General features: G+C 39.2%; 1 protein-coding gene and 2 long non-coding RNA genes across 3 annotated transcripts; all 3 read right to left on the bottom strand.

Moving 5' to 3' along the window:
• Window positions 1-38,055: 38,055 nt before the first annotated feature.
• On the bottom strand, window positions 38,056-39,481 carry LOC110871233. The gene is made up of 3 exons (XR_002553575.2): window positions 39,348-39,481; window positions 38,768-38,834; window positions 38,056-38,162 (listed from the first exon to the last, which is right to left on the bottom strand). It is a non-coding gene; the product is annotated as an uncharacterized LOC110871233 (long non-coding RNA).
• Window positions 39,482-43,294: 3,813 nt separating this feature from the next.
• Window positions 43,295-44,194, bottom strand: LOC110870216. Its single transcript, XM_022119416.1, has one exon. It carries the CDS (start codon window positions 44,192-44,194, stop codon window positions 43,295-43,297), a length of 900 nt encoding a protein of 299 aa, XP_021975108.1.
• A 450-nt stretch (window positions 44,195-44,644) lies between these two features.
• LOC110871232 lies at window positions 44,645-46,024 on the bottom strand. Its single transcript, XR_002553574.2, has 3 exons — window positions 45,937-46,024; window positions 45,357-45,423; window positions 44,645-44,751 (listed from the first exon to the last, which is right to left on the bottom strand). It is a non-coding gene; the product is annotated as an uncharacterized LOC110871232 (long non-coding RNA).
• Between the last annotated feature and the right edge of the window lie 26,065 nt (window positions 46,025-72,089).

The following is a 72,089-nucleotide window of genomic DNA, read 5'->3' on the forward strand; positions in this document are numbered from 1 at the left end:
AGCCATACATGTGTTACAAGCTGATTAGAAGCCTTGGTGAACACACAAACTTGCCCACCACACAAAGAAATTTGCACAAACAGCCCCTGAATTTGCAAACTGTTGCTGAAAATGAACATTCTGCCCAGATGAGGCACTCGCGTAGCACTAGGGCATAGGCCTTAGGGCTCGCGCTACGCTAGCATGTATCAGGTTCAGCAAAGTTTCAAAATTGACAGAAATGGTCCCTGCACGTGTTTAAAGCCTTTTTCGATGCGTTTAAACCCCGTTAACCTCATTTCAAGGCTCTAAAATGAAGTTAAAGTATAGGGACTCAAAACATTGCTCAAAAACATCTCGGATGTCGGTTCGTTTGGTCGTACGATCGCGTTGTTCGGTTATTTACGACGAAACTCAAACGGATGCGAAAACGAACCAAAATTAAGCGACGAATGGAATTTTTGCATGGCGATCACTAAAATAAAAATATTTTAGTGTGTACAAAAATTTTGGATGTCCAGATGTGTCCAGAACGTAAGATATGCGCGAAAATGCAAACTTACGTCGTTTTTGACACTTTTAGTCCCTGTAAGATTATATAAGCATGTTTTCGCCACACCGAACCTATCAAAGCTTATTTCTAAGCCATGTTTAGGTTATTTATGGTATGTTTAACTTATGATCAAGTTCCGGACTGTACGTTGCCTTACGAAACGGCAGATTTTCGCAAGTTGACGCAAATAGTCCCTGAGAGCGAATAAACTTGTTTTTGCCATACCAAAGCCTTTAAAACTTATTTCTAAGTTATGTAAAGGTTATTTAAGGTATGTTAAGTTTATGATGATGTTCCGGAGTGTTTGTCGCGTTAAACTGATCGTGTTTACGCATCAGTTTGCGTATAACTTTCCAGAAAACGATATAGAGTTCAAAATTGATCAAAAATCAACATGGGCACAAAACCAAACATAAATGACAAACATTGGGATCAAAACACACTGTTTTATTAATATTGTATTGTTCAGAGTTTGTAAAATGATATCACAAGCACAGATGTCACAGTCTCCCCTACTTCAGGAAATTTCGTCCCGAAATATATTTAGAGGAAACTTGTGAGAATAGATGCGGATATTTCGCTTTCATCTGATCTTCACGTTCCCAAGTAAACTCTGGGCCATGTTTTAGATTCCCAGCGAACTTTGACCAATTTAATCCGCTTGCCTTTCAACTGTTTAAACAAACGGTCCACTATCTCCACAGGTTTCTCAACGAAGTGCATTGTATTATCAACACGAATTTCATCAAGTGGTATGTGGAGGTTCTCATCAGCTAAACACTTTCTGAGATTGGACACGTGGAATGTTGGATGAACATTTCCAAGTTCAGGAGGTAGCTCAAGCCTGTAGGCTACTTTTCCGACTCTTTCAACGATCTTGAATGGTCCAACATAGCGAGGTGCAAGTTTTCCTTTCTTCCCAAATCTAATCACACTTTTCCAAGGGGATACCTTGAGTAGGACGTGATCACCAACTTGGAATTCCAAGGGCTTGCGTCGTCGATCCGCGTAACACTTCTGACGGCTTCTAGCTGTCTGAAGGTTTTCACGAATCTTCTTGACCTTATCTGTAGTCTCTAGAATGAGTTCAGGTCCAGTAAGCTGAGCTTCACCTATCTCATTCCAGCAGACCGGTGAACGACATTTTCGACCGTATAAAGCTTCAAAAGGAGCCATATTGATGCTAGAGTGATAACTGTTGTTGTAAGAGAATTCGATCAAAGGTAGATGCGAATCCCAACTACCACCAAAATCAATCACACACGCTCTAAGCATATCCTCCAGTGTCTGGATTGTTCTCTCAGATTGACCATCTGTCTGCGGATGGTACGCTGAGCTTAAATGAAGTTGAGTACCCATGGCAGATTGCATGGTTCTCCAAAAGCGAGACGAGAATCGAGCATCTCTGTCTGATATAATGTTCAAAGGAACACCATGTCGAGATACAATCTCATCAACATATATTTTGGCAAGATCGTCAGCAGATAGACTCTCACGGATTGGCAAGAAGTGTGCTGTCTTTGTAAGACGATCAACAACAACCCAAATGGCGTCATGACCCTTCTTAGTGCGCGGTAACTTGGTAATGAGATCCATAGAAATGTTTTCCCATTTCCAAACCGGAATCTCTGGTTGCTCTAATAATCCAGAGGGATGTTGATGTTCTGCCTTAACCTTAAGACAAGTAAGGCATTTTGAAACATATAAGGCAATGTCTTTCTTCATACCCGGCCACCAGTACTGGGTTCGAAGATCCTTATACATTTTGTCTGCACCGGGATGAATAGAATAACGAGACTTGTGAGCTTCATCCATAAGCAAGGTGCGAAGATCATCTATACTTGGGACCCACAAACGACCCATGTAATAGAAAATCCCAAAATCTCTCAGTTCAAGCTCAGGATTAGTATGACATGGTAACTCTTTACCCATCAAGTCTTGTGCCACACAAGTATGTTGAGCCTGAATTATGCGAGATTGAATGTCAGATCGAACCTGAACACAGTGAAGCTTGACACGTTCCTTACGACTTAATGCGTCAGCCACGACATTCGCCTTACCAGGATGGTAGCGAATTTCGCAATCGTAGTCGTTTAGGAGTTCAACCCAACGTCTTTGCCTCATGTTAAGTTCTTTCTGATTGAAGATATGTTGGAGACTCTTGTGGTCAGTAAACACTACACACCTTGTACCGTAAAGGTAGTGTCTCCAGATTTTGAGAGCAAAGACTACTGCACCTAACTCAAGATCATGAGTTGTGTAGTTTTTCTCGTGCACTTTCAGCTGTCTTGATGCATAGGCTATAACTTTGTTTCTTTGCATAAGAACACAGCCTAGGCCTAAGTTGGATGCATCACAGTACACGACAAAATCGTCGTTACCCTCGGGCAAAGATAGAATAGGTGCATCACAAAGCTTCTGTTTCAAGGTCTGGAAAGCTTCTTCCTGTTTGGATCCCCACTCAAAAGGTTTGCCTTTCTGAGTTAAAGCAGTGAGAGGAACCGCAATCTTGGAGAAGTTTTCTATGAAACGGCGGTAGTAACCCGCTAGACCAAGAAATGAACGAACCTCGGTAGGAGTAGTAGGAGTATCCCAGTCCTTAATCGCACTGATTTTGGCGGGATCTACATGAATACCTTGTTCGTTGACGATGTGCCCCAAAAATTGAACTTCCTTAAGCCAGAATTCGCACTTGGAGAATTTGGCGAAAAGCTGTTCTTTCTTTAGGAGCTCCATTGTAAGACGAAGATGTTGCTCGTGATCCGCATGAGTCTTAGAATAGATCAAAATATCATCAATAAAGACGATGATGAACTTATCCAAATAAGGTTTACAAACCCTATTCATCAAGTCCATGAAAACAGCAGGAGCATTTGTTAAACCGAAAGGCATAACAGTAAACTCATAATGACCATATCTGGTACGAAAAGCTGTCTTGGGAATATCTTCTTCGAGAACTCGAAGTTGATGATACCCAGAACGTAGATCAATCTTTGAAAAGCAAGTAGCACCCTGAAGCTGATCAAAGAGATCATCAATGCGAGGTAGGGGATATCGATTCTTGATGGTAAGCTTGTTAAGCTCACGGTAATCGATACACATCCTAAAAGATCCATCTTTCTTTTTCACGAATAGGACAGGAGCGCCCCAAGGGGAAAAGCTTGGACGGATGAATCCTTTGTCAGAAAGCTCCTGAAGCTGCTTAGACAACTCTTGCATCTCAGACGGTGCAAGACGATAAGGTGACTTAGCAATGGGATTTGCACCAGGTACAAGATCAATGCGGAACTCAACTTGGCGCACAGGGGGTAAACCAGGTAATTCTTCAGGAAATACCTCTGGATAATCCCGAACAACAGGGATATCTTGGATTGTCTTACCCTTGCCTTTATCCTCTACGACATGTGCTAAGAAAGCAACATATTTCTTGCGTAGATATTTGCGGGCTTGGGTACATGACATGAGTTTAACGGGTTTCTCCCCATGAACTTCTAAGATCTCACCAGTCGAAAGCGGTATACGAACCAACTTCTCAAAACATACTACCTCAGCATGGTACTTGGATAACCAATCCATTCCAACTATAATGTCGAAGCTCCCGAGTTGCATCGGTGTGAGGTCGATAGGGAAAAGATGGTCATTGAGATTCAACTGGCAATTTCGAAGAACAGAGTCGAGGACAACAGGTTCACCACTAGCTACTTCTACTGTCAAGGGCTTTCCTAGTTTCGTTCTAGTCATCGCAAGCAAAGGCTCAAATGCTAAGGACACAAAACTCTTATCGGCACCCGAATCAAATAGAACAGAAGCAGGATGGTTGTTAACAAGGAACGTACCGTTCACCACTTCGTTATCCGCACGCGCCTCATTTGCATTCAGATTAAAAGCTCTACCACGAGCTGGTGCCTGATTTGCATTTACCAACCTCGGGCAATTGTTCCTATAGTGGGTCAGATCCCCACAGTTGAAACATGAACCAGGCGGAAAGTGAGGTCGTGCAGGATTCTGGGCTGGGTTTTGTACTGCTGGATTTTGAGCTGCCTGATTCTGATTAGGAGCAAAGCGGCAGGTGTTTGCAAGATGACCAGACTTGCCACAATTCGTGCAGATACGGCATTGCATCTGTGGCTGGTGGTGGCTGTTACATATGTTGCACAGAGGTGCATTTCCCGCATACTGCCTCTTGGCAGCAGGTTGTGCAGCCTGATTCTGTGCTGCCTGATTGGTAGCAACCTGGTTAGTCTGAGCAGTGACCGCGAAATTCTTGGAAGCCTTACGCTTCCTAGATTTCTTTGAAGACTCAGCAGCCTTCTTGCCCTTACTCTCCTTGGCGCTATCAGACTGTTTCTGCTTCTTGTCACCTTTCCTGTGGAGTTTACCCTTCTTGATTTGGGATTCAGTAAGGGTAGCAGCTAGCTCAATGGCCTGTCGGACGGTAGTAGGGTGACTGCCAGTTACAATATCCTGAACAGGATCTGGCAAACCGTCTATGTACCTCTCAATAGCCTTATCCAAAGGCGTGACCATAGTCGGACAGAGCAAGCTTAACTCCTCATATCTGTCAGTGTAAGCCCGGTGTTCACCACTGACTTGCTTCAGATCATTGAACTCATCTTCGAGTGCCCTCTGCTCATGTCGAGGACAAAATTCTCTCATCATGAGAGTCCTGAGTTCCTCCCAAGTCTGACCCAAAGCAACATCAGCACCTCTATCTCTCATTACCCCATTCCACCAGGTAAGGGCCCTCTTTTGAAATACACTCGAGGCAAACTCGACTTTACGATTGTTCGGACACTGAACATGGCGAAACGTGCTCTCAAGACTCTCAAACCACTGGAGAAGCCCAGTTGCTCCTTCAGTACCACTAAACTTGAGCGGTTTAGCCGAGTTAAACTGTTTAAAGTTGCACGGAGCAGGTGCATTAACATTGTTATTGGTGGCTTGGTTTATTTGAGTTATGAGACCGGGTAGCATAGCAGCCATCTGCTGTGCTATAATAGCTGCCAGTTCGGCATCAGGTTGCTGAACGTTACGTCGAGGAGGCATTCTAAAAGAGGAAACATGAGAGAAAACGAGTGAGATGATGTGATGAAAATGATATAACAATAAAATCGACAAAAAGCAAGGAATGTGGTCATTTGTTTGTTACCACAAAGCAAACAAACAACACACAGTGACAAATCAAAGTAAATGAGTCATAATAATGTATTACTGAAGACATGCTCGCCTATAAGTGAACACTCACCCCAAGAGTTCCCAGGTAAGAGTGACTGGTCCGATAATGCGGATTTGTACGAACACTCTAGCCTTAGACAGAAAACTCAGGGTACAGGCATTCACTCTTCCAGTTTGCACGCGTTCACATTATTTAGACCCAAAACTTTGACGAGATTTTGAAAAATTGGAAGGCACGAGGCCAAAAAGAAACCATCTAAGGATAGATGATTGATTTCAAAATCGTTTTGGAATATTATGTTCAAGTTTTGGTAATCACCTAAGGATAGGTGACGGGTATTGTTTTAAAATCTAAACACAAGTAAACTTGTGTTAGGGTCCTAGAAAGTTATAGTCTAGGTCAAAGCATTGCTAATAACCTAATTCCCTATAACCATTGGCTCTGATACCAACTCTTCTGTCACACCCCGGCCGCGTAAAACAACAAACCGCGGTGGAAACGCCGGGGAGGTGAGTGGCGACAGAATTATTGTTTCAACAACCATGGTAAATAAAGTTATGTATTATTAAAATTTAAAGTTACATTGTCTTTGAGTTCAAACTAAACTAACATAATAACTGTCTTTTAAGTCACTAAGGCCCGAGTCCGCCTAAGTGACGCACAAGCATCATCATGCATTAGCACCTGAAACACATGTAAAAATAGGTACGTCAGCATAAAAATGCCTGTGAGATACATAGGTTTTGTTTATGTAGATTCATGACTTGTATTTGAAAGGAGAGTTTAATAAAATGTAGTCATGAACCTTGTAAAATGTTTTCCTTTGTAAAACCATGTGAAAATCAATGAAAATCAAATGATGATGAAATGATAATGCATGGTTAAATGAATAACCAAGTAAAAGTGAATTTGTATAAAAATGTGTAATTTGTAAAACAATGTCGTGTTTATGTATGAAATGTTTCATGTGTTGCCCAAGTGGTTTATATAACGCAACGATGTATAATACGATAAAAGCACTTATATATAGGAAGTACCAGCGGCGTATCCACCATGCTTTTATCATATAACACATAGCCCCGTTACATAAGTCACTTATCAATAACCAACCAAAATGTCTTGTTCCATGTCAATATGTGTATGTGTAAACCATGTACAATGTCATGTGTATCATGTAAAACCAATGAAATGCATAGCAAGTAGGAAATCCTCTACTTAACTATGTAATGATGTCTAATGTGAAAACAAATGTCATGTATGGTGAATAACTAGAAGTTACTCAACCCCATAGAAAATGTACAAAACATGTTTTTGAATAAACCTAAGTTTAAATCAAATGTTATGCTTTGCAGAAAAACAATGCTTTATGATTACAAACATTTATGCAGTAATGTTAATCGCATACATTCAAGCCTTGAGACTGTGGCGACAAACCCTTAAACGAATTAAAGGTTCATCTAAAGTTATGTAGACGGATTCTGTCATCCCCAACTTCCAAACAAACCCAGGAAGTCGGAAACGGGAGTTGTCAATTCCTATGGTACCATTACATAAGTCCGAGCGGCGTAGCTAATGTTAATGAATGTATTATTGTCCCGATTGAACATACCAAATGTCATAACCAATGTAGCATGTGAAAACCATGTACTAGGAATGCTAAGTAAACATGCCTAGTAGAAATGTTCATGTAAAAGCAATGTGCTAGCATGCTCAGTAAACATACATAGCAGAAACGTTATGTAAAACAATGTGTTACATATGCTAAGTAAACATATGCAACAAATGTGTAACAAATCAATGTGCTAGCATGCTTGACATACATAGCAAAACACAATGGAAAGCATGTACTATATATGTACTAGGTGAAAGTAGCATGTTTATGTCATAAAAGCATGAAATACACAAAAGTAACATGTATGTACATGTGTATCACCCCAAAGTATTTGAAAACGGTAAAAGAGGGGAACTATGTACTCACTTGGGATTGCTAATTAGTCTTGAGAATAAGACCAATTTAAGCTCCAAGGGTCACGGAATCAACCGGCACCTAGTATAGGTAACTATGTTAATAATCGGCTCCTAAATCGGGAGATAGGATAGAATGAGGTTCTATAAATCAAATGAGTAATTGAACTCATATGGTATGATTTATTAGTCCCAACATTCTGATTGGAAGGCCTACCTAAGTGCTTTTGACCCGTTTCGACACATTATGGTAACATAAGCTACTATAAGGCGTCGTTAGCGTAAAACTATGATCGGATGGTTAACTATGTGCTATGTCAAGTCTTACATGCCCAATTATCCCTAAACATGTTACTAAATCAGATTATATGTCAAAAATATGTTCACATAGTCAAAATACGGATTTTAGCTTCAAAAGGGCATTTTGGTCATTTCCTATGGGCATACAAGCTAACAAGCATATGACTAACCAATCCTAGGTGATCATAAGGTTATAACCTCAGTGGTTATTCCCTATGAAACTATGATCACTAACTAAGCTTGGTCGGGTCCTAAAGATCGACCAAACGGGTCGGGTTCGAAAGTCTAAGCGGTTGTTTAGACCGCTTACCTTACGCCCCTAAACAAGCACAAACTAATAGTGTCGAGTTAGACATGTCAAAACATGTCTAACCTACTGATTTGGTATCAAAACAAAGTGTTTTGATACCCAATGTAGTTCCGTTGCAAAATGCGTGCTAAAACGCATTTTGACCGAAACTTTGACTCGACACTACAACTAGCTAACGTGGTAATCAGCGGTTATAATCACGAAGGATTATAACTATCGTGATTACAATCACGTTTCAAAGTTCAATTGAACTTTGACTTGACCAATTGATGGTCAAAACCGAAAGTCAAACTGTTGGCCAAACGTTTGACTTTCTGCACTACTAAAGGAAAAAGGAAATAAAAAGAATGAAAGAATGCTCACTTAAGGTCCTTGCTATCTTTTCTACAAGAAGACAAAGTCCCAAATGCTTGAGAGAGAGCTCCAAAGCAGATGTGAAGAGAGAATGAGAAGAAATGAGCAAAGAATGAAGGAGTTTGGATGGCTATTTATACTTGTGGTGAGTTAATAGGATCATCACAAGTGTTTTGCTTGGTCATTAAGCATTAATCCTAGCCATACATGTGTTACAAGCTGATTAGAATCCTTGGTGAACACACAAACTTGCCCACCACACAAAGAAATTGCACAAACAGCCCCTGAATTTGCAAACTGTTGCTGAAAATGAACATTCTGCCCAGATGAGGCACTCGCGTAGCGCTAGGGCATAGGCCTTAGGGCTCGCGCTACGCTAGCATGTATCAGGTTCAGCAAAGTTTCAAAATTGACAGAAATGGTCCCTGCACGTGTTTAAAGCCTTTTTCGATGCGTTAAAACCCCGTTAACCTCATTTCAAGGCTCTAAAATGAAGTTAAAGTATAGGGGACTCAAAACATGCTCAAAAACATCTCGGATGTCGGTTCGTTTGGTCGTACGATCGCGTTGTTCGGTTATTTACGACGAAACTCAAACGGATGCGAAAACGAACCAAATTAAGCGACGAATGGAATTTTTGCATGGCGATCACTAAAATAAAAATATTTTAGTGTGTACCAAAATTTTGGATGTCCAGATGTGTCCAGAACGTAAGATATGCGCGAAAATGCAAACTTACGTCGTTTTTGACACTTTTAGTCCCTGTAAGATTATATAAGCATGTTTTCGCACACCGAACCTATCAAAGCTTATTTCTAAGCCATGTTTAGGTTATTTATGGTATGTTTAACTTATGATCAAGTTCCGGACTGTACGTTGCCTTACGAAACGGCAGATTTTCGCAAGTTGACGCAAATAGTCCCTGAGAGCGAATAAACTTGTTTTTGCCATACCAAAGCCTTTAAAACTTATTTCTAAGTTATGTAAAGGTTATTTAAGGTATGTTAAGTTTATGATGATGTTCCGGAGTGTTTGTCGCGTTAAACTGATCGTGTTTACGCATCAGTTTGCGTATAACTTTCCAGAAAACGATATAGAGTTCAAAGTTGATCAAAAATCAACATGGGCACAAAACCAAACATAAATGACAAACATTGGGATCAAAACACACTGTTTTATTAATATTGTATTGTTCAGAGTTTGTAAAATGATATCACAAGCACAGATGTCACATAAAGTGGCGTAAATCATTTTAACAAGTCGTAACGGGTCAAACCACCTATAGACACTTTCCAAATCATAATGTAAGGTAAATAAATAATATTACATGAGATCCTTCGCTCGTTTGATTTTAAACCTCATTCTATCCACTCTTCTGTTTCAGCCACAATATTACACTAATCTTATAACAATCCGATACATTAGGAAGCACTTGGGCTTTGCATACACGATTGAACAAGACATCTATGTAACCCATGAGTACATAGTTCCCCTATTTTACGTTTTCAAAATGTTTTGGGGTGATTCATATGTGCTAAATATTTTCTAGATTTCAAAATAGTGTATATGGTTTATATATATATACAATGTGTTTTCAATAATGTGCGAAACTTGGTGGTGCGTTATCAATAACACGAGTACGTTCATTAACTTTGGCCAAGCCGACCGGTATTATGCTATGGTATCATAGGACTGACAATCCCATTTCCAAATTTCCCGGGGTTTGTGGGGAAGTTTGGGGAACAATAGAATTGTGAAACACAGTTTGATAAACCATTTGGTGGTTTATGAGTTGAGTCAACAAAGGCTTGAATGCATTCACCACACAACCACACTTGTTTACACAAAGGTGATTAAAACAAGGACGGTTGGTTTATCAAAACAAGGACGATTGGTTTATACCAAACAAGGACGATTGGTTTACACAAAACAAAGGCGGTTGTTTAGAAAAAGTCACAAATGTTTTCAATTAAAGATATATAAACCATACAAAGTTTTCTTTTAAATCGATTACTTACACGATTTTACAAAAGAAACACTTTTGTCAAGATTCATGGCTACAAGGTTTTCTTACTTATACCAACTTCTATCGTTAAACATATTGCAATACCAAACACATTTAATACAAGTTTGTTACATGGTTTTCACTCATCGACTCTTGTAGTCGGATAAGATATTGCAATACAGATACAAAGCAATGAATTTAACTTACAATACCTATGTTACTCACCAACATTCATTGTTGACTTTATTTTCACATATGTTTCAGGTGCTAAGGTGCTAATGTGTGACGATTATAAAAGTATGATACACATAGGATGGACTTGGGCTTTAGATTGCTTTAAAATAAAGACAATTGTTTATGTTTGTTTTATGTTTAAAAGACAATAAAATTCAATAATCAATGAAGCAAAACTTTAAGTACCATGTGTTTGAAAAAAACTGTAACCTGACCCCCCCCCCCCCCGAGGTTTTCGTCACGGGTTGTTTATACGCGGTCGGGGTTTACAGTTTTTGGCATCATCAGTTAAGGAGGAGATTGTTGAAATCCTGAATAGATATGAGTAGCCAAAATAAACAACTAATTAAGATCAGTACTTCACAAAACAATTATTATACTAGGACAGTTTTTTTATGATGCTAGTTTTTGTATATCTTTTAGTTGTTTGTAAAATAATCAATTGTTCTTTGACAAATGTCATTCGGTTATTTAGATTTTTAGAGGTCGCTATGTAAGTGATATCAACTGATATCATGAGATCTTTTCTCATAGTGTATAAATAGATCATGGCCCTGTCATGATCTATCAATCAGTTGCTCTTAAATTTGAGAGAATTCTGTGTAATGTCATGGTGAGGGCCGAGGGGGAGCTTGAGTTGAAGAACACTATGATTCAATTGTATGAGAATCTATGATGACTTATTGCTGTTATTTATGTTTTGGTTATTACTAATTTCATTGCTTAATTCTGATAATTACTGTTACATTGCTCAAAGCAAACCCCCATATCCTAGCACTTGCCTCTATGCATGCGAGTGCACATCCTAACTAATAATGGCATGCATGGGTATATATTTCTACATGCACGTGCATGATCACTAGGCTGGAGATCACACACCTAATGCGCAATTGCATTCACACACAACCTTGAACCCCATCATTACCAATTCCCTTAAAAAGAGCATACTAAACTAAGGCCAGAAATAAATGTAAATATTGATGTAAGGTTGCAGGGTTTACCTCCCGTCCACTAGTCTTCACGTGAACTATTTAAAGAACATCTATTTGCAAGTCCGCCACAGCACCATGTGCTCCCACATGGGCACGTTTTTTCTCTGGTATACAGAGACTATTTCTCTGGGTGATATCATATTACCAGGTATACCCACTATACCCTTAATAAAATTGTTTTCAACACAACCGTTCAAAATGTTTAAAATATGAGATCCCTAAAAATATAAGGATTCTATCTTTATAGAGATGAGAATTGGCAAGGATAATGAGCACCCAAATACCTCTACACTATAGTTGTTTTTATCCCGTCAATACAGGTCGTATTTCCTTTGACCATTTTACACTTTGCTTCCTCAAGTTAAAATTTGGCAGTGTTGGCCCTTAACTAATAGATGTGGCTTCCTTCACTTCTTGATCACAATTGATTTCTTTGTTGTTGTGTCCAATTACTCTACTATCTTCGTTGTTTTAATAGGTTGTTGGTTGCTGATGATCTTTTGTCGCCTCTATTGATCAACCCAATCTCACAGTAGTTAAGCCTTAGACCTTCGATCTTCTATTCCACAACCCCTTGGAACCTTCTCGTTTCCTTAAAATGTTGATCATAGCACCATTAATAGACCTATTATATTGATCGTAACAGAAGAATACACAATACCAGAATAAACACTTTGATTAATAATGATAACTCAACACACCAAAACTAGTTTATAAACAACCAAACAAATTCTAAACTTGTTATAGCTTAAAAATTTTAAACCTATTATAGCTTAAAACAAATTCTAAACCTATTATAACTTAAGGGTAGGGATCAAATAGAAAGTTTATTTTGGCTAGGAAGAATGGGATACAATAGGATTATGACATGTGGCAAAATTTAAAATAAAGAGAAAGGGTATTTTAGTCAATTCAATCATTTCTTCTTCCTTCTTCTCCCCAGTAACTTCAAAACCCACTATCTTCAACCTTTTCTTCACTTACTATCTCAATAATCACTACATTATAGTGCGATTTTCGTCATCAATCAATGATTCAAACACCAGATCAACGTGTTCTTCAGCTTTTTTTTTTTAAAGAAAACCTAGTTTAATTTCATTCAAAATCTCGTTTTTCCCGTGATTTTGAAGATAATCACTCGATCCGTTCGATTCGATCGCTGATAAATGTTTCTATCATTCAAATTTCGTCAATCGTTGAAGGAATCGGCTTCGATCCATGTAAGAAATTCTTTAATTTCATTTTTACGATCTGGGTTTTTGATTTAGTCATTGCGTTTTACGATCTTGGCTGGGGTCCGGGGGCAGCGCCCTTGGTAGCAGGGTCCAAGGGGTGGCAGCCCTTGGCTGGGGTCGAGCTGAGAATTTTTTTTCGATTAAATTGCTTTAATAAAAATGCATGAGAAAAATAAATTTTCTTTAAATTTGCCTCTAGAAAACTGCATTCGTAGACAGTTTTATGCCATTGCGTTTTAGAACTGCATTCCTGGTTCAGACAATTCACAGACAAAACTATTGTCCTGGTTCAATGCATTTTAGATAGAACACTTTCTTTGGTGTTTTTAGGTCATTGCGTTTTAGAACTAAGACATTTTTATGTGTTTTCTGGCTATTGCGTTTTAGAAAAACTTATTTTTGAAGTGTTTTTAGTCATTGCGTTTTAGAAAAACACATTTTTGAAGTGTTTTTAGTCATTGCGTTTTAGGTAAAACACATTTTTAGTTGTTTTGAGTCCATTGCGTTTTAGAGAGAACACATTCTTTTGTTTTTTTTAGGCCATTGCGTTTTAGAAATGAGACATTTTTTAGTATTTTCTGGCCATTGCGTTTTATAAATAAGACATTTTTTTTTGTGTTTTTGGCGCATTGCGTTTTAGGTAAAAACACTTTTTTATGTGTTTTCAGTCCATTGCGTTTTAGAAAACAGACATTTTAAGTGTTTTCTGGCCATTGCGTTATAGGAATAAGACATTTGTTTGTGTTTTTGGTGCATTGCGTTTTAGGTAAAACACATTTTATGTGTTTTCAGTCCATTGCGTTTTAGAAAGTATACTTTCTTTTGTGTTTTTAGGCTATTGTGTTTTAGAAATAAGACATTTCTTTGTGTTTTCTGGCCATTGCGTTTTACAAATAAGACATTTCTTTGTGTTTTGGTGCATTGCGTTTTAGAAAAATTTCATTTTTTAGGTTTTTTTTTCAATTGCGTTTTGTAGGATCGGTGTTAGACCCGAATGAGTCAATCAGAAGAGTCTTTTATCCGAATCAAAGGGGAATCAATGAAACGGACGCTCAAACTAATTATAATGCCTCTTGTATTGATTTAACACTGATTACAACCTGAGAACAATTTGGCAGCACTTCGTTACACAATCCTGATTCTTTGCCAAATGAAACAAACAATGCACTATTTATACTAGTGGTGATTTCGCTCCTAATGATCAAGTGTCATTTGGGGCGAAATCAGAACCTTCTGATTTTGCTCCAAATGGCATTTGACCATTTCGAGCGGAATCAGCACGATATCCACTAATATTCGTTTCTCGAACCTCATGCACTGATAATCCTAACCTATCCTATTACATGATACAAGACGAAGTCAATAGATGTAATGCACTAACAGACTCCCCCTCGGATATTGACGAAGTCTTCAGTGTCTAGTCTTCAGCATGACACCTCTTCAGTCTTGATTATTCTGCTTTCTTACTCAGATTGTAACATAATAACCATCCTTCAGTCTTTCTTCTCTTGATCAGCTTTACTCTTTAACTGTTATACCAGGATCTCATCACTGGCTCTATCATCAACAACTTCATCATCATCAGGCTCCCCCTTTCGTCAAGCTTCCGTGCTTTTAGGGATCGACACCTAGCTTTCCAGCTAAAAACTCTTCCTAGCTTCAAGCTTGTCTTCAGACTCCCCCTTAGACTCTGCTCTCGGGATCGTAGTCTGGACTTTTCCTGCAATCACTCATACAACTATAAGTAACAACATTTTAAACTTCCAGATATCGTAATCTTTGCAATTCAATCTTTCTAAAAATCATCTTTCATGAATTTGGCAGTTTCATCGAATTGTATCGGAAACTAGCTCTATAACAATATAAGCATCCAAATCCCCCACAGTTAATCATCCAAGTCCAAACTAATGACCTTGGAGATATCACAAACTGTTTTTGAATTTTTGATAGAAATTTCAAGTTTCAAATTAATGAACTTGTTTTTATTTTCAGAAACACAATCAGCATACTTAGATTTTGAAACTTAGCTCTCGAACATCAGTTTGTCGAAAATAAAGCAGAAATCAAAATCTTTTTGTATTTTCTGAAAATATAAAGCAGTAAAGAAATATGTACAAGCATATTTACAGATAATATTTTTGTTTGAGTATGCGTCAGAGGATGATATCAGTTTATGACAAGTCACAAGTACCGTTGAGATTAATTTCACACTAAGAATTAAACAATTCACTTAGATTGTCGATATACTGGTTCACTTAAATTTTCATACAAACTTCAACTGATTCAGGATACGAATTAGGTATTTTAAGAACTTAAACTCATTCATGTGTCCCACCTCTTGAATATACTCCCGTATCCAGAATCCCAATATTCAGTCTTACAGGTGAGTATACCACAGATGATATCTGTAAAGGGGTTAGATGCGAGGGCCGTTAGAGCTCAGGTCGATACTTCTGTATACGCAGAGAGATGACGGCTTCGACTTTTCGGTGTGTCCCCTTTAGAGGATCTTTTGTTTCAACAACACTGATTATCAATTTTATTGTTTAATCAAGTTGCTGAGGGCGATGCTATGTTTCAAGCATTTGCAGAAAGTATTATTCGAGGACTAGGTCAGAACTTCCATTCAGCAGAAGTCCCGGAATAATACCCCAGATATCACTGAGTATAAAGACCTAGTATTTCAGAAAGAGGGACCTTTCAAACGAGATTTCAGGGGTTACCTATATATCCAAGTAGTGTTCCCCACGAAATAAGCAAGTGTTTGAATTTAGGTTTATATCCCGAAAAAGTTTACTAAATGTATAAAAATCTATCGGCATATCATCAGTGAGACTGTTTAACACTATTTAATCATTACAATTCTTTAGCATACTGTAACTGTCTACTGATGTACTATCATTTCATCTTTTTACGCAAAACTCAAATTTTTGAATTTTATCATGTTTTTGACTTTTTCAAATTTTCTAATGTTTTTGGATTTTCTATTGACAATTTTTCTCCTCCTAAAGTGCAAAATCATTAATAATTTGACAACCCGATACTGATAGCTTTGTCTCGCCATCCATTTTCTGCTTCTCGTGTACTGAATTACAGAAAATATAACATATAGTACTAATTACCCCCATGATTTACAACACATTGACCTTTTACAGTTTGAAAACCGTATTTCAATCTGGCGAGTGTAATCATGTTTGTTCAGCCGTGAGGGTTTCGGTGTATTCAAGTAACATATATCCAAAACAAAAATTATAAACAAACATATTTTTGGTTTTTCAAATTTTAACACACTAAAAACATATTTTTGGTTTTTAATTTTTCAAGTTTTTAGGATTTTGAAAATATTGTTTATTTATATACAGAAAACAATCAAACTAAACTCCCTGTTCAACCAAACCAGGGTCCAGCAACCTCTTCCTGTGCCAGGCTGCCGCAACTACCATTCTCACAATCTTCAGCTTCGTTGAGCACCTGCACATTCAAACTTTATCAATTACTTGAACAATTTAGCCCAGGTCTGTTGGACCTTAGGCATTTCAACACAATAATTTTCATTGAATTTTGGAAACTCTTTGTCACTTAAAACTTTTTCAATTTTGACTTCAACTTTCTCATCTTTTATCGACGTCACTTGTTTCTTAGCACTCCACATTTGACCTTTCGGAGTACCTCTTTTGTAAAAATTTGTCTCTTTTTGAATCTTTTGATTTTGAACAACTTTTTTAGGTTTCCAAAACTCTTGAGGCTTTGTCGTATCAACAGATATTCTCCAACTTTGTGTTGTTCTCAATCTGGGTGTGTGAACATTCCAGGTCTGTCTTGTATCGAACCTGTTCGGGTTTGATTTCCAACTTTGATTTGAAGCAAACTTGTTTGTATCGTACCTCCAAGTTTGTTTCAAATCAAATCTGGTTGACCTTGGTTTCACACCCTCAGATTTCTCTTTTTCAACATGAACATGCTTTGGGTTTGGACACTTTCGTGCAACATGTCCAATTTGATCACATTTAAAACATATTTTCTTTGAAACATCCGGCCTGTTGTTGTTTCTTTTTCTTAGCATCAAACTCCTCATTAGACTGTTGTCCAAATGTGAGTTTTTCCTCTTCTTTCAAACTTTCCCCTTGAACAAAATTCATTTTTGTTGCAAATTCGGTTTTTCATTTTGCTTCCAGTTCTGTTCCTTTTTATAACCCAACCCAGCCTTCATGTTTTTCTTTTTAAAACCAGGTTTGTTATAAAAGTTTTTACGACCTTTACCAGCAAATTTTGAAATTTCTGACTTTTCGATCTCAACCATCTTGAAAACTTTATCATTTTTTTCTGAAATCACATTCTGAATCAGAAATACAATATCTAAGAATAGTTTGTCCGATCCAATCATGGTATAAACCAATCCCTTTGAATCATCATCCACAACTTTCTCAGATTTTGTGTTTTTCAAGTAACCATCATGATAATTACCTTCATCTTCATTCTGTGATTTAGATTTACCTTTTGTAGACTCATCTTTCAGAACACTATCAACAATCTTACTTACCACCTCTGAATCATCAGCTTTATCAGATTTGGTGTAAGTTACATCGATACTTTCAGGTAATTGGTCAACTATGTTCAGACCTTTTGCCACCTTTTCCTCATCATAAAAGGTATAATTGTTTCTCAATGGTGGTGGTACCTGATGAAATTCTGAACCAATACCCTTTTTACAATTGTTAGTATCTTTGTCATCTGGTGTGATGTTAAAAATACGTTCGAGAATGTACGAAGAGTTATGATAACTTTGAAGTTTGGTAACAACCTTTTCTTTTTCAGCCAAGACTTGTTTGAGATTAGCAACTTCATCAACATACTTGTTTAATTCAAGTTGCTTTTCTCTAAACTGTCTCTCATACATTTCTTTGGTTGTTAAAGTTTCAGACAGTCTTTGATCAAAACTTTTGACTTGTCTCTTCAAAGTATCATATGCTTCTTGTACTATCTGACTCGACCATTTTAAAGAATCATACTGTTTTTGTAAATCTAGGAACTTAGTTTTTTTTTCCACCACAATCGACACATTTTGCTGTACACAGTTGTCGATAAACCTCATTATCCTTTTCAAGACCTTGACATTTCTGTGTCAGTTTTTCAACTTTTAATTTCAAAATTTCTTCTGTTTCAATCATTTCCTTGAATTTCATTTTGAAAACATTTTCAAGTTTGTTTCAATTTCTTTTGTTTTTATATTGTCATCTTTTTCAATACAAGCTCTGCAAGTTTCCATGCATTTCTTGCATTGTTCAGTTGGTTTCAAGATTTTAGAATCAGAATTTACCTCGGTAATTTGCACATCATTGTTTTTAGCTGTCTCTGTTTGTTTCAGCTTTTCCTTCTTTTCATCACCAGCACCTTCATCACTACCCTATTTCAAATTCTCAATCTTCTCCTCAGATTCTTTCAGCACCGGTTCTTCTTTCTCCTTCTGTTCTTCTTCATCTTTCTGTTCCTTTTCAACAGCAAGCTTTGTAGTAATCTTCACTTCTTCAATCAGCTTTTTCAACTCTTCTTCCTTCCTCTTTTTTCATTTCCACTACCTTTGGTAGACTTGCTTCAACAACTTCTTTTATCTTGTTCATTAAATCTGGCAAGTAACTTTTATCAGAAAGCCTTCTTGTGTTGAAAGTGCCCTCATTTGGAAACAAATTGGTTACTGCATCAAAATCCACTTTTGACGGATCAACTACTGGATTACCCTGTGGGTCCATGTAACACTCTAGTTCTGCATTCCATCTCTTGGCTCTTTGTGCTTCCTTAAATGGTTCATCCAAATTGCTAATCTCCCATCTCGCACTGTCTCTTCTCCACCAACTATCATGATCAACATTGGCGACAAATGCATATCCAACTGCATCTTCTTCAGGGCAAACTTGACTCCAGTCGTAACCTTCATCGTCATGTATAACTGTAAGAGCCCTTGATTTTTCTTCAGGTTGCTTCAATCTTGGTGGTTCTGATTTGTTCTGATGATAAATCGCTTTCTTGTAATAATCTTCTTTGAACGGGTTTTCAGAATCATCAGCATACGCATTTCAGCACTCGCGCTTAAAGTGACCTTTCTGTTTGCATTTAAAACATGTCACCTTAGACTTGTCAAATCCCAGTTTGGTAGATGGTCCACCAATTTACTTCCTCCTCGTGATCTCCATGAACCGCTGTGCCCGACGAACCGCACTGGCCATGCACCATCTTATACCAATCAGTTCCATCTCCTTGGGGTCTATTTGATCGTAATCTTCTTTCGTCAAGTTGGTGTTGCCAATCTTCCCAGCAACGAGGCTTTCATACGATTCAAGTACAGATACCAAGAAAACCATCTGTTGTTTCGCTGACTCTTCACTGAAATTCTGCCCATTCTTTAGATCCACTGCGATATTACACTGGAATAAATTTTTTGAAGCAGTTTGGCTTGAAGTTGTTGAAGAAGATCCACTGTGAAGACTTTCATTGTTCACTGAATTTGAACTTTCTGCAGAAAACGTTGTTCTTGGAGATCCAGCCTGTGGTACATTTCCTCTGTAGTAAAGTTCCACATTCTGCTGATGAGCTGGATTTTTGACTTTAGATCTCTTTATCTCCAACTCATGGCTTTCAAGCCGTTCAATCAACAAATCCACTATTAACTCTTCAGGCTTGATTGTATTTTTCAACATTAGAGCGAAGTATTGCCAATCTTGATCATTTGGCAATGAATCAAACAATTTATCCACCATCTCCTCTTCAGTATATGTGATTTTGTGTCTGGCCAGCTCCATTTTCAGATGTCCAAATCTCTCGATCATTTTACAAACAGATTCATTTTTCAAGCAACTGAATAGATCAAACTCTTTCCGCAACAATTTCTTTTTGTTTTTTACAATTTCATTACTTCCTACACATTTTCTCTCTAACGCTTCCCACAAAATTTTCGAAGTTTTCTCTTGTTCAAGAAGCGATATAATATCCTCTCCCACTGACTGTTTTATTAATGTGATCATTTTATATTCAGCCACAACATTTTTATATCTTTTTCTATAAACTCTTCTTCATTTAACAACTCTCCTCCTTCTTTTGCTGGTGCTTTATATTCATTTTTCAGTTTTAACCAACTTTCAGGAGCGAAAGCTTTTACCCAACCCTCAAATCAGTTTTTCCACCAGTTATAATCTTCAACTTTCATAAGCTTCGGTGGTTTCTGTTGGCTTCCATACATGTTCTCAAATTTCAAATTCTCTGAGATTTCCTTCGAATATTCTCTCATCTCAGATCTTCTCTCTGTCGATTCGGAAGTGAACGCATTGTAGAATGTGTTGTAAAATTCTTCACCGTTGTTCGACATCTTTAATCACCTGAGAACAAACAAACAAACTCAATCAGTTTAAACGATATCAAATATTCTGAAATAAACCGACACTCGATTGTTGTGAAATGATCTTGACACGAAAAAGTTCACTTTCGAGAGAAAAATAGATCTCAAGCGAAATCAGTTTTTTTTAACTAGACATCCACTTTCGAGCGAAATCAATCAATAACACTTCGAGCGGAATTAGATTTGATCTTTCGAGCGGAATCAGTTATGATTTTTAGAGCGGAATCACAACTTTTTGTAACTTGAAGCGGAATCAACAAATGATTTGGAGCGAAATCACTAGTTTAACAGTTTGGAGCGGAATCACAAGGAACTCTGGAGCGAAATCAACATGTATTTTGGAGCGAAATTAGACTTCTCGAGCGAAATCAGAAATTGTCCCTTCGAGCGAAATCACTTCGGATGTCAATTTTGTCCATTTTTAATCTGAATTTTAGTCTCATACTTTCAGGCATTAGTTAATAGTCACTTATACACCGTCTATGAAAATTTGAACAGGTTTTGACCGTTAAATTTTGTTCTGTTGAAGAAAGAAGGTGTAGAAGACAGAAATCTGATGCAATTGAGCTAAACTCTTCCTCCTATGCTCTGATACCACTTGTAGGATCGGAGTTAGACCCGAATGAGTCGATCAGAAGAGTCTTTTATCCGAATCAAAGGCGGAATCAATGAAACGGACGCTCAAACTAATTATAATGCCTCTTGTATTGATTTAACACTGATTACAACCTGAGAACAATTTGGCAGCACTTCGTTACACAATCCTGATTCCTTGCCAAATGAAACAAACAATGCACTATTTATACTAGTGGTGATTTCGCTCCTAATGATCAAGTGTCATTTGGGGCGAAATCAGAACCTTCTGATTTCGCTCCAAATGACATTTGACCATTTCAAGCGGAATCAGCACGATATCCACTAATATTCGTTTCTCGAACCTCGTGCACTGATAATCCTAACCTATCCTATTACATGATACAAGACGAAGTCAATAGACGTAATGCACTAACACATTTTACGCAACTAGGTTTTTTCCATTGCGTTTTACGTAACTGGGTTTTCAATTTTTTTTTCGAAAATATAGCATTAGTACACTCGTTTTAAAGATAAAAAACGCTCATTTTTTGGTGCAATTTTTATAAAAAAATAATATCGTATGAAAGAGTTATTAACGTTTAAAAAACGCGGGGGGGGGGGGATTGGAGGAGGAGAAACTATTGTCTTGGATTGACTAAAATGCCACTAAACAAACCCGCGCGCCTTTTTTTTCCTTTCAATTTCCCTCATTTAATCTTAGCCATTGATTAAATAAATGGATTGTCTGTTGATCAGTTCTGTTTAGACATAATGGAAAACATGAAAACATACCTTTGATTGCATCAGTACAGACCAGCAGAGAATCCAGATGGATACACATCAACAGTGTTTGACATGATTGTCAGCTTGATCTGGTTCCTCCTTAGGGTGCAATCTAATGATGGTGATGAAGAAAACCGATAAAGGGTAACCGGTATAGGAGAGGAGGCGATTTGATGTTATGAGAGTAATTAGGTTATGTGTCTAACCCTATAACCTCTACATAAGTCTCCTTATATATGCACCCAAGAGGAAACCCTAATTAGTTAATAAGGGTAATTAGGCCCATCAACAATTACCAACTATTTATTTAATAGGTTGTTATATATTTTGATCCATATAATGTAAATGATTGTAATGGCTACTAGATTAAATATAACATAAAAATATATTTAATCTTACATTTTCCCACTTAGCCAAGTAATCATTTACTATGAGTATTAGATAAGCATGATCAGTAGTTAACACTCATTTAGCCTTAAACAAGAACTATAGCAGAGAAATACAGCCGTTGAATCATTATGCGACTCAGGACCCCCATTAGTCATACTATAGCCTTAATTTAAAACCTAATCATTATGATCAAAATACGCATAAGCCCTTTATTTGATTTTTAACTTTATTTGTCTATATGCCATTATGCCGGCTTGACATATTCTTAGAGACATACAAAATCAAACTGATGAGGAAAATTAACTAATACTTAGTCATTCATAGTACGATATGCAATTGCGCACGACCATTAATTAATACCCGTCTATGAGCTCTCTTAATAAGACTTATGGGTAATAGCCCTTCAGTTAAAGGATCCTAAAGTATATCATGAATGTATTCGATACAAAACTTAGTTTCCTCAATTCGTTCATAAACGAATAATTAATTGTGTATCGAAACTTAATGCTGCACCTCTCGAACTGTTACTGTTCAAGGAGTCATGGTAGCTGACTTTATCACATTAAGTCTTCAAAACATTAATTATATGGAGTTAATAAACTTATGAGTCCACTGATAAATTTCCAACAACATTTAGTGACTATATTATGTCGTTATAATTTAGGTTGTTATTATCAGTTTATTATGACTCCTCCATGAGATAGGTTTTGTCTGCTGACATAAAGATATACCCGAAATTACATTTTGTCATTTTTGAACATTACAAAGTTAGAGTAATAAACCAGTTTGAGTTCTCACTTGTTCTTCAAATCATAGCCTCTCGTTTCTTTTAAAGATATTGTAATACTCTATTAAACGCTTCATCCAGACGTATCTAGTGTGTTGCAATATGAGTAATATCTAAACGAGTATAGACTTGAATTCACATAAGGCTTCTAACTAATGAAGCATAAGGAAATAATCTCATTTATCCTATTATCCTCTAAAGAAGAGCAGTATTGTTTGTTACATATGTAAGGACCCATTTAAGGTTAAACTTATGGAACTGAACTAATGTCCCATTGGGTCTATCTCAGTATGTTACGATATCTATTACATAAGAGATATCTCTGAGATCTATTATATCAAAGTTTATGTTAACAATGCTTTGACTTATATAACATATACTTGTCAAAAGAATATCATCTATATAGACAAGTTTATCTTAGTTGCTCCCACTCCTTTTGAGGTAGGTACATTAATCCACTTGATTGTTGATGAAAATAATTACATTTAGATTTCATCACATTATGATGTTTGCATTAACCCATATATGGATTTTATTGGCTTACAAATAAACTGTTCTTTAACCTTCAGTTTAGAACTATCAGGTTGCTTTATGAACATGTAAATGTGTCAGCCAATTGTTAGGGAAAATTGTTTTTAATGTTCATCTAATGTAGCTTTAAACTATTATAAGCTACTAGAACAATAATGATCCTCAAAGAAATCTTTTGTTAGATATGTAATAAAGACTATTTAATAATTTATCTCTTACAGAGTACAACCTTTGACAATCAATCATGCTTCTGACTGTCTTAACGCTTATATTAGGATTTGGTTTAGTTATGAACACTGTTGGTGCATATGTTTGTCGACTTCGTCTTGTATCGAGTCTTGTATTAGATTAGAAAGATCAGGGCATGATATACGAGAAAAGTAAAAAAAATAGGAAATATCCATTTCGCACGAAATGGGAAGTGTTCATTTCGCACGAAATGGCAATGGCCATTTCATACGAAATGGCAAATCCATTTCGTGTGAACCGTTTCGTGCGGAATGGGTGAGCCTATAATTACGTGCCTTGTGATTTCATTTGTAACGATTTGACTCCGGTAGCGATGCTCTGCCGAAGTGTCTCTAGCATTGTTAAACGATCTAATATCAATACAGAGACAGTTTAAAGTGAATCTAAGTGCAAATCAGCTGAAATAACTCTGATACGTTTGTTTCCACCTCTCGTATTGGTTAGAACTCTTCTGAACGACTTGTTTTGGTCGTGTAAACGATCCTACAAGTGGTATCAGAGCTCAGGAGGAAGAGTTCTTACCATTTCAGCTGAAAATTCTTATTTCTACACCTTCTTTTCAAAATTAAACAAGAATTAGACCTTAAATCGGCTTAAAACTTGATCAATTTTAGCAAAAAACTGTCTGAAAGTGTGACATCCGATCCATTTCGCACGAATTGATATCATTTCGTTTGAACATTGCATCAATTTCGCACGAAATGGATATCAGATTGTTTTGACTATGCTTCCATTTCGCACGAAATGGGCCTCCATTTCGCACCAAAGATCATTTCGTTTGAAACAACATATCATTTCGCACGAAATGGATAAATAGGATCCATTTCGTTTGAAAGTCACTTCATTTCGTACGAATTGGAAGTAGTAGAGTCATTCCGTTTGATATTGGTATCCCATTTCATACCAAGGGTCATTCCGTGTGAATCAGATATTCCATTTCGCACGAAGTGGGTAAAACAGGATCCATTTTGTTTGTAGAGGTTCATTTCACTTGAAGGGCTCCATTTCGTTTGAGAAGTTGTTTCCATTTCTTCTGAAACATATTCATTCCGTTTGAAAAGTTCATTTCGTGTGAAAGATAGTTCATTTCGTTTGAACAGTCTGTGTTTGTAAAATTTTGATAACCGAATCATGGAGAACGAGTTCTATAATGCCTTTGCTAGTCCGATGACTATTACTCAGAGTACGATGCTAGAAAATGAAACGGGGACAACGCAAAAACCGCCTAAGCTTATGAGTATTGAGGAGTATAGTGGATGGGCCGAACATTTTGAAAATTGGGTTCAAGCATATTACCTAGATGCATGGGATTATATTGAATTTCGATATATTAGACCGGTTAAGGACAACAGACAGAACGGTGATATTAGAGATCTAGATGTTGATGAGAAAAAGAAATACAAAAATGAGAAGTTGATGGTTAGTCTCTTGCAGCAAGCTATAAAGGAAGAAATCTTGATCTTACTACAACACAACGGTAGTGCACAATCCATATGGAAAGAACTGAAATCGAAGTTTGTTGGCAGTAAAGAGATGATCAAGAACAAAACGTCGCTTATGAAGAAAGAATTTGATCTATTTCGTGGATTAAGAACTGAAAACACCAAGCAGATTATAGAAATATACTGCAATTTGGTGAAGAACATGAAAAGATTGAGCATCAATAAAGATAAAGATGAATTGATTGAAAAGTTGGCCGATGCGTTGCCACAAGATGTTTGGGGCACGTATCTTATGATGTTGAAAAATAAACCTGATTTTGACAATCTAACACTGAGCGAATTTATTGGACAACTCGAAGCTCAAGAGATGGAACAACGAAAGATAGCGAGATTGAAGAACTATGATGGTGAACAAGATATTGGCCTGTATTACAAAGGTGGTGCTAGTGATAAGACCAACATTGCACCAAAGATTGAAACTGCTTTCAATGCAAAAAGCTCATCTGGAAGTTCATCTCAGGGATCAAGTAGCAAAACTGGATTTTCTTCATATCCATCGTTCGATCCAAATTTTTCAGCAACAAAGAGTGGAAAAGTTCTACAATGCAACATTGCACTAAATCTTGAGAATGATCAAAATTACTCTGAAGAAGTAGCCAAAAGTTATATGTCTTTGTTGGTGACTGTGTTAGAGTCTTATGGGAGTTTGGTTGCAGGAAGGATCAGAAATCCAATGTTGACAAAAGAGGATTACGATCAGATCGATGCTGAAGAGATGGAGTTAATGGATACTAAGTTGTGTTTGGCGAGCGTGTTGAGAAGAGCTGAAAAGTTTAAACAAATTACAGGAAGAGATGATTTTCGTGATGTAAATGTTTCTACTTTAGGATTTGATAAATCTAAAGTTACTTGTTTTCGTTGCAGGGAGAAAGGGCATTTCAAGCGAGAATGCACAAATCGCGATGCAAGTGGAGCTCAAAACCCTTTCAACAAAAATGATTATTATCGGAAAGCGATTTATCATCAAGTTGCTCAACAGCCGTATCAATAACAATCACAAACTGCATATGCTAGGAAAGAAATTGAAGAATCAAAGAAATCTTATCTTGTTAATCAAGATGATGGAAGATCGTTAAAAGAATTCAGTTGGGACAAATATATTTCACCTGAGAGTAAAGCATGTCTGAAAGATCAAGATGATGAAAGGCTTCCAAAAGATTTCAGTTGGGATGATTTTGATCCTAACAGAACTGCAGATCATAAAGCTTTTGTTGCTCAAAAAGTTGAAGATGATGATAATGATTATTGGGCAAATATGTGACAACTCGTAATTTAGAACTTTTCGTGTGCTTTGATGTAACCTGTTTGAACATTACGTGACTAGTTGATGTGTATGATTGCATTGAATGTTATGAATTTTATTATGTTGCGTGTTATCAGATTTGGGCCGCACACTTTGTTCTTGACCGCACACCTTTCTCTCGGCCCAACTCCACTCACAAACCACTTGGCCAACTCGAGACCAAGGGCAGCCCGATGATTGGGTTCGGCCCACTCACCCATTACGCATACATGAACCTTAGGGGGGTGTAGTTTCTCATAACTTGCAAAACACTTTACACATACACAAACCCTACACTTTTCTCTCTCTCTCGAAACCAGCGATCCCACCTTCATCTCTTGAAGCTCTCGGATTAACTCTTGTTACATCCTCTAATCCGGTTAGTGTTTATGGTTGGTTGTATTACATGATGTTGTGTTATATAAATGTGCTCTACATGATGATGGTGTTATAAAGGTTAATGTTGATATGCTTGAAATCGGCTCATGTATATATATATTGGTTAATGTTTATATAACTCGAACGGATTGAAAACATGTTAGCAGATTTGATGTACACATAAACTAGGGTGCATGCTAGTTTAGAATCGGTTGGTTTAAAGATCCGATTGTATGTTTTACATGATAATGGATTGACTGTTCTTAGATCATGACTTAGGATTTCATGTTATTCGTTGAGTGTTAGTCGGATAATCCGGTTGTAAGTTCATATGATATTGATTAGTGTTCTTGAATTGATGATGATAATGGTAATATGAATGTGCATGATTTCTGAATAATTGTGATTTGATCTGAATTGTGAAACTGCCAAAACTGTTAGCAATTGTTACGGAAATCATGAGCTGCAAATCAGGAAATCGGTTACACTTCATAGTCTCGACACAGATTGCGAGTCGAGAACCCACTGTCTCGACTCGAGACCACAACACCGACACAAACAGCACAACTCGAGACCATGGTTGCGGGTCCTGTTGCGACTCGAGACCGCCTAGTCTCGACTAGTACATGCATGACTCGAGACCTCTTTGGTTGCGACTCGAGACCTTGAGGCCAGCACAACTCGAGACCGCACTGTCTCGACTCGAGATCTCTAGTCTCGACTCGAGACCACGAACACATGCACACTGTTACGAGCCCAACCATTTGGGCCGCATACTTGGACTTTGTTTACGTGACTGTACTGTTGAACTAGCACTGTTGCTGAACTACCATGATTATACGTGTATGCTATGATCGTTACTTGTGTACAATACGTGTAGAACATACGTGCACTACTTGAATACGAACCTAACTTGTATGGTAACCATGGTAGGACGTGGTTGACCACCATATAGCTTAATTGAACTTTTCTGTGTATCTGCCGAGCAAAACCAAGGTGAGTTCACACCCTTACTAAGGCATGGGATTCCCAGGGTTGGGAATGGGTTTTTGGAAGATTTCTTGTACTTAAGTTATTATCGGGATTACGTACTATGGGCCTCGGGAGAGGAGGGGATATTGATAGATACTGATAGACTAGTGATACAAATACTTCTCTTCGCACACACGCCGGGAATGGCTGCGATAATAGAACTAATCTTCGCACACATGCCTAGAATGGCTGCGAACTATACACTAAACTTCGCACACATGCCGGGTGGGCTGCGATACAAATATACCTAGTCTAGAATACTTGGGAAACTCCCACTAATCTTCGCACACATGCCTAGAGGGCTGCGATACAAATGCATGCGATATATGATTTACTAAACGAACATACGCTTTACCATCCTATCACAAACACTGAATAACCAACTGTGAACTCGCTCAACTAGTTGTTGACTCTCTGTTACATGCCTTGCAGGACCTTAGGTATACATGGAGCTTGCACAGGAGGCACAGTCGTTGTGGACATGGATCGTGGATGTTTTGCTGAACACTTTTGACATTTGAAAACTTAGTAATTCCGTTGGATTTTTATACTATACTTCCGCTACTTAAACTAAGTTATTTGAACACCTATTATATTGTGGGTTGATATATTTACGTTACTATTTACTTATATGTTCGATATGATTGGTGGCTTGATCCTGGTCATGTCACGCCTCCAAGCGGTGGTACTCCGCGGGTAGATTTTGGGGGTGTGACAGATTGGTATCAGAGCCATTGGTTATAGAGAACTTGGTTTTAATATGGGGAAAACGTTTTTATTAAAACCAGACTATAACCAGAACAATGCTCTCAACGATCCACAACGACGCTTCGCTCCACGTGCAAGACTCAACATCCTAGGTAATATGGTTTATGTTTATATTGCCTACTTGCTAGACATAGAACTTTGCTCAGGGTATGCTTAGATACACATAACTACTATTGCTTGAGAACACTTGTGTGCTTACTCTCTTCTGTCATCGCACTTTTCGCGAACCTCTCTCTTACCTATGTTATCTTTGCTATGAAGATCATGTCTGGACGTATTAACATGACTCAAGCCTAGTTGACGGCTCTCATTAACGAACAAGTTGCTGCGGCACTTGCAGCCGCACAGGCAGGAGGTATATCCTGCAGTAGTAACTCACACTACGATTTTAGATCCTACACTTCTCGACCAACTCTTGTGTTTAACTTTGTCCTATTCGTACACAATAGGTCAACACGCACAGCAACCTGTTTGCACTTTCAAGAACTTCATGGACTGTTGTCCAAGCACGTTTAGTGGCACTGAAGGAGCAGTGGGACTCCTCTATTGGTTTGAGAAGCTCGAGTCGGTGTTTGAAATGTGTGAATGCCCTGAGGCTCACAGGGTGAAATACGCCACTGGTACTTTGGAAGGAATTGCACTGACTTGGTGGAACGCGCAAGTTCAGATTCTAGGGCTGGCAGCTGCTAACGCCACCCCTTGGAACGATTTTAAGGAACTGATCAAGCGAGAATTCTGCACACGTGATGACATCCACAAGCTGGAGGTGGAACTCTATCATCTGAAAATGACGCGGTCGGAAATTGAAGCTTATACGAAACGGTCAAACGAGCTGGCCATCTTGTGTCCAACCATGGTGGACCCTCCAATCAAGCGCATTGAGTTGTACCTCAAGGGTGTAGCATCAGAAATTCAGAGCCATGTGACATCGGTTAACCTCGACAATATCCAAGACATTCAGCGTCTTGCTCATCGCCTCATGGATCAGGCAGTGGAACAGAACAAGCTGCCAAAACGTATCAGCGCAACTACTACCGCTACCACTTCTGCTACTCCTGCTACTCCTAGTGACAACAAGCGGAAATGGGATGGGGATTCCAGCAAAGGTTCAGCTACCGTTCAGTCTCAAGCACAGCAGCAACGCAAGAATAGTGATTACCAGAGCCCGGGTCAGCAAACTTCTGGTGGTCAGGGGAAGGGTGGATATCGAGGAATTCACCCACTGTGTAACAGATGCAACAGACACCACAGTGGTCAGTGCCGCAAGGGCCGATGTCAGAGATGTCTCAAGATAGGGCACGAAGCTAAAGATTGCAGGAGCTCGCGACCTGCGAATTAGAACCAACAACAACCACCAGCGCCTCAAAACCAGCAGCAGTAACAGCGAGGCAACAGGGGATGCTTTCAGTGTGGTGCTGAAGGTCACTTCAAGCGGGATTGCCCCCAGTTAAACCAGAATCGCAACAACATAACAATCAGGGCAATGGGAACAACAACGGCAATGAAGCTAGGGGCAGGGAGACGCAAGGAATGATCCCAACGTAGTGATGGGTAAGTTTCTTCTCGATGACTTTTATGTTACTGTATTGTTTGATTCGGGTTCGGATACAAGTTATATGTCACTAAAAGTTAGCCAAATGTTAAAACGTGCACCAACACCCCTAAACACTAAGCATGTCGTAGAGTTAGCTAACGGTAAAAGTCTAGAGGCCACACACATAGTTCAGGGTTGTAATCTTATCCTCGCTGGTCAGACTTTCTCTATCGATCTCATTCCCATAGTTTTGGGTAGTTTCGACATCGTCATTGGAATGGACTGGTTATCCCAACAGCACGCAGAGATCTTATGCAAGGAAAAGATAGTTCGTATTCCCCATTTTGGTAAAGAACCTCTTGTGATTCAAGGCGACAAGAGTGGTGCTGTGGTAGGCATCATCTCCTTTCTAAAGGCCCAGAAGTGTTTGCGAAAGGGTCACACTGCCATTCTGGCACTTGTTACCGATGCCTCAGCAAAAGAAAAGAAATTGGAAGATATTCCAGTTGTACGCGACTTCCCTCAAGTGTTCCCTGAAGATTTACCTGGTCTACCGCCTCATCGCCAGGTCGAGTTTCAAATCGAGCTAGCTCCAGGAGCAGCACCGATAGCACGTGCACCGTATCGCTTAGCTCCATCAGGGTTAGAAGAACTCTCTAACCAGCTACAAGAACTCTTGGATAAGGGATTTATCCGACCTAGCTCTTCGCCCTGGGGAGCTCCAGTATTATTTGTGAAAAAGAAGGACGGTACCTTCAGGATGTGCATTGATTACCGTGAACTGAACAAGGTGACAGTGAAGAACCGCTATCCTCTTCCACGTATTGATGATTTATTTGACCAGTTGCAAGGGTCGTGCTACTACTCCAAGATAGACCTGAGGTCAGGTTATCATCAGCTGAGAGTCCGGGATGAGGACGTCTCCAAAACAGCATTCAGAACTCGCTACGGCCACTACGAGTTTCTAGTCATGCCATTCGGGTTGACAAACGCACCGGCAGTCTTTATGGACCTTATGAACAGGGTGTGCAAACCCTACCTAGATAAGTTTGTGATTTTTTTCATCGACGACATTCTGATCTACTCCAAAAGTCAGGAGGAACACGAGCAGCATCTACGACTTATTTTGGAACTCCTTCGAAAGGAACAACTGTACGCCAAGTTTTCAAAATGCGACTTCTGGCTTCGTTAAGTCCACTTTCTAGGCCACGTGGTAAACAAGGATGGGATCCATGTTGACCCATCCAAGGTGGATTCGATCAGGAACTGGCATGCACCGCGTACACCAACGGAAATACGCTAATTGTTGGGTTTGGCGGGATATTACAGACGATTCATTAAGGACTTCTCAAAGATTGCTCAGCCGCTTACACTACTGACACAGAAGGGTGTCACCTACCGTTGGGGTAATACTCAGGAAACAGCTTTTCAGCACCTAAAGGATAGGCTCTGCAGCGCACCTATTCTTTCATTGCCAGAGGGCACGGACGATTTTGTGGTCTATTGTGACGCATCGATACAAGGGCTTGGTTGTGTATTGATGCAGCGGGATAAAGTTATTGCTTACGCTTCGCGCCAACTTAAGGTTCACGAACGAAACTACACGACGCACGATTTGGAGCTGGGAGCTGTTGTTTTCGCGCTCAAGATATGGCGACACTACATGTACGGTACCAAGTGCACTATCTACACCGATCACAGGAGTCTCGAGCGTATCTTCAAGCAGAAGAAATTGAACATGCGTCAACGTCGATGGGTTGAACTACTTAACGACTACGAATGTACCATCAAGTACCATCCAGGCAAAGCCAATGTTGTGGCTGACGCTCTCAGTCGAAAAGACACTCTACCTAGACGCGTGCGAGCACTACAGCTTACTATTCAGTCTGGTCTTCCGGCACAGATACGAGATGCTCAGGTAGAAGCATTGAAACCAGAAAACGTAAGGGCTGAAGCCTTACGTTGTGACAACTCGTATTTTGAACCTATCTTTGTGTAACGTTATGTGATTACGTGGACTTATTTGGATAATATGTTATGATTTGTGCTTGTATGTATGTATATATGCAATCGGCCCAAATACACCACTCACACCCGATCGCACAACCCATTCGGGCTTTACACTTGCACACGGATCGAGGGCAGCCCAAGTGAGGGATTCGGCCCACCTCTCTTTACACGCATAACCGAGGTAGGAGGGGTGTATACTCCTTATTTGTTACATCAACACAACACACACAAACCCTAGTTTTCTCTCATCCTCTCTCTCAAACTTGACGGCAAGCATTCCTCCATCATCGAAGATCTTCTTGATTCGGAGCACCTTTGTGTTATCTTCTTAGCGGTTAGTGTGTTACTTTGATTTATGTTGTGATAAATGATTGAGCATAATATAAACTATTCTTAAAATCGGCTCACATGCATGTATTGGATAATGTTTCACACTAAGCGGATTTGTCACATTAATCGGATGGTATTTGATGATGCTTGTTAAATTGCTGTTATGTTATATGTTTTCGGATTGTTAACCATATGATGATGTTTTAGCCAATCGGATAAGTAGGGTGATGTTAATCGACTAGCATGTCATGTTCTTGGATTGTTGTTTCATAATGATTTAGGATTAAACGTATGTAACCGGTTGTATGATCATGTAATCGGACTAAACGATATGATTATGATTAATGTACATGTTTTGATTACATTTAGGGTTCATGTGAATTAGATGCTAGATTGCTTAGTTTGATCGATTGTAGGTTGTTTGGATAATAAGAAACTGTTGATTGATTATTGTAAACTTAGAAACTTTGGAACGATTTTAAGGAACTGATCAAGCGAGAATACTGCACGCGTGATGACATCCACAAGTTGGAAGTGGAGCTTTATCATCTGAAAATGACGGGGTCGGAAATCGAAGCTTATAGGAAAAGGTCGAACGAACTGGCCATCCTGTGTCCAACCATGGTGGACCCTCCAATCAAGCGCATTGAGTTGTACCTCAAGGGTCTAGCATCAGAAATTCAGAGTCATGTGACATCGGCTAACCTCGACAATATCCAAGACATCCAGCGTCTTGCTCATCGACTCACCGATCAGGCAGTGGAACAGAACAAACTGCCCAAACGTATCAGCGCTGCTACTTCTACCACATCAGCCGCTACTCCTACTACCCCAGTGACAACAAAAGAAAGTGGGAGGGGGATTCTAGCAAGGGTTCAGCAACAGTTCAGTCTCAGCAGCAGAAGACTGACCACTACCAGAGTCCTAGTTAGCTGTCTTCTGGTAGTCGTGGACAGAGAAGATATCAAGGATTTCACCCCAAGCGTCACAACTGCAACAGACACCACAGCGGCCAGTGCAACAAGGGTCACTGCCAAAGGTGTCTCAAGATGGGTCACGAGGCCAAAGACTGTAGGAGCCCACGGCCTGCGAATCAGAACCAGCAAACGCAACTACCAGCTCCACAAAACCCGCAGCAGCAGCAACAGCGGGGCAACAGGGGATGTTTTCAGTGTGGGGCTGAAGGTCATTTCAAACGTGATTGCCCTCAATTGAACCAGAACCAGAATCGCAACAACAACAATCACCAGGGCAATGGGAACAACAACAACGGGGGAAACAACAACAATGGCAACGAAGCAAGGGGACGTGCTTTCGTACTGGGTCGAGGTGACGCAATGAACGATCCCAATGTGGTTATGGGTAAGTTTCTTCTCGACGATATTTATGTTACTGTTTTGTTTGATTCGGGTGCTGATACAAGTTATATATCGTTGAAAGTCAGTAAATTGTTAAAACGTGCACCAACACTCTTAACCACCAAACATGTAGTAGAATTAGCTAATGGTAAGAGTCTAGAAGCCACGCATGTAGTCAGGGGTTGTAATATCGTCTTAGCCGGTCAAACTTTCACGATCGATCTTATTCCCATAGTCTTGGGAAGCTTCGATATCGTTATTGGGATGGATTGGTTATCCCAACATCAGGCAGAAATCTTATGCAGCGAGAAGATCATTCGTATTCCCCGTTCCAGTCAAGAACCTCTCGAAGTTCAAGGCGACAAGAGTGGTGCTGTGGTTGGCATCATCTCTTTCTTACAGGCTCAGAAATGTTTGTGCAAGGGTCACACCGCTATTTTGGCACTCGTTACTGACGCATCAACGAAAGAAAAGAAATTGGAAGACATTCCAATTGTACGCGACTTCCCTCAGGTGTTTCCTGAAGATTTACCTGGTCTACCGCCTCATCGTCAGGTCGAATTCCAAATCGAACTTGCTCCAGGAGCAGCACCCATAGCTCGAGCACCGTATCGTTTGGCTCCAACTGAACTGGAAGAACTGTCAAAGCAGCTACAAGAGCTCTTGGATAAGGGCTTTATTCGTCCTAGCTCTTCGCCTTGGGGAGCTCCAGTGTTATTTGTGAAAAAGAAGGACGGTACCTTCAGAATGTGCATCGACTACCGGGAACTCAACAAGGTGACGGTGAAGAACCGTTATCCTCTTCCGCGTATAGACGACTTATTCGACCAGCTGCAGGGGTCGTGTTACTACTCCAAGATAGACTTGAGGTCAGGTTACCATCAGCTGAGAGTCCGGGATGAGGACGTCTCCAAGACAGCATTTAGAACTCGATACGACCACTACGAGTTTCTTGTCATGCCGTTCGGGTTAACGAACGCGCCTGCCGTATTTATGGATCTTATGAACAGGGTGTGCAAACCCTACTTAGACAAGTTTGTGATTGTTTTCATTGACGACATCCTGATCTACTCCAAGAGTAAGGAGGAACACGAGCAGCACTTACGACTTATTTTGGAACTCCTACGAAAGGAACAGCTATGCGCCAAATTTTCGAAATGTGACTTCTGGCTTCGTGAAGTCCACTTTCTAGGCCATGTGGTAAACAAGGATGGGATTCATGTTGATACATCCAAGGTAGATTCGATCAGGAACTAGCCTGCACCACGTACACCAACGGAAATACGCCAATTCTTGGGTTTGGCGGGATATTATAGACGGTTCATCAAGGATTTTTCAAAGATCGCACAGCCGCTTACACTACTGACACAGAAGGGTGTCACCTACCGTTGGGGCAACACGCAGGAAACTGCTTTCCAGCACTTAAAGGATAGACTTTGCAGTGCACCTATCCTCTCATTGCCAGAGGGCACGGACGATTTTGTGGTCTATTGTGATGCATCCATCCAGGGTCTTGGATGTGTGTTAATGCAGCGCGACAAGGTCATTGCTTACGCTTCGCGCCGACTTAAGGTTCACGAACGGAACTACACGACGCACGATTTAGAGCTTGGAGCTGTTGTTTTCGCGCTTAAGATATGGCGACACTACCTGTACGGTACCAAGTGCACTATTTACACCGATCACAGGAGTCTCGAGCATATCTTCGGGCAGAAGGAATTAAACATGCGTCAACGTCGATGGGTTGAACTACTTAACGATTACGAATGCGCCATCAAGTACCATCCAGGCAAAGCCAATGTTGTGGCTGACGCCCTCAGTCGAAAAGACACTATACCTAAGCGCGTGCGAGCATTGCAGCTCACCATTCAGTCTGATCTTCCTGCACAAATACGAGATGCTCAGGTGGAAGCATTGAAACCGGAAAACGTAAGGGCTGAAGCCTTACGTGGCTCAAGGCAACGATTAGAACAGAAGGAAGACGGCGCCTACTACGTAACAAGACGTATTTGGGTCCCACTATATGGCGGTTTACGAGAACTTGTGATGGACGAAGCTCACAAGTCTCGCTACTCGATACATCCAGGGTCGGATAAAATGTACCACGACATCAGAACAACGTATTGGTGGCCTAGCATGAAGGCCCACATCGCTACCTATGTCAGCAAGTGCTTGACTTGTGCAAAAGTCAAGGTGGAGTATCAGAAACCAGCAAGCTTACTTCAGCAACCAAAGATTCCACAATGGAAATGGGAGGAAATTTCCATGGATTTCGTTACTAGTCTGCCTAGATCCCAGCGTGGGAACGATACTATTTGGGTGATCGTGGATCGACTCACCAAGTCTGCTCATTTCCTGGGGATCAAAGAAACAGACAAGTTTTCCACACTAGCAGACATATACTTGAAGGAAGTAGTCTCAAGGCACGGGGTGCCCACCTCTATCATTTCGGATCGCGATGCACAATTCACTTCAGAGCTATGGCAAGCAATGCACAAGGCTTTTGGCTCTCAATTAGACATGAGCACAGCATATCACCCTCAGACAGATGGGCAGTCTGAGCGCACGATTCAAACTCTAGAAGACATGCTTGGGGCATGTGTTATTGATTTCGGCAACAGCTGGGAAAAGCATCTCCCTTTGGTGGAGTTCTCGTACAATAACAGTTATCACACCAGCATTCAAGCCGCTCCATTCGAGGCATTGTACGGGCGTAAATGCCGGTCACCTCTCTATTGGGCAGAGGTGGGGGATAGTCAGATCACGGGTCCAGAACTTATAGTGGACATCATGGAAAAGATTGCACAAATACAACAACGCATGGCGGCAGCACGCGACCGTCAGAAAAGCTACGCGGATAAGCGTAGGAAGCCATTGGAATTTCAGGTCGGGGACCGGGTTTTACTTAAAGTCTCACCCTGGAAGGGTGTGGTTTGTTTTGGGAAACGGGGTAAACTCAATCCGTGGTATGTCAGACCATTCGAGATCATAGAAAGAATAGGCAAAGTAGCCTACAGACTGAACCTACCAGCTGAACTCGGGGTAGTTCACAACGTTTTCCACGTGTCGAATCTGAAGAAATGATTGTCAGATGAGACCCTCATAATTCCTTTGAAAGAGCTCACTATCGACGAACAGTTGCACTTCGTCGAGGAACCAGTTGAAATCACGGACCGGGATGTTAAGGTCCTCAAGCACAAGAGAATCTCTCTTGTTCGAGTTCGTTGGAACTCCTGTCGTGGCCCAGAGTACACCTGGGAACGCGAAGATCAGATGAAAGAAAAGTACTCCCAATTGTTCGCGAACAGTACAACCACTACTGAGGCTGAAGCTACCTCGGAATTTTGGGACGAAATTCCAGATCAACGGGGGGAGGATGTGACACCCCAGGAAAACCAGTAAACGATACAACTTACCTAGCTTCCTCAGTGAGTACGTACCAAATTTCGGGATGAAATTTCTTTTAAGTTGGGGTTAATGTGACAACTCGTATTTTGAACCTATCTTTGTGTAACGTTATGTGATTACATGGACTTATTTGAATAATATGTTATGATTTGTGCTTGTATGTATGTATGTATGTATGTATGTATGTATGTATGTATGCAATCGGCCCATATACACTACTCACACCCGATCGCACAACCCATTCGGGCTTTACACTTGCACACGGATCGAGGGCAGCCCAAGTGAGGGATTCGGCCCACCTCTCTTTACACGCATAACCGAGGTAGGAGGGGTGTATACTCCTCATTTGTTACATCAACACAACACACACAAACCCTAGTTTTCTCTCATCCTCTCTCTTAAACTTGATGGCAAGCATTCCTCCATCATCGAAGATCTTCTTGATTCGGATCACCTTTGTGTTATCTTCTTAGCGGTGTAACACCCTTAAATTTTTCACTTGATTTTAATAATAAAATATACTAATTATATCAAAATATTGCTTAGTGACATAACATCCATTAACGGAGTTCTTAAGTACGTCAACCTTAGTCGACTAGTGTGTAAGTTAAAACATACCAAAAGTAATTTAACAAGTAGTTACAATTCATACATAAGACTACTAAAGATTTAAAATATTGCGGAAGCTTTCAAAATGTAGTGTTCGGTTCTTCATTATTCGCTCGACCGCCATCCGTAAGATCCATTACGTCACCTATGGTCAAAACCATTAAAACATTAGTTTTGACATTAATAAATAATATATAAACACGAGAACTAACTTCTGATTACGAATAATAAATTACAAGTTTTGCAGGTTCCACCGTAACTTACGGTGTCACCGTAAGTTACGGTAGGTCCTGTGAACTTTTGGTCTGCCGTAAGACAGGGGCAAACCACCGTAAACAATTGACCTCTACCGGAAATTACGGTACCACCGTAATTTACGGTAGTCCCTGGGCATCCATACCTTGTCTAAATTGTTCTTTATGCTCAACCCCAAATTCCGGGTTTCGCTTTTCTAGCATACTTATATTCTATATCCTTGTATTTCTAATATGTTATCAATCAACCAATATCAAAGATCAATCCATTACATCCCGAGACATCAACCATGCCTTATTTTGATTATTCGACCCGTTTGGCTCGTCTAAGGAATCCTCCTTTTTTAGCGACTACCAACGAGTTCTAACCAACTTTGACCTATTATTCAATGTAGCGTCATCTTCGCTTTAATTCAAACAACTCTTATTCTAAAAATTCTATTACGCATTATATGATTATCAAAATCTACTTAATGTAGCGGGTCAAGTTACATACCTTCAAAGTAGCCCTTTTTGACGTGGTTCGCCACCCGCTTGTCCGCTTGACGCTCCTGCGCCCGTTCCTATTTGAGTTCAATTATCATATGTTTAGAACTCTCTTTTCAAATCATAATTCGCATAATACACTAAACATCGTGATTATGCGTTTAAACTTGGAATTTCAGTTCTAAGCCTTCATAGAGGCATTTCAACAAACACTTCTTGAGCAGATTTTTACATAATTATATATCACATCTTTTGTTTATCATTTAGACATAGTTTCACATAAATTCACCATTTTACATGATTGTAAGCTCCTAATTGCTGAATTCATCTCAAAATTACCAAATTACACTAGATTAACAATCTATTTCCTAGTGTTCATTACAATTCACATAACACATTAATCACCTATAATGGTGATCATAGTTTCCATCAAAATTCTACATGATTTCAGCCTCTATTTGTCTAGGGTTTGTCTCTAAACACCATAGTTATGCCTAAATCATCATAAGACGAACATGCAACTAAAATCTCAGATTTTTCCCCAATTCATGAGAATTCCAAGCTAAGAGTTTTCATTAAATTTCACATACCTTATAATCCTCTTGCGATGAGGATCACGATTCTAAGCTTGGATTTTCGTTTGGACCAGATTTGCTCCTTCAATTGAGAGTTTAAGCAGGATTTAGGGTTTGAGAAGTGGGGATCGCCCCTTTTCTTGCTCCTGGTCGACCAACACCTCCAAATGGGGTGTTTGGTTTTGTTTTACTAATTTAGTAACACAAATTTTTAAACTTTGGGAACTTAAGTCCCTCCATTTTGAACAACATTTAATTTAGTGGCTTTTAATTTCTACTATAGGTTATTTCTAAACTATTAACCAACTAGGTTAAAATTTCTAGTTGGTGAATTTTCATTTATTTATACTTTATATAATTCTAATATAAAGTTTTATATTTTCGGGGTGTTACAAGTCCACCCCCCTTAAAAGGGTTTCGTCCCCGAAACCGAAGTACGTACCAAATAATGTTGGGTGGAGACGTCGCATCTCCTCTTCGAGCTCCCACGTGGTGTCCGAACCTTTCCTGTGCTCCCATTTGACCCTGACTTGGTTAATCACCTTGTTCCTCAAACTTTTCTCTTTACGATCTAAAATCGCAATTGGTTTTACTGCATAGTTGAGGCTGTTATCCACCTCGATATCATCATAGTGGATGTGAGCAGTTTCGTCGGCCAAACATTTTCGGAGGTGTGACATGTGGAACGTGTTATGAATCCCACTCAACTCCTCGGGTAATTCGAGACGATAAGCTACTTTACCAACCCGTTCAGTGATCCTGAATGGCCCAATAAATCTCGGGCTTAGTTTCCCCCTTTTTCGGAATCTAATTATGCCTTTCCATGGGGAAACTTTTAGCATAACCATGTCTCCAACCTAAAATTCAATTGGCCTATTTCTTTTATCCGCATACGCCTTTTGCCTGTCTTGAGCCGCTTTCAAGTGTGCCCGAACTATGTCAATTTTCTTATTTGTAGTTCGGATTATATCAGTAGGTGCTATCCCTCGTGGACCCACTTCTCCCCAACATACCGGGGTTCGACATTTTCGGCCATATAACAGTTCATACGGGGCCATTTTAATGCTCGTGTGATAGCTATTGTTGTATGCAAATTCGACCAAGGGTAGATGGACATCCCAACTACCTCCGAAGTCAATAATGCACGCCCGCAGCATATCTCCTAACGTTTGTATTGTTCTTTCACTCTGCCCATCCATTTGTGGATGATAAGCAGTGCTAATGAACAATTTGGTCCCCATTTGTTCTTGGAATTCCTGCCAAAATTTCGAAGTAAACCGGGTATCCCTATCAGACACAATGGATACCGGCACCCCATGACGTGCTATTATTTCATTCGTGTAAACCTCTGACATCTTTTCTGACGTATAAGTCTCACGGATCGGAATGAAGTGAGCACTCTTCGTCAATCTATCTACCACTACCCATATGGCATCGAAACCACGGCTCGTTTTAGGCAACTTGGTTAATAGGTCCATTATAATATGTTCCCATTTCCAAACCGGAATTTCTAACGGTTGGAGTTTGCCGTATGGTTTCTGATGTTCCGCCTTGACTTGTAAACATGTCAAGCATTTTTCTACATGTCTCACCACATCCCTTTTCATTCCGGGCCACCAATAGTTTTGCTTCAAATCATTGTACATCTTGGTCGCTCCCGGATGAATTGAATAACGGGATTTATGAGCTTCGTTAAGTAGAAGCGCCTTCACTCCACAGGTATGTGGGACCCATATCCTTCCGGATCGAGTCTTCAACCCGTCATTCCCATCCGACAAATCCTTCAACTGACGTATAATTCTTTCTTTCTTCCAATTCTCTTCTTTCATTGCTTCTAATTGCGCCTCTCGAATACGTTCAAGTATACCCGAGGTCACCACAAGTTGCATCGATCTAACTCGTATTGGGTCGTAGTCCGTTTTTCTGCTCAGAGCGTCCGCCACCACATTAGCCTTTCCAGGGTGATAATGTATTTCACAATCGTAGTCTTTCACCATTTCCAGCCATCGCCTTTGTCGCATATTTAACTCTTTCTGATCGAAAAAGTATTTTAAACTCTTGTGATCGGTGTATATGGTGCACTTTACCCCGTATAGGTAGTGCCTCCATATTTTTAAGGCAAATACCACCGCAGCCAATTCAAGGTCGTGTGTAGGATATTTCTTCTCATGTATTTTCAATTGTCTCGAGGCATAAGCTATAACTTTGCCCCGTTGCATCAAAACGCATCCGAGCCCCGACAGTGAAGCATCCGAATAAACTACCATATCTTCGACCCCGTCCGGCAATGTTAGTACCGGAGCTTGTGTTAACTTCTCTTTTAGCGTCTGAAACGCTCTTTCTTGATCGACACCCCAAATAAACTTCTCTTTCTTTTGGGTTAGCTTTGTTCGCGGTAACGCAATCTTGGAGAAATCTTGAATGAATCTCCTATAGTATCCCACAAGCCCCAAAAAGCTTCTAATTTCCGAAGGGTTCTTCGGAGGATTCCATTTTGACACAGCCTCAATCTTGGACGGATCCACCAATACTCTGTCGGCACTTATGACGTGGCCAAGAAATTGTACCTCTCGTAACCAAAAGGCACACTTAGAGAACTTCGCATACAGCCTTTCTCGTCTAAGTGTCTCTAACACTTCTCGTAAGTGGTTTGCGTGTTCAGCTTCACTTTTTGAATACACCAAGATATCATCGATAAACACGATGACCGACTTGTCCAACATTGGCTTGCAAAACCGGTTCATGAGGTCCATGAAAGCCGCGGGTGCATTTGTTAGCCCAAATGACATTACGAGGAATTCATAATGTCCGTATCTTGTGCGGAAAGCCGTTTTCGGTACGTCTTCTTCTTTGACCCTTAGTTGGTGATACCCAGATCTAAGGTCAATCTTTGAAAACCAGTTCGCACCTTGCACTTGGTCGAACAAATCATCTATCCTCGGAAGCGGGTATCGATTCTTTACCGTGAGTTTGTTTAACTCCCGGTAATCGATACACATACTCATGCTTCCGTCTTTCTTTCTGACGAACAACACCGGTGCGCCCCAAGGAGACACACTCGGCCTAATGAACCCCTTATCAAGCAAGTCTTGGATTTGGGACATCAACTCTTGTAACTCCGACGGTGCGAGTCGGTATGGAGCTTTGGCCACGGGTTTTGCGCCCGGAATCAATTCGATTCCGAACTCCACTTCCCGTTCAGGCGGTATTCCCGGTAAATCCTCCGGAAATACATCTTGAAAGTCTCTTACTACCAGTACATCTTCAATCTTCCGTGATTCTTTCTCAGGCTCGTTTGCGTATATCATGAACACCTTGCATCCTCACTTCATAAGCTTGTGAGCTTTCATCATTGAGCACACTATGGGGTTACCTCCTTTTTCGCCTTAAATGGTAACGTGTTTCCAGCTCGGAGATGTTAATTTTATCTCTTTGCGGAAACACACGACTTTTGCATGGTGCTGGGCTAGCCAATCCATCCCGACGACTACTTGAAATTCCCCCATTGACATCGGGATTAAGTCTATCAAGTATTCCTCATCGTCGATGCTTAATATGCAGCCTCGACAGACATCACAAACTATAAAACTTTTATTGTCCCCTACTTCAACCTCTAAGGGCACAGGCAATTTCGTCAATACAAATGAAGGATGTCGAATAAACCCATTCGAAATGAAGGATTTATTCGCACCCGTATCAAACAATACACATGCTGGAATTGAGTTAATCGTGAATATACCTGAAACCACATCGGGTTCTGTTTTCGCTTCAGCTGCGGTAAGTTGGAAGGACCTAGCCTTTGCTTTGGGGGCTTCTGCTGGAGACTCCTTCGCGTCTTTCTTTCCAACTAAGTCCGGGCATTCGGACTTTTTATGGCCGGGTTGATAGCAATTGTAGCAAACTGATACTTTTCCCGGGCATAGCGAGGCTGTGTGCCCCGTCTTATTACATATGGGGCATGGCTAGTCTTTGAATCGACATTCCCCCTTGTGTCCTTTCCCGCAGACTTTACAATTTGGCGACCCACCCTTAGCATCCACCTTCTTTCCCGATTCTCCCGTTCGGGCTTTCTTTGTAGGGCTTGGATTTACATCGTGTGCCCTTCGCTCACCTCTTTCCACTTGTTTCTTTAACTCGATTTCACGTTCCCGGGCGGTGTTGATAATCTCCGTGAGGGTCTCGTATTTTGACGGAGTCATAAATTCCCGGTATTCAGCACTCAGCATGTTGTAATAGTAATATATCTTTTGTTCTTCAGTGGTGACTAACTCGTCACAAAATCTGAGCTTATCCATGAAGATGCCCGTGATCTTATCGATTGTTTCACCCTTTTGTCTCAGCTGGATGAATTCTTCTTTGATTCTGTTAATAACCGCTTTGGGACTGTGGTGTTTAAGGAATGGTACCTTAAACTCGTCCCAAGTCATAACCCTCGCCGCTTCGGCTCCCATTTCCTTCTTCTTGTTATCCCACCAATCCTTAGCTTGATTTCTCAATTGACCCGTTCCGTAAGCGACAAAGTCACCTACGTCACAATGGGTTCGTTCAAACACTCCTTCAACATCGCTTATCCATCTTTGGCAAATTATCGGGTCGACCTCCCCGTTATAGATTGGCGGTTTACACGCCATGAATTCTTTGTATGAGCACCCTTTACGTTCTCCAGTTTTGTTTTTCATAAGGTTGACCGTATCCTCCAACCTTTTAACTCGTTCTTCTACGAGTGACAACACCGTACCTTGAATCTTGTCTATAAACCCAGATAGACTGCCTTCAATTGCCTTTCCTACTTCCTCGGCAATTATTTCTTTCATTTGTTCGGTGCTTGTCGGCACCGGATCATTATTGCTCCCTTTCGACATCTTGAAACTGAAATGTTTACATCAAGCGTTAAACATTTCATTTATGACATTGCTTTGTTTGTTTCGGTTTACCCAAGTTCCTAACTTGCTTTAACCGTTCACATTTAATGCACTTTCCGGGTTTGAGTGTGTTAACACACTCTTCCCATGCATATCAATTCGTTCCTCATTCCTTACATAAGACCTAATCTACTAACATAATAAGTTAATTCTTACCGGACGATCGATCAAGCTTGAACCGAACACTTTGTTGACAACCTTAAGCTCTGATTACCAACTTGTAACACCCTTAAATTTTTCACTTGATTTTAATAATAAAATATACTAATTATATCAAAATATTGTTTAGTGACATAACATCCGTTAACGGAGTTCTTAAGTACGTCAACCTTAGTCGACTAGTGTGTAAGTTAAAACATACCAAAAGTAATTTAACAAGTAGTTACAATTCATACATAAGACTACTAAAGATTTAAAATATTGCGGAAGCTTTCAAAATGTAGTGTTCGGTTCTTCATTATTCGCTCGACCGCCATCCGTAAGATCCATTACGTCACCTATGGTCAAAACCATTAAAACATTAGTTTTGACATTAATAAATAATATATAAACACGAGAACTAACTTCTGATTACGAATAATAAATTACAAGTTTTGCAGGTTCCACCGTAACTTACGGTGTCACCGTAAGTTACGGTAGGTCCTGTGAACTTTTGGTCTGCCGTAAGACAGGGGCAAACCACCGTAAACAATTGACCTCTACCGTAAATTACGGTACCACCGTAATTTACGGTAGTCCCTGGGCATCCATACCTTGTCTAAATTGTTCTTTATGCTCAACCCCAAATTCCAGGTTTCGCTTTTCTAGCATACTTATATTCTATATCCTTGTATTTCTAATATGTTATCAATCAACCAATATCAAAGATCAATCCATTACATCCCGAGACATCAACCATGCCTTATTTTGATTATTCGACCCGTTTGGCTCGTCTAAGGAATCCTCCTTTTTTAGCGACTACCAACGAGTTCTAACCAACTTTGACCTATTATTCAATGTAGCGTCATCTTCGCTTTAATTCAAACAACTCTTATTCTAAAAATTCTATTACGCATTATATGATTATCAAAATCTACTTAATGTAACGGGTCAAGTTACATACCTTCAAAGTAGCCCTTTTTGACGTGGTTCGCCACCCGCTTGTCCGCTTGACGCTCCTGCGCCCGTTCCTATTTGAGTTCAATTATCATATGTTTAGAACTCTCTTTTCAAATCATAATTCGCATAATACACTAAACATCGTGATTATGCGTTTAAACTTGGAATTTCAGTTCTAAGCCTTCATAGAGGCATTTCAACAAACACTTCTTGAGCAGATTTTTACATAATTATATATCACATCTTTAGTTTATCATTTAGCCATAATTTCACATAAATTCACCATTTTACATGATTGTAAGCTCCTAATTGCTGAATTCATCTCAAAATTACCAAATTACACTAGATTAACAATCTATTTCCTAGTGTTCATTCCAATTCACATAACCCATTAATCACCTATAATGGTGATCATAGTTTCCATCAAAATTCTACATGATTTCAGCCTCTATTTGTCTAGGGTTTGTCTCTAAACACCATAGTTATGCCTAAATCATCATAAGACGAACATGCAACTAAAATCTCAGATTTTTCCCCAATTCATGAGAATTCCAAGCTAAGAGTTTTCATTAAATTTCACATACCTTATAATCCTCTTGCGATGAGGATCACGATTCTAAGCTTGGATTTTCGTTTGGACCAGATTTGCTCCTTCAATTGAGAGTTTAAGCAGGATTTAGGGTTTGAGAAGTGGGGATCGCCCCTTTTCTTGCTCCTGGTCGACCAACACCTCCAAATGGGGTGTTTGGTTTTGTTTTACTAATTTAGTAACACAAATTTTTAAACTTTGGCAACTTAAGTCCCTCCATTTTGAACAACATTTAATTTAGTGGCTTTTAATTTCTACTATAGGTTATTTCTAAACTATTAACCAACTAGGTTAAAATTTCTAGTTGGTGAATTTTCATTTATTTATACTTTATATAATTCTAATATAAAGTTTTATATTTTCGGGGTGTTACAAGCGGTTAGTGTGTTACTTTGATTTATGTTATGATAAATGATTGAGCATAATATAAACTATTCTTAAAATCGGCTCACATGCATGTATTGGATAATGTTTCACACTAAGCGGATTTGTCACATTAATCGGATGGTATTTGATGATGCTTGTTAAATTGCTGTTATGTTTTATGTTTTCGGATTGTTAACCATATGATGATGTTCTAGCCAATCGGATAAGTAGGGTGATGTTAATTGACTAGCATGTCATGTTCTTGGATTGTTGTTTCATAATGATTTAGGATTAAACGTATGTAACCGGTTGTATGATCATGTAATCGGACTAAACGATATGATTATGATTAATGTACATGTTTTGATTACATTTAGGGTTCATGTGAATTAGATGCTAGATTGCTTAGTTTGATCGATTGTAGGTTGTTTGGATAATAAGAAACTGTTGATTGATTATTGTAAACTTGGAAACTTTGAATGATTGTAACCGATTGCTTGATTTATGGAATGTTTAAACTGATCGCACATGTCCTACTCGATCGCACAAGATCAGGTCATGTAAGACCTGATCTGAACGCACAAGATTCCTGGTCGCACAAGGAGTCCGGTCGCACAAGGCACCCACAGTCTCACAAGATTACTGGACCGCACAAGTTGTTGTGTTCGCTTAACTTTTGGGCCGGATATACTGGTTGGGCTGGACTAATCCGATCGTACAAGCCCATCCGGATCGTAGAAGGCTCTTGCATGTCATTAGATTGGGCCATGTATTCTATGTTTGGGCTTCTGACTTTTGGGCCGGGTTTTATCTAGATCGCACAACATGATGTGGGTCGCACAAGGCTGTGCCGACCGCACAACATGTTGGGCCGCCTGTTATTGGATCGTACAAGTATTAGTTTTTGTGTAATTGACTGCTATTATGCTAACGTGCATTATGTGTTGCCATGATCTATACGTGCTCGTAACGTGTTAACTTGTGTGAAACATACGTGCAATACTTGAGTCAAAACATGACTTGTATGGTAACCCTGTTAGGACGTGGTTGACCACTCTTAGTTCAAGAAACCTTTTGTGTATATGCCGAGCAAACCAAGGTGAGTTCACACAGCCAAGGCATGGGATTCCCGGGTTGGGAATTGGGTTAGAAGATTTGAATTGGATAATTATTCGTACTTACGCTATTGCTAGACTATATACCATCGTCCTTAGGTTAGTCAGGACACTTACGTAAAACCTACGTAAACTAGTATCCACCACTGTCTCCCGGGTCGGGAGGACACTTACGTAAAACCTACGTAAACTCATACCTACTACTGTCTTCCGGGTCGGAAGGACACTTACGTAAAACCTATGTAAACCCCACGCGTACCACTGTCCTCGGGGAAGGGCACTCACGTAAATCCTACGGACCTTGTACGTATTCCTGTTCTCGGGTTAAGAAGAACACTCATGGTTGCAAATAGTCTAGTAAGGATAAACATGGGAAGCCCCCATTAGTGATAACTGTAACCACGGGAAGCCCCCACTAGTATTACATACATGCATGGGAAGCCCCCATTAATGACCATACGAATTACCATTACGTACTTACTTTCTGTGAACTTGTTAGAATCTGAGGCTGTCATGATTTGTGTTTGTTTGCATAAAACTAATAAGTGCAACGGAAATGAGTAGCAAACTTTGTAAACACATTCAAAGGAAAGTATAGATTGATAAACAATTGCTTTTCATTGAGTCAAATGATTTACAAAGAAGCAAAAGATTACAGTAAAAGCTTACAATCTAAACTCCCCCTCAGCCTGATACACCAGAGTTGGTTGCACAAGATGAAAGGATGAATTGAGGAGAGGAACTCACTCAAAACGATCAAGTATAACAGTACAGAGTACTGTCATACTTATAGGCAAACCAAACTACTGATATACTTCAGCTGACGTCACCATGATAGTGACATCTAACGACCTAACAACTACAAATACTGTCCTATACAAACTACTGTTATGTAACATCTGATATTTACTAACATACAAAACATAAGGAAACTACTGCTTCACGTTCCACTGTTGTAGCCTTAGCACAGATGTTGAGTCTTCAGTGCTTTCTTTAAAGGTGATCAGTCTTTGAGAGGGCGGTGCTTGAGTCTTTAGCAGCACTTAGGACACAGCAGTAGATAGAGCAAACAGAGTTTGTCTTCAGCAGTTGTTAGGTAATCATCAGAGTTTGGTTTATCAGTTGTTGTAGTTGAGCAGCACTTAACATTTATCAGCTGTTAGATAACCACTGTCAAGGGGAGAGATTAGAGTAAACTGCTGCTTATTAGGAGTCCACTGATGGGATCCGGTTTTGGCTTTACACTATCTGTTCCTCTGTTAGGCTTCAATCCCAACAATCTCCCCCTAGAACAGATAATGCCAAAACCCTTCCTTATTCAGGACCTTTATTACTCATCAAGAGTGCCTTAGCTTGTTCCTTGAATTCAGCTTCAAAATTCTTTGCACTCTGGTCATCAACATCCCTGCACAGTGAAAGCTCAAGGAGATCCTGCAAATCTTGAACACCAAGGCCTAGTGCTTCTTTCCTTGATATATGCTTCACATCACCATTGGCTCTGACCAAAGTCAATACGTGGGTCTTTTGATCAGACATCCACTTTAGTATTTGAAAGCCTAATGGGTTTCTTGGGAGTGATTTATTATCAGATGAGTTGAGTGATGATGGCCTTGAAAACACATGCAAACTTTCAGACATTCTTTTGTAAGCTTCTTCTATGGCTTTGTTTGCTGCAGCTATGTCTTCTGCAGTTTCTTGCCCAGAGAGCTCTTGGTTTTCGTTGACTATCATGTCGGTTGCAGTGTTTGGGAATGCAGATTTGTTTAATGCCTTTTCAACCAGGCTCTGAAGCTTTGTTGAGTTGCCTTCTTTCAAACCCATTTTCATGATGGTGTTTTTGAAGAACTCTGCTTCCTTTTCTTTAGCCTCTTCCTCTGTCAGCTGTTTTCCTTCTTCTTGGTTTGACTCAAGAATAGGTTGGTATGCTGATTTTAACATTTCTTTGAGGTTTTCAATCTGCTTCTCCATCTTCACCATCTATTCCCTTTTTTCTTTTTTCTTCAGCCTCTTATATGCTTCATCGGTTTGCTGCCTAGACCATTTTGATATGGCTTCAGCAGTGTCCACCTCAGCATCTACTAACTCCTTTTTCTTCCCCTTGTATTCAGCAGTGAGATCAGCAATGAACCTTTTGAACTTACTCCAGTTTGGAGCAGTTTTCTTCTTTGAAGGATCGTTCTTGATTGTTTGGATCCTTTCGGCCTCATGCTTCAAAGCTATTAAAGGCCATACTTTAAACTGAGATTCTTCTGCAAGGTAGAACTTTTCTTTCATAATGAAGGCTAGAAGTTATTCTCTCAATCTCTTCTTTTGATCAGCCTTTTCTGTATCTAGTTCTTATGCATATTCTTCCATTTGCTTAACCTTTGCAAGATAGAACTCCAGTCTATTGGCAATACCTTCTTCACTTAGCTTTTCATTCTCACTGTCAATCTTGGCTTTAACTTTAGCTTGCCTTGCCTTTATCTTGAGATAATCACTAATATCATCTGGAGCTACGTAGCCTATGAGAGATGAGAATTTTCTTTTTGATGGATCTGCTTCATTATAAAATTGTCTCATCTCTTCTTTAATGGCATCAAGCTCTAGTGGATACTTAGCAGCATTTGGATCAAGTTTTCCTTCATCGGCAGTAATTGGCTTTCTTTTTCTGCTAAATAGCCTTGGTTGAGATATGGGGAAAGATAGAGCAGTGGTGGATGGTTGAGATATAGGAAGAGATAGAACAGTGGTGGATGGTTGACTAACAACTGTTGAAACAACTGGTGTTTCAACTGCTGCTGTCATTACAACTGCTGATGTGTCAGCAGATGTCTTCTGCTTTTGAGCAGGAAATGGAGAATGGGAAATGATATTTGTAGGTGGTGATGGTGGAGGTGACTCATCATCAGGAATGAAGACCCTTCTTCTTTTTGAAGAGGAGACTGATGATGTTTTGGGTGGATAAGTGGTTTGAGATTGGATGGCAGTGGATTGTGATTGACTAACAGTGGTTGAAACAACTGGTGCTTCAATCACTGTTGTCACTACAGTAGATGTTGTAACATATGCTGTCTTCTGCTTTATGGCAGGAGGCAATGGTGGTGTGACTTTGGATGATGGTGGTTTGGTGGTTTTTGGTTTTGATGAGGATTTTTGTGTTGTAGACACAGGTGGTGGTGGAACAGTAGTTGTGATGGTGTGTGGTGAGGTGTTGTGTGTTGGAGGTGTGTGTGTTGATGAGATGGCAGCTGTTTGGCTACTTGCAGCAGTTTTTGTAACTGCTGGTGTATTAGTTGTTTTGGGTTTCTCAGGTTCAATGTGCATCCCATCCTCTATACCTTTCTTTTTCAACCTGTTTTTCTCCCCCTTTTTGGCATTATCTGCCAGGGGTGTATCCATGAAGAAAATGGCAGATGGAGCTTTCTCACTTTGAGCATTCTGTTGAATGCTGGCCTTTATAGCCTTGATATCAGCTTGAGTATCTTTGAACCGAGATTCAACCATGTTGGTCAACATTTGCACTTGAAGAGCATGCTTTTTAGCAGCCATTTGTTGTTGTTGTTCAAGCAGTGGTTGGAGGATGTTCCAGAGCTCATTTGCAGCAAATGCTTGTGGAGCAGGTGCTTGAGCAGGAGGAGCAGATGATTGGGCTATTTGAGCTTGTAACAGCTGCTGCACCATATCTTTTATTTCTGCAACTGAAGATTCCAGGTTTTCAACTCTGGCCGTCAATTCATTATATCTTGAATCATCACCTGAATTAACAGGATCATCTGAATCCCCACCAGCAGTGGTTGTATCAATGTTTGACTTAGGAAGTGAATCCCAAAAATCATCCATTGATGCCCCTTGTTCTTGGTACTGGGACTTCTTTCTTCAGCAACCGATAAACCTTTGATGGTACCAGTGGTTATATTTAACCCACTGGTGGTTACCAATGTTGCCATGGAAGAAATTGCCTTCAAGGGAGTCTTAGTTATGAAACAACTGTCCAACTGAAGATCTGTTGATCCATCAGTTGTAGTTGCTGCTCCACTTGAACTACCACCAAGAGTTACTTGTAACTCAAGGGGTGTAACCTCCTCAACTGTTGCTGGGATAGCAGAGGTATGCACATCAGACCCAGTCACTTGTGGAGGTATACTCTCAGTAATAGGTGATTGAGAGGAACTGGTTTGTGTCTGTGCCATATCAACTGCATGCAACAGGGGCATTATTGATTGTGGTAATATTATTGGTGAGGGTGTGGGGGTAGAAAGAGACATGTCCTTGGGATCAGGACTGTGGAAGATAGATCCGAGTGGACCTAGAGCTTCATATTGTGGTGTCCCTGTGCTTACAACTTGATCCTTTTGTGAGGATGCAAGAGGAGTTTGAGGCTGGGGTTGAGATCTTTCTACCAACTGCTGTGAGGAAGTAGCAGCAGTGGTTTCCGGTGACTTTTGTGTTATCACTGGCAGTTGCTCTGGGATCTCATCTTCCAGAGTTGCCTTTGTTTTGGGTTTGGTGGGTTTTCTGGATGGTTTTCTTTTGGTCTTTTTGGTGGCAGGTGTTGGTTTCAAAGCAGTGGGTGTGCCACTTTGATCACCTGGAGCAGTGGGCTCAGCAGTGGTTGCTACAGGGTCAGTGGCAGTTTCTAAAACCTGCTCTGCCTCTTTTGTTTTTAATTTTATTGGTGCCATCATTCTTGAAAAAGTTTCTTTTGTTAAAAAGTTTATTTTGAATGAGACACCTTGTTTGGGCAGTTCTGCATCTTTCTCTACAAATGTTTGTTCAAAATAATAGCTTAGAAATCTCGGAAAGAGCAGAAAAGCCTTATTATCAACGTTCTTTACCAGATCATCAAATATTACCTGGGAGTAGTTAAAGTTTTTGTCGTTTAAAATTGCATACCCCAGGCATTGGATTTTTGTTGGTATCTCATTGAAGGACGTTGTTTTATTTGAAACACACATGAGCAGTGTGTGAAATAAAAATCTGGGTGCAGAAGGGAAGTAACCCTTTTGTAGGGTATCTACCTTTGGTTGTTCTGCATAACCCCTGTTCATGAAATCCTTTACCAACTCGTCTTTTGTAAAAGAAGTTTTGTCCATTTAAATCATCGAGTTTAAAGGTTTCAGAGATGGATTTTGGAGAGATTTTTACCTTCTTACCCTGTATCGAGGAGTTGATGGCGGCGGTGATATCTCCTTGTTTTTCAAGGGTGGCATTTTTCCAGAACTCTCTCTGGGTATCAAGGTAAATATGAGTGTCTGCTGTTATCAAAGTTTTGTACTTTGATGCAGAAAGGATGTCAAGGATGGAATCGAATGTGTGGTTATCGGTGGGTTTTGTAAGTATACCCACATAATTGTGTGGAGCTTTGTAGCGTATCTCCATGGTTTCAGCGGCCATTTCAGTGGCTTCTGCTGTTTTGGATGAAGATGATGAAGGTTTTGTTTTTGATTTCGATTTTGGCTTTGTCATTTTTGATGATGAATATCGAAGAAGATTTTTGGAGTTATGAGAGGGAAACTGTTTTGTGAAGAGAATGCTTGGAATTCAATTCGACAGTGTAATCCTCTGTTTGGATTTAATCAGGGTTTTATTTAGGGAAAAAGTGATTGCTGACGTGGCAGCGGTTATTTTGATCTGAAGGCTAAAAACTGACCACGTGTCAAACATCTGATGGAATGGTAAATGATGGAGGACAGTTGTTTTGACAACTACTGATGGAGCAAGTATCAGTAGTTACAATGGTAATAAAATGAAACAGTGGGTGTATCAGTGGATGAAACAATGATTTTAAACACCAGTGTTTTTGAAGAGCAGAGGTTGACACTTTAGCAGTGGACAGACTTTAGAAAGCAGATGTTAAGGCACAATCAGCATTTTAGATACAGCAGTGGATAAAAATCATATGTTTAACAACTGTTTGTGCAGCAGTGTTTTGACTTTTGACAAATATTTTAGCATCTGTTTGTTTAGATGTAGATATTGATTTTTGTCTTTGTGAAAACACAATATCTTATCTATCATCTGTTGTTTACAGAAATGCTATTCTTAACAGGATACATTTTAGATGTATCATATCAAGATTAAGTTGTCAGCAGTGATTCTCAGAAATTTTGTTCAAGGTTTTGCCATCTGTCTATTATTTTAGACAGTGGTTTAGCATCCCAGATGATGAAGTCTTGCTCTACTTAGAACAACTCATTTTATGTCTAATTACTAGAACATGAGTGTCTTAGTAGTTCGAAAATGAATTTACAATCAATTTCTGATCAGTGACAAACTGAACTTGAGCTTAACATGACCTTGATGTGTGAGTCATTTCCTTTTGACCAGTTTTAAGGATAGTAATTTCACACAAAAAAGAGGAGATTACATCCTGACCAGAGATGAACTTTCACTATAAAAAAAGAGTAAAAGTACAAAATACATTTTATAAAGATTAAAATGCATCAGGTTTTATTAAAAGGAAAACACCTTAAAAAAATAAAGGATGTTTTGGAAATAATCAAAAGGATCTGACACTCTTTTCAAGTAAATGATCAAATTATTCTCAAGTTATTCTGAGCATTATTTGGGTCATTTTCATGTCAATTGATTGTAAATTTCTTTTAAGCACAATCACTGGATATGCCATTCTTACCAGAACAATTTCTGTATTGATGAATGCACACAGTTGTATGATGACCACTGAAGATCTAATTCTAACCTCACAAGTGTTTTATGCTAATACTCTTTTCTTTTGATTTCAAAAGTTTTGAGATAGCCACACTTTGAGATTTTTATCTCCCTTTTCCCTTTTTACCCTTATTATTCATATGTTCAGAAATACTCACTAGGAGATTTTATTTTGAACATACCTTGTCCATAATCACTTTGAAGCAATGTTTTAAGAAATCTGACCATGTTTGAGCATGTTTTAGTTCAGATCTCACATTACTTATGATTAGGACTGTTTTGACATTTTATTTTCTCAATGTGTTTTGGACAAAGTTGATTTGGTCCTTTTGAAGGTACTCAACTTGCCTTTGAACACATGAGAAATTTTTTACTAAAGTTTTATTCCCTCTTTTCCTTTTCAGCAGTATTCTAGTGTTTTAGATGAACACAAGTTTTGCTGAACTGAGGTACATACTTTAGTTGTTTATTGAAAACATCACAAATATCAAAACAACAATTGAAATCAATTTTGAAAGCATCGAACGATCCCATAATTTATCAGATATTTTACAGATCTGAAAACTATGAGTGACATATGCATGAAAACACTTGTTGTGTGAGATTTGTGTGTCATATGACATCTTGGTTGATTTAAAGAGTTTTTGAATAATCATTTTGACCATGATTCGTTCATTACTCTGTTTTTCAACTGAATGCAACCAACCTTAGTATCAATGAGCTTTGAGCTGAACTGTTATGTCAAATTGATTGTTAGATCGAATTTGACTGTCCAAGCTCTGATACCAATTGTTAGAATCTGAGGCTATCATGATTTGTGTTTGTTTGCATAAAACTAATAAGTGCAGCGGAAATGAGTAGCAAACTTTGTAAACACATTCAAAGGAAAGTATAGATTGATAAACAATTGCTTTTCATTGAGTCAAATGATTTACAAAGAAGCAAAAGATTACAGTAAAAGCTTACAATCTAAACTCCCCCTCAGCCTGATACACCAGAGTTGGTTGCACAAGATGAAAGGATGAATTGAGGAGAGGAACTCACTCAAAACGATCAAGTGTAACAGTACAGAGTACTGTCATACTTATAGGCAAACCAAACTACTGATATACTTCAGCTGACGTCACCATGATAGTGACATCTAACGACCTAACAAACTACAAATATTGTCCTATACAAACTACTGTTATGTAACATCTGATATTTACTAACATACAAAACATAAGGAAACTACTGCTTCACGTTCCACTGTTGTAGCCTTAGCACAGATGTTGAGTCTTCAATGCTTTCTTTAAAGGTGATCAGTCTTTGAGAGGGCAGTGCTTGAGTCTTCAGCAGCACTTAGGACACAGCAGTAGATAGAGCAAACAGAGTTTGTCTTCAGCAGTTGTTAGGTAATCATCAGAGTTTGGTTTATCAGTTGTTGTAGTTGAGCAGCACTTAACATTTATCAGCTGTTAGATAACCACTGTCAAGGGGAGAGATTAGAGTAAACTGCTGCTTATTAGGAGTCCACTGATGGGATCCGGTTTTGGGTTTACATTATCTGTTCCTCTGTTAGGGTTCAATCCCAACAGAACTCGCTCAACTAGTTGTTGACTCTCTGCTGCATGCCTTGCAGGACCTTAGGTACATATGGAGCTTGCACAGGGAGGAGCAGGTCGTTGTGGAGCATGGATCGTGGATGCCATGTTAAACTTTGTAACACTTGAACTTATTTCATACATTGGGTTTTCATATTATGCTTCCGCTACTTAAACTACGTTTGGTTTGAACATCAATTGTATTGAGTTGGATTTTTATGAACTACTTTAATTATTATATACTATATTCAATATGATTGGTGGCTTGATCCTGGCCATGTCACGCCTCCAAGCGGTGGTACTCCGCGTGTGGATTTTGGGGGTGTGACATACGTGGCTCAAGGCAACGATTAGAACAGAAGGAAGACGGTGCCTATTACGTAACGGGGCGTATTTGGGTCCCACATTATGGAAACTTACGCGAGCTGGTAATGGACGAAGCTCATAAGTCTCGCTACTCGGTACATCCTGGTTCAGATAAGATGTACCACGATATCAGGACAACGTATTGGTGGCCTAGCATGAAGGCCCACATTGCAACTTACGTTAGCAAGTGCTTGACTTGCGCGAGAGTCAAGTCGGAATACCAGAAACCCTCAGGCCTACTTCAGCAACCCAAGATACCACAATGGAAATGGGAGGAAATTTCCATGGACTTTGTTACTGGCCTGCCTAGATCCCAGCGTGGGAACGATACTATTTGGGTGATCGTGGATCGACTCACCAAGTCTGCTCATTTCTTGGCAATCAAAGAAATAGAAAAGTTCTCCACATTAGCAGACATCTACTTGAAGGAAGTGGTCTTGAGGCACGGGGTGCCCACCTCTATCATTTCGGATCGCGATGCACGATTTACTTCAGAACTGTGGCAAGCAGTGCACAAATCTTTTGGCTCTCGGTTAGACATGAGCACAGCTTATCACCCTCAGACGGATGGGCAGTCTGAACGCACGATACAAACCCTAGAAGACATGCTTCGGGCATGTGTTATTGATTTCGGAAACAGCTGGGAAAAACATCTCCCTTTAGTGGAGTTTTCATACAATAACAGTTACCACACCAGCATTCAAGCCGCTCCATTCGAGGCATTGTACGGACGTAAATGCCAGTCACCTCTCTGTTGGGCAGAGGTGGAGGATAGTCAGATCACAGGACCAGAAATGGTAGTTGATGCTACTGAACGGATTGCACAGATACGTCAACGCATGGCGGCGGCTCGTGACCGTCAGAAAAGTTACGCTGACAAGCGCAGGAAACTACTCGAATTCCAAGTTGGGGATCGAGTGCTACTCAAGGTTTCGCCCTGGAAGGGTGTAGTTCGTTTTGGCAAACGAGGCAAACTCAATCCGCGGTATGTCGGACCATTCGAGATCATAGAAAGAATAGGCAAGGTGGCCTACAAACTGAACCTGCCAGCAGAACTCGGTGCAGTTCACAACGTCTTTCACGTGTCAAATTTGAAGAAGTGTCTGTCAGATGAGACCCTCATAGTTCCTCTGAAGGAACTCACTATCGACGAACAGTTACATTTCGTCGAGGAACCAGTTGAAATCACGGACCGGGATGTCAAGGTCCTCAAGAACACTAGAATCCCTCTTGTTAGAGTTCGTTGGAACTCCCGTCGTGGCCCAGAGTTCACCTGGGAACGAGAAGACCAAATGGAACAGAAGTATCCCCAGTTGTTCGAGAACAATGCAACCACAACTGAGGCTGAAGCTACCACAGAATTTCGGGACGAAATTCCAGATCAACGGGGGGAGGATGTGACACCCCAGGAAAACCAGTAAACGATACAACTTACCTAGCTTCCTCAGTGAGTACGTACCAAATTTTCGGACGAAATTTCTTTCAAGTTGGGGATAATGTGACAACTCGTAATTTAGAACTTTTCGTGTGCTTTGATGTAACCTGTTTGAACATTACGTGACAAGTTGATGTGTATGATTGCATTGAATGTTATGAATTTTATTATGTTGCGTGTTATCAAATTTGGGCCGCACACTTTGTTCTTGACCGCACACCTTTCTCTCGGCCCAACTCCACTCGCAAACCACTTGGCCAACTCGAGACCAAGGGCAGCCCGATGATTGGGTTCGGCCCACTCACCCATTACGCATACATGAACCTTAGGGGGTGTAGTTTCTCATAACTTGCAAAACACTTTACACATACACAAACCCTACACTTTTCTCTCTCTCTCCAAACCAGCGATCCCACCTTCATCTCTTGAAGCTCTCGGATTAACTCTTGTTACATCCTCTAATCTGGTTAGTGTTTATGGTTGGTTGTATTACATGATGTTGTGTTATATAAATGTGCTCTACATGATGATGGTGTTATAAAGGTTAATGTTGATATGCTTGAAATCGGCTCATGTATATATATTGGTTAATGTTTATATAACTCGAACGGATTGAAAACATGTTAGCAGATTTGATGTACACATAAACTAGGGTGCATGCTAGTTTAGAATCGGTTGGTTTAAAGATCCGATTGTATGTTTTACATGATAATGGATTGACTGTTCTTGCTTAGATCATGACTTAGGATTTCATGTTATTCGTTGAGTGTTAGTCGGATAATCCGGTTGTAAGTTCATATGATATTGATTAGTGTTCTTGAATTGATGATGATAATGGTAATATGAATGTGCATGATTTCTGAATAATTGTGATTTGATCTGAATTGTGAAACTGCCAAAACTGTTAGCAATTGTTACGGAAATCATGAGCTGCAAATCAGGAAATCGGTTACACTTCATAATCTTGACACAGATTGTGAGTCGAGAACCCACTGTCTCGACTCGAGACCACAACATCGACACAAACAGCACAACTCGAGACCATGGTTGCGAGTCCTGTTGCGACTTGCGACCGCCTAGTCTCGACTAGTACATGCATGACTCGAGACCTCTTTGGTTGCGACTCAAGACCTTGAGGCCAGCACAACTCGAGACCGCACTGTCTCGACTCAAGATCTCTAGTCTCGACTCGAGACCATGAACACATGCACACTGTTGGACTTGCACACTGTTACGAGCCCAACCATTTGGGCCGCATACTTGGACTTTGTTTACGTGACTGTACTGTTGAACTAGCACTGTTGCTGAACTGCCATGATTATACGTGTATGCTATGATCGTTACTTGTGGACAATACGTGTAGAACATACGTGCACTACTTGAATACGAACCTAACTTGTATGATAACCATGGTAGGACGTGGTTGACCACCATATAGCTTAATTGAACTTTTCTGTGTATCTGCCGAGCAAAACCAAGGTGAGTTCACACCCTTACTAAGGCATGGGATTCCCAGGGTTGGGAATGGGTTTTTGGAAGATTTCTTGTACTTAAGTTATTATCGGGATTACGTACTATGGGCCTCGGGAGAGGAGGGGATATTGATAGATACTGCTAGACTAGTGATACAAATACTTCTCTTCGCACACACGCCGGGAATGGCTGCGATAATAGAACTAATCTTCGCACACATGCCTAGAATGGCTGCGAACTATACACTAAACTTCGCACACATGCCGGGTGGGTTGCGATACAAATATACTAGTCTAGAATACTTGGGAAACTCCCACTAATCTTCGCACACATGCCTAGAGGGCTGCGATACAGATGCATACGATATATGATTTACTAAACGAACATACGCTTTACCATCCTATCACAAACACTGAATAACCAACTGTGAACTCGCTCAACTAGTTGTTGACTCTCTGTTACATGCCTTGTAGGACCTTAGGTATACATGGAGCTTGCACGGGAGGCAAAGTCGTTGTGGACATGGATCGTGGATGTTTTGCTGAACACTTTTGACATTTGAAAACTTAATAATTCCGTTGGATTTTTATACTATGCTTCCGCTACTTAAACTATGTTATTTGAACACCTATTATATTGTGGGTTGATATATTTACGTTACTATTTACTTATATGTCCGATATGATTGGTGGCTTGATCCTGGTCATGTCACGCCTCCAAGCGGTGGTACTCCGCGGGTGGATTTTGGGGGTGTGACAAAATAGTATGAAAGAGCATTTAAAATATTTGGCCGAGAGAGATGCTGAGAGAGATGCTGAAAATGCTCGAATGGCAAAGAAAAAGGAGGTTAAACAGCAAGATGATAGTGATGATGATTATTATGCAGAAAAATGAAAGAGCATTTAAAATTTCTAGCTGAGAGAGATGCAGAAAGAAGGAAAGGGTAAAAATGATGAAGAAGAGGTCCGAGTGATAAAGGTCAAAAACGTTACAGTTTTCGAGATTAAAAAGGAAGCTGATGCAGAAAAGGTGTCTGAGAATTGTGAAAACTGTAAGACTCTGAAAAAAATACAACAACGAGTTGATTCACAACATGAACAGATTGAAAGAATCATATGATGTCTTAAACAAAGCCATGAATCAATACAACGAGTCAAGTAGTGAACAAGCTACAACCATGAAGACACTCAATGGAGCATACATTATAAAGCAGGAAATTATCAATTATTACTTTGGGATGTGTTCTGAGTTTGAACAGAAATTGGAAACTCAGAGAATCGAAACTAAGAGAGTTAACAAATTATCAAAAAGTTACTCATGTTCTTCTTATGTGATTTATCCGACATTTGAATGCATGAAGGCGTTTGAAGAAAAGACATCTGAAGAGAAGAAGTCTGAAACAAAAGAGGATACTAAAGTGAAGAATTCTTGTAAGAAACAAAGTTTCAGTTATAACAAGTATCCACCCCCGCTTGAAAATGGATATTCTCCACGAAATCCAAATCAGAAAGAGTAAAAAAGGCAACCAATTTACAATGGGAATCTGAGCCTTCAGATAACTTGCCAGACAACATTGATGTCACGTTCACATCATCCGACACTGATCACGAGTCTGAGATAATTAAGAAAGTGGTCGATCAGGTGTTGAAAAAAGATGAAACGGAGGAGTCAAAGTCAGAGTCAAAGTCTGAGTCCGACACTTCAAGTCCATCAGTCAAAAAGGGCAAACGGGTTTATAATAAAGAATTTCTGCTATCACAAAATAATTTGAATGAAGAAACATTCAAAGTAGCATATACTTTGAATGATTCTGACAAATTATATTCTGATGAAGAATTTCCAATAAGAGATGTTAAAACTGAAATGATTAAAAAGGTTTTCAAATTAACAGAAATTAATATTTCTGAAATAAAAGATATAAATCTTTCTGAAAAACCTAAACAATACACCTCAAGAGATCAACAAAGGTTAAACAAGAAAAAAGGTTACAATTCTGGTTCAGGTTATCGAAAGAAACCAAACCATAACGGTAATTTCAAAAAGAAGGGATTAGGTTTTACTCCACCTGAAAATCATAAAAATGAAAAAGTTTATAAACCAAAAACTGTTTTTGTTTCAGGAACATCATCTGAAGAGGAAAAAGAGCAAGGGTTCAGAAAGCAGACGAACAAAGAATTCCTTGCGAAGAAGCAAGAAGGAATGAAGAAGGAAGTTGCTCAGAAGAAAGAGACGAGAACCTGTTTTCAAAGCAAAACAGTTGGTCACATTGCCAAGAATTGTCCAAAGGCAATCCAAAAAAAACAGGGAGTCTCTGGTAAACTGAAAGGAAAGATGGTTGAGAATGAACCACCAACCAAACAAGTTAAAGTTTTCAAAAATTCAAAGTTTGAAGTTGGTGAATGTTCAAAGAGTTTTTACAAAAGAAAGGTGAAGCTTAACAACCAAAAATGGGTTGTTAAGAAATCTGATGTAAGTTCTAGCAATGATTCCGATTCGTCAAAATCAGAGGAGCTATTTTCTGGTGATGAATCTGACTCGTCAAAGTCAGAGGAGCCACAAGTTGTGATAAAAGAAGAGAAATCAGTTACGCCATTGGATGATGCAAATTTTCCACCATTGCGGGCTGAAAATTTAAAATCAAAAATTGGAAATGTTGAGATTTCAAATCAATTCTTTTCTGAAAAGAAAGAATTTGATGTTGAAAAAGCCTTTAACCCCACAGTTCAAAATATTTTTGTAAAAATGATTGATGGGAAGGTCAAAGGGGTAAAGGAATTTTATGAAAAGAAAACGAAGAAACCAGATGAAGATGCGTCATCCCAGGTTAGTAACTAGGATAGAACCTATCATGACTAAACTCTGGACTTGCCGGAGCTCCCAAGTTGGTAATCGTGGAGCATGAATCGACATCATTTCTTGAAAAATGTTTTTGAAAATTGATGAAATTCTACAAGTGGTTGACTTGCCAGAACTCCCAGGTTGGTAATTGTGGAGTAGGAATCGGCATCTTTCTTGAGAAATTCACGAATGTGACATTTCAACCTACAAGTGGTAGTATTCTTGAAAATTGTCATACTTTACAAGTGGTATGGTTGAAAAGCAAACCTACAAGTGGTTGAAAAAGAGGTTTTCATCAACAAAGTGGTTAATCAAGGTTATTAAGTTGAACTTGATTTAACTTTCATTCAAAGTGATTGTGAAAACAAAGTGATGAATTAATCCCCAATCCTACAAGTGATAAAATCAACAAAACTTATTTTCCGGAAAAACCATTTTGATTAAAACAAACTTAAGTGTTTTGAAATCATAATGGGAAAATAGTTTGTTGTCAGGGGAAGTTTTGATTGTTTATGCCAAAAGGATGGAGAATTAAAGCAATTCACAACAGTTGTCACTTTATTTGTATAGTTTGTTTTCAAATTTTCCTTGAAAATCAAAAATTGAAACAGATTCTTGATTTTAGGGGGAGTAAAAATTTTAGAAATTTCGAAAATTTGAAAAATCCAAAAACATGATAAAATCTCAAAAAGAGTTTTATTGTGAAAAAGAGGAAATGATAGTACATCAGTGGACTATCACAACACGCTAAAGATTTGGAAAGTTTATAGTGATAAACGGTCTCACTGATGATATGTCAGTAGGTTTTTACTCATTCAGTATATTGTTTTCAAGATATAAACGTAAAATGAAAATGTTTACTTATCTCGTGGGGAACATCTCTCAGATATATGGGTAACCCCCGAAATCTTGTTTGAAAGAATTTCTGACATACTAGGTCTCTATGCATGATGATATCTGGGGTATTATACCATGACTTCTGATTTTGCGGGAGCAATAGCCTAGTCCTCGTATAATACTTTGCAAAGCTTTAAATCTTAAAGCCAGCCCTCAGCATAAAAAATGATGAAACATTGAAAAATGCTAACCATGTGCTTTTGAAGAAAAGATCCCCAAACGGGACACAGCTAAAGTCGAGCCATCATCTCTTTGTCTGAACGGAAGTTCTAACCTGAGCTCTCATGGTCTCGCTGTACCCGTTTACAGATATCATTAGTGTACATTCACCTATAAGACTGAGTATAGAAATCTGGATACGGGAGTATATTCTGAGGTGGTACACGCGAATAAGTTCAAATGCTTAAAATACTAATCTCGCGTCTCGAAATAGTTGAACTTTGTGTGAAAATTTAAGAGGATCAGTATACTGACAATCTACGTGAATCGTTTAGAACTTAAAACAATTAAAAGCTTAACGGTGTTGTTGATTTGTCTCATAAACTGATATGATCCTCTTACACAAACTCACAAAAATATTGTTTGTAAATATTTCTTTACTGTTTTCATTAAATCAAAAATCCAAAAAGATTGTGTCTTTAGCATAAATATTTGAAAATACAAAAAGATTTTCGACAACTAATGTTGAAGAGCTGATTTTCAAAGTTCCGAGTGCTAAACATGATGAACAACAGGTGAGGGGGAGTCTGTTAGAAATTTGAAAAATGTTATTCCTTCAAATGGTCATCAGAGATGTTAAATGATAAATCATCTTGAACGATACCTGCAAGTGATATAAATTTTTCAGATGTTTAAATTTGTGAAATTTATTGTGAGGTAGAGATTTTGCAGGAAGAAGCAGCCACGTTTTGAATCCTGAAAGATATGAGAAAGCCAGGTTCCAATTCCTATAGTCTTTCAGCATGAGGATATACAGAGAGCCAGGAAACGTTCCTGAACTTGTGAAAGCTGCAGAGTGAAAGCTGAGTGTGAGCCAGGTCACGATCTTAGGACAAGAGTTATTCCAGACTGTGATCCCAGCTTGTCGAAAGGGGGAGTCTGAAGACAGCCAAGAGGGAGTGTATAGAGCCAGTTTCTGATCCTGATACTGCTGTTCACGTAAGCTGCTGATGGACTTAAGGAATCAAGAGATCTGATCAAGAGAAGAGAGAGACAGATTGAGATTCTGGAAGAAAAAGAGAAGAAGAAAAAGAGATTAATTGAGAATGCTTACAATGGAGAATATTTTGGATAGAGCAAAAAGACTGATAAAGACTGAAGGTTGACATACCGAAGACTCGACACAGAAGACTTCGTCAACATCCAAGGGGGAGTCTGTTGGTGCATATGTTTGTCGACTTCGTCTTATATCAAGTCTTGTATTAGATTAGAAAGATCAGGGCACGATATACGAGAAAAGTGAAAAAATAGGAAACATCCATTTCGCACGAAATGGGAAGTGTTCATTTCGCACGAAATAGCAATGGCCATTTCGTACAAAATGGCAAATCCATTTCATGTGAACCGTTTCGTGCGGAATGGGTGAGCCTATAAATACGTACCTTGTGATTTCATTTGTAACGATTTGATTCCGGTAGCGAAGCTCTGCCGAAGTGTCTCCAGCATTGTAAAACGATCTGATATCAATACAGAGACAGCTTAAAGTGAATCTAAGTGCAAATCAGCTGAAATAACTCCAATACATTTGTTTCTGCCTCTCGTATTGGTTAGAACTCTTCTAAACGACTCGTTTTGGTCGTGCAAACGATCCTACAAACACTCTTAGGTAATTCAATCAAATCCCAAAGGTTATCGAACACATAAAATCAGTTTTTTCTAGAAAACTGTTTTATTCCATTTAGAAGATTAATTGACACTAATGGCTTAATTTGAAGATATAGGATCAGTAAACATTTCCAAAATCCATTTCAACTTCAGTTAGGGAGGTTATGTAATCATCAAAGTTAGTAGGTTTTTAAATCTAGATGACCTCCTGAGTTGATTATTGGGTTCATTAGAAGTTTCAGTTTTATGGATTAGCTCTTGGTTAGGTTGCTATCATTTTCAGGATTCTAAGTCTATAATAGTTGGTGTAGTATGGTGTACAAGAGGTGTAATTGGAGTTAAATTCAAAGTGAAATTTAATGACACTCTTCCCCCCGCCTCTTGTATTCCTTGCAAATCATGATAAGGACTTTGACTGCTCCCACTGACCTTAGAAATCTTTAGGAACTCAGCATGCTTAGGGTCAATATTTAACGATCAACAAATTCGAATGGAGAAACGAGTTAATATAATTAGTCGTGGTGATTTCTCTTGTTGAGGATTATGTTAGTTTAGGTAAGAAATCTAAGTGTGCCCACAATTAAGCAACAATGAAACTTTTGTAAGAGTAGCATTAGATTTTAAGGAGACAAGTTTTTGATGGAACAGTGTCATGATGGAGCGGTGTCTTGTACAAGAGGTGTAAATTGAAGTAATATAAAGTTTTCACTCCCCACCTCTTGCAACTATTGCAAGTTATTATTAAGACACTTAATGCTCCCACTGATCTTTAATATCTCTAGAATGCTACAAGAGAAGTTTCAATGAGCTACGTGACGTGGGAACCTATCACATATATGTTAGACTTTATTTGATTTCTTTAATGTCCAGATATCATAAGAAACTTTAGGGACATATTTAATAGAAATCTTATTAAGTATATGTATGAATAGATTTCTTCTAAGACCGTGGGCCATATACGACAAAATTTAGATACAAGTTGATAGTCTTTTAAATGATAAATGAATTATGTCTGAATATTCCATTTGGAATAAGTTCCACGAATGATTTATGATGGACCCACACTTATTCCTTAAGCCAAGTAATATTTAGGGCTGTAACGTCATGATTTAAAATCAATTAGAATGAGATTAGATAAAAAAAAATCATCCTCATTAACCATGTCATGATTTCTCATGAATTTCGGTTATAATGGATGAAATTTATAGGTCTCATTTTCCTTTTGTCAAATTCTCATTTACATGATGACAAAAGTTGTGAAAGTGTAAGGTATCATTTAGTTCCATCTTAATAATGTTTCTACCCAGATATTGAGAACAAATAAGATGAGAGTTTAAGGTAAGCGTGACTTTATGCTGACTATGCGAACCTCACAACCTTCATAACACTACTTAATTATGATACTATATTCTGATTAATCTTCAGAATATGTAAGGTATCGAAAGGTGTTGTTAGAAAACTGCTTATTATGGTTTTTATAGCCTTATCTTTTAATTTTGTCACTAACTCTCATGTTAGTTATTTGTTTAGTTCTGGTAATGAAACGTATGGAACTAGAGTCAACTAATCATGTGTTAATTGGAATATTAAAATTAGCAGACTTAAATATCATTAGTAAGTGACTACCTAATTAACTTATCCAACTGTTCTTTTGAATAATGGATAGTCTCGTTGTTTATGCCTAGTCTAATGGCATATTCATGCAGTGAGATTCTCCTTTGAAGAACCTTAGAGTTGGAATTTTGTACTTGTATTTTGACCATGGACCTTAAAACAATCCTCTTTTAAAGTTTAAGTGGTTGTAAGGTGTAACAACCCACATGTTCGTGCGTTGTTACACCTCGTTATACTCGTTACGCATACTTTATCGCTGTCACATCACATTGTACTTGCTGACAACTACGAAGATGTTGAGTGAGGACGAATTCTACCCTCCTTGATAGCCGTGATGTGTCGCAGTGCAACTCATTACTCAAAACGCACATCGCATCACACACATTAACGTTCACGATGACATTAAGAGAGGACCTATTCTACCCTCCTCGATGACCGTGAAGCGTCGCAAAGTAACGCATATTCGAAACGAAACCCGGTTATTGTATCGCAACTTTGAAATATGGATATGTATATACGACCCAACGTGGCTAATTATTATAAATATATGAAAATGTGGATGAGAATGTGTAACCAAACTATTGCAACGCTTAACAATCGAAGCGGAACGCCAAAACTCAGCTCGCCGGAGGCGTTTGATCGAATGGCACTTCGATCGAATGGCCATCCGATCGGACAGCCAACCGATCGGACAAGCCATCCGATCTGAATCACTACACCACCTTCTCTCCTCTCTTGCCTACAAATACCCCCACTCACACATCATTTTCCCTGATGTGGAGCTCTCACTCGACCAGCACACTTTGGGGCTATTTTCTCTCGATTTCTCGCGATTATTGTAAGTTTCCAACTCAAATCTTGTACTATGATGATCTACACGCACTTCTTCATCATCTTCTCTTCTAAATCTTAACTTTTAACCGTGAAATCAATGGATTTGAGGTGTTCTAGGGTGATGTCATCACGGAGTTCTTATGAACTTCAAAGTATTGGCCTCATTCCACCAAGAACAACTCAGATCCGAAGGATTTCCACAAGAATAAACAATATTTTCACACAAATCTACACATAACCATGAATAAAAGGATTAAAAGATGGTTCTCCAACTTTCTTTCAACTCTATTACACTCAACGCTTAGTGTCGTGTTGGTTCAAGATCTGATTTCTAACAAAGAGACGACCGATTTCGGATTAACCAAGAATGACCATCACGAATCAGTAAACCGGTCAGACATGGGTGATTCCTGTCCGATCGGGTCACTTGGTTCGAGATGGGGTTTCTCTTGTTTAGCACGTCCCAACACCATCTCGATCAAAACCGCCAAAAATCTTCAAAGTTAGTCAAGTGCCAAGGACGACTAGATTGTTTGGACGGATTGCCGTCCGATCGGATAGTCATCCGATCGGACAGGCATCCGATCGAACAGGTTGCCACCCGATTGGACAGGTTGTCATCCGAACAGACAGGCTGCCATCCGAACGGACAGTGCAGCCATCCGAATGGACTGGTTGCACCTTGGGGAACCACACTTGACTATGATTCCAACAATTTGGAGTTTGAAGATTGAACGGACTGCTGTCTGACCGGATTGCCACCCGATCGGACTACCACCCGACCATGTGGTGTTTATACTGCAACACTTAAACAATTTTCAACGTATTCACTACAAACGGATTGTCACCCGATCGGACTACACTTCGATTGAGTGACAAACTGTTATGAACTAGTTTTCCCTAAAGTGTCCACCAATCGGGTTAGCACCCAATCGAACAGCCGTTCGATCGACCGACCTGAAAGGATGAGATACTTCTCTGATTTCAAAACGCTACAACGAAAACTTCAAAAGGCAACCATCATACGCAAACACATCCTTCCCAAAGGAGGAAACAATCCACTCGAAGGGTCACCCGACCGGATGACCGTCCGAGCGGATTGTCACTTGATCGACCGGCCACCCGATCGGATTGCCATCCGATCGGAGTACTGTCCGATCCACTGACACTGTACACCGTTTAACACACTATGCAACGCTTACGCTATTAATCTGCAATCAGGCTAATCTCAGACGCTCTCCCTTCAATTCAACCAAGTTGTGTTTGCTTGCTGAGCACCGACTGTGAGTATAATCGAACCCTTTTTATCGCATTTTGGGTGTAAGATACGTCCTTATTAAGTCGAATTTATCAAAACAAATTATTTAATCAAACTACTTATCACTTGCGAATGATTGTTATGCATATTTACACGTGATGCTAGTTACATATGTGTCAGGACTTATACTCGCGAGGTCCCGCCTTAACTAGTATAGTACTATAGCACCCGACAGGGTCTAGTTAGGATGAATAGCAATCGCAATTGCAGCTCGAGTGACTTAGCTAGTAGTATCTGTCTTTTGCATGTATATTGAGGTATCCCGTTTATGTATTTGGTAATTCGCAGCACCTTTAACTATTTTACGCTACTTTCATGGGTCATGGGATTGTACATTATAATTTATTCACATGTACCACTTAAATGTACTTATTTCCATGCTTAAGTTAAGCCCTTAATTTCATGGGTCATGGGATTGTACATTATAATTTATTCACATGTACCACTTAACTTTATAGTTTAGAATTTTAAAAGAAGGCATGCATCTTAGGAGTTCTTGTGATCATTCCACAATAATAGATTAGTCTTAGGAAAGACTTAATCTAGAATAACCTTTTAGTGATAGCATTTATGTTTGGAGAGATCTTGATTATCATAAGAGACATCATGTTCGATTTGTCCTATTAATCATGCTCTATTTTTCTTCTGTAGTAATCATTATCAGAAGAGGGCAGTAGGATTATCGTGTCTTAAGGGATAATCAAGGATTCAATTTAAGAGCTAATTCTTATAGAAACTTTAAGTAAAGCAAAGCATATTAGATTTAGGAATTTGAGTGGATGAGATATAGATTTATAGAAGAAAATTACAGTGAGTAAAATTATGGGTACTGAAAAAAATAAGGCAGACGAAATGATCATAAAATTAATGAAGGATCATTGATATAATGATCATTATGTGAAGAGGTTGTGATATGTCTATTACTAACATCAAAATAATAGACTTATTTAAAGTTCTACTTAAACGAAGACAAATCAGCTTTGGCCAGAAGTGTAATCATTTAAGCATGTGTGCAAAGTAATCGTGACAAATCAGCTTTGGCCAGAAATGAGACAACCACTTTAATTATGCACTTGTTAAGTATGCTATACATGAAAGAATTAAATCAGCTTTGGCCAGATATTAAGAAATTCACGTGTGTAATGCATACTTAACATAGCTTTCGTAATACTTGAACGATAAGTAGATGTATCAAATCAGCTTTGCCCAGAAATGATACATCAAAAGCTCATTCAACTAAAGCCATTTTGGTTTTGTAAAATATTATTTAATCCTCATTAATTAACTATGTATTTACAAAAACCAATTTTTTTAATAGCAAACCACCTGTTAATGCAGGGGGACAGCGTGCCCCCTACACAGGGTTTGGGGGGGAGCCCCGAGCTAAATGTTAGTTCACATTAAACAACCTAAAGTGATGAGATTTCGAGTGAGATCTCGACTCAGTTATGAGGTCTCGAGTGAGATCTCGAGTCAGGTCTCGACTTATCTTGAAACATTATGAGGTCTCGACTCATTAAGGTCTCGAGTCGCAACCTCAGTGTCTCGAGTCATAATCATGGTCTCGACTGCTGTGTTTTATGAGATCTCGACTCAGTGATGAGGTCTTGAGTTGCAACCATGGTCTCGAGTTGTGAAGATTAAAGCCTTAGTCGAAACCTTGTGGTTTCGAGTCGAGACCTTATGGTCTCGAGTCGAGATCTTGGTCTCGGGTCATTAAAAGTGATCTCGAAACTCCTGTTAACAGCTCTTAATGTAAAAGCATAACTGAAAATTCGAATTCTTAGGGATTTTGAGATATGGTTTCCTGTTTTAGTGATGATCTAATTTCATCAAATATTTCGAAAATTTTATCTGTTGATCTAATAACAGTTTTTCGAAAATTTTTAATAGTTAAAACAGATCAAAACATGGAAAAACACTCAATAATCCAAATCATATTCCAAAACCTAAAGGAATTTCGAATTTTCTAAGAACACATGATGAACCCTAAAAAATAAAATAATAATTCTGGAACCCGAAACCTGAAAATTAAGGCTTCTAAAACAGATTTCGGATTTGTTGATTTTAACTATTATGATTTCGTGTCATTGATTTAACATTCTTTTCCGAAAACAATGATTTCGGGTCATGAGTCGAAACCGGTTATGATTATGAAGTTATTCAAAATTTCTGTTTTCATGATTTCAATCCCAGAATTAATGGATACAAAAACAGAACTGATAAATCAACATATGCTCGAATACCACATGTTGATCAGTTCTGTTTAGACATAATGGAAAACATGAAAACATACCTTTGATTGCATCAGTACATGCCAGTAGAGAATCAAGATGGAGAAGCAACAACAGTGTTTGACATGATTGTCAGCTTGATCTGGTTCCTCCTTAGGGTGCAATCTAATGATGGTGATGAAGAAAACCTATAAAGGGTAACCGGTATAGGAGAGGAGGCGATTTGATGTTATGAGATTAATTAGGTTATGTGTCTAATCCTAGAACCTCTACATAAGTCTCCTTATATATGCACCCAAGAGGAAACCCTAATTAGATAATAAGGGTAATTAGGCCCATCAACAATTACCAACTAATTATTTAATAGGTTGTTATATATTTTGATCCATATAATGTAAATGATTATAATGGCTACTAGATTAAATATAACCTAAAAATATATTTAATCTTACATTTTCAAGGTTACTTCCTAGCCAAATAAACTTCCTATTATATACTAACCCTATAACTTAAGTATAAGTTAAATAACCCAAACAAAATAAATCGGATAACCTGAGACAATTTATATATAATTAACCTATTTTTATTTAAACTCGCCATATTAGTTTTCTTATTTTTGCATCTGTATCTTTTATTTCATATGTGAATGGGGCATCTTGAGCCTTTCCCGAACCGATCCAAATTACGCCAACAAAAACGACCATAACTTTGTATCCAGGGGCGGACATACCCTATGTCAAGGGGTAGCCTGCGTTACCCCTTGGCTCGGCCGCGATAGTGTAAATTTTATTTTATTTTTTGCGTTTTTTGGATTTCGTTGCCCCTTAATAAATTTTATGTTATCCCTTTTGTAAGCCCAAAAATTTTTATTCTACCTAACTAATTACCCAAAACTTATAAAGCCCAATTATCATAGCCCAAGTCCCAACCCCATACCCAATAATCCAATATTTCTACAAAGAAAAGCCCCAAAAATAAAGAAGAAGTAGCGTAGCAGGAGCAGGACCAGACCAAAGAAAATAAAAAAGAAGCAGCGCACAGGAGCCACTCCAGTCCATCATCGTCCATTCGTCCGCCCTTTTCCGCCGCGGCGCCGCCGTTCCATTCCGCCACTCCATTGAAGGATTTGTTCCGGTGTCTTCTGCTCCGGTGTTCTGGAAGTCGAGGAAGAGATCAGGTAATTTGAGTTTATATGTTTTGTTAGAATGATTTGGTGCCTAGGTGGATGAGTTTACTATAATTGACTAATTTTGTGATTGATTTTGATCATAATTGACTAGTTCAGACATTCGGTGAATTGATTTAGGGCTTATTGTTTTATTTTATAGTTATGACTGTTATGTGCAATTGTTAATTTGTTATAGCTTTTAGGGTTTATGTGAAATTGATTTAGGGCTTATTGTTTTATTTTATAGTTATGGCTGTTATGTGCAATTGTTAATTTGTTATAGCTTTTAGGGTTTATGTGAAATTGATCTAGGCCTTATTGTTTAATTTTATGTGTCTTATAAAATTAGGGAATTTGGAAGTTGAAAGATGAAAAAACAAACTCTCATTAATAGTCTTTTTAAATGAAAATTCCAAGAAAATGATGATTTGG

Source organism: Helianthus annuus, chromosome 8 (assembly GCF_002127325.2).
Source record: "Helianthus annuus cultivar XRQ/B chromosome 8, HanXRQr2.0-SUNRISE, whole genome shotgun sequence".
NCBI lineage: Eukaryota > Viridiplantae > Streptophyta > Magnoliopsida > Asterales > Asteraceae > Helianthus > Helianthus annuus.

Bases quoted from the DNA above. Each gene is read 5' to 3' on its own strand.
- LOC110870216 (XM_022119416.1), bottom strand. From the start codon at position 44,194: ATGTCGAAAGGGAGCAATAATGATCCGGTGCCGACAAGCACCGAACAA.